Source organism: Triticum dicoccoides, chromosome 1A (genome assembly GCF_002162155.2).
Source record: "Triticum dicoccoides isolate Atlit2015 ecotype Zavitan chromosome 1A, WEW_v2.0, whole genome shotgun sequence".
In the NCBI taxonomy this organism is placed as follows: domain Eukaryota; kingdom Viridiplantae; phylum Streptophyta; class Magnoliopsida; order Poales; family Poaceae; genus Triticum; species Triticum dicoccoides.
In genome coordinates this window covers 259,720,214-259,792,302 of record NC_041380.1, presented here as the reverse complement: position 1 = coordinate 259,792,302, position 72,089 = coordinate 259,720,214, and the positions used below count along the sequence as shown (strand labels likewise).

Below are 72,089 nucleotides of genomic sequence, written 5' to 3'. Positions count from 1 at the left end.
CCATTTAACTATTTGGTTTAGTTCTGCAATTTGATTTTCATTTGTTGTAAGTTCAATTTTGTATTGTTATGCATGTGACACCAATCGAATTTGGCTATACTCAATACATATTCTACTGATAGTATGGCAACTCTCAGTTAACCTGATTAAGATCTTCCTTATGTGTGTTGCAGGGAAACAATGGGAGACAATGCGATTTACCATCGAGGTTTGTTCAAGCATGGTCATTTGGCTAATAGCACATTATTGTGCAGTTGTAGGAATCAGCATAATATTTAGGTTTCTTACAATATGGTCTTGCACATGTAGGTCCTGCTGTCAGAGGCTTAGACCCACTGTTCGGCCCATTTTGCATATGGGGAAATGAGATGTCCATGAATATCAGTCAAGTCAAGAAACTCAGAAAGATTGTTAGGATGAAAAAAACTTGCGACGATTAACAGCAAGATCTTTGTTTACACAATGAAGAAGACATCGGTCAACTATAGGATGGTACTAACTCTTTTAGCTTGTTTTTACCCCTTGCGCCATTTCAAAATTTATAACAACGATTTATGCATATCTTTGTTTTTAGTACTTTTCAAAGCAGTTCACCGATGATTACCTCTCAAACCACCTGCATGGTCAAGAGGCGAGGAAGGTATTCATTCAACACCCATGGTACAATATTGAAGTCTTACTGAAGAGGACGAAGGTTGGGCGGGCAATTATCCATAGCCACTGGCCTAAAGTTGCAAGGACATTCAACATCACTGAAGGCTCAACATTTGCCTTTCGCTTCGGCAGTTTCCTAGATGAGATTCATCTGTCTATTTACCATGTATGATGCTACTTTCCAGAGGTTTTTGATGTTGCATGTGAAACTTGGTGCTGTTGTGTAATGGCGTAACTGAGTGCCGAAGCTATCTGGTGTAATTCGATTATGAAATCCTAGTTGCTGTTATACGGATATGAAATATTTGGTGTGTTTTATAAGAAATATCAATTTGATTAGTACATGGATTGTCGATAATAGGCTAATTACCCTGGTTATTGGGGTTTTCTATTGCAGACGGTTACTCAGACAGCACCGTGGGCGATGAATTCAAACAACCCACACGGTTTCTAGAAAGTAGGCATGTTCGATCAACAACAATCACACATGGCTTCCGGTAGCGAACTGTTTGCATTAGGCCACCTTGCACAAACGTTTGCACACAAAGAACTGTGTGTGATATACATACAAACGGAAATGATTTACGGGGATTCACCGTGTGGGATGTACATACCTACGAAAATGATTAGGTTTCGATGCCTCGCCCGATCGCACACGAGCTCATTTGGTGTCCCAGGAGGGCCTATCCCCCATGATATCTGGGTCGTGTGGGAAGGATCCCCCTATATCCCACACTCACATGGAGACGGTTCCAAACGTCGTCGCGGAAAGGGGTTAAAAACCATTTGTATAGCACGTCACTATACCAGTGTTGATGGTGTTTGAATTCATGATCGCTGCAGTTAGGACTAAGTGAAGCCTAGATGGAGTATAAAAACAAAGGAATGGTAGGAAAAATTAAGACTATGTGTGATGCCCTCGATTCAATCGTACACTAATCATACACGCAAATGTGTACGATCAGGATCAAGGACTCATGGGAAGATATCACAACACAACTCTAGACACAAACTAACATAATACAAGCTTTATATTACAAGCCAGGGGCCTCGAGGGCTCAAATACATAAGATCGAATACACAAGAGTCAGTGGAAGCAACAATATCTGAGTACAGACATAAGTTACACAAGTTTTGCCTTAAGAAGACTAGCACAAAAGCAACATTAATCGAAAAGGCAAGGCCTCCTGCCTAGGAGCCTCCTAAGTACTCCAAGTCGTCAACGGTCGTCACGTAGTAGTAGGCATCCTCCGGGTAGTAGTAGTCATCACTGGCATTGTCTGGCTCCGGGGATCCGTCATCTGGTCGCAACAATCGGGTATGGGGGAAAAAGAAGTAGCAAAGCAACCATGAGTACTCATCCAAAGTACTCGCAAGACTTACATCAGATCTAAACTAAGTATGCATCTGTATCAAATGAATCGGCTGTATCTGTGGACTAAACTACAGAATGCCAGAAGAGAAGGGGGAAGCCTAGCCTGTCGAAGACTAGCATCTTCAAGCATCTTCAAACATCTTGCAGCATATAGAAGAGTACATATCACCATAATGTAAAGTAGTAGTGTTATCAACCTCGGCCAGAGATCCTTTCTCGACTCCCAGCGAGAAAGCAATCCCAGAGCCATACTATCCATTTCTCATCACAATCAATTTCTCATCACAATCCATGCATTTCTCATCACAAGTATCTAGTTCTAGTTGTATCGATCGGGATACAACTCCAAGTGTCCGTTATCGTAGGACAGGCTATCGATAGATGTTTTCTTCCCTGCAGGGGTGCACCAACTTACCCACCATGCTTGATTTACTCCGGCCGGACACGCTTTCCTGGGTCACGCCCGGCCTCAGCCAAACAATATGCGGCAACCCGACCTAGGCTTAATAGAGAGGTCAGCACGCTGGACTAAACCTATGCCCCCAGGGGTCATGGGCCATCTCCCCGGGAACTCCTACACATTGCGTGGGCGGCCGGTGAGCAGACCTAGCTACCTCCTTCAACAAGGCAGGAGCTTACGCAGTCCAACCCGATGCGCGCCGCTCAGTCGCTGACGTCTATTAAGCTTCGGCTGATGTATACGACGCAGAACGCCCATACAATGCCCACGTGATGGTTAGTGCTATCAGGCCAGAGGCCCCTCGGATCAAATATCCAAATCATAGTGGATTAGGAGCACGTGGTAACGAGCAGAGACTCACGATCGATGTGACCCCGTCGCCCCGTCTCGAGTACTTGCGGCAAGGGCTAAGAATGCTAGGCCACGCCTCATAAGTATCTCACGGGCACCTTCCAGGTCAACCCGACTCCACATCACTCGCTATTAAGCTCACGCGGGTACTCCTCAGGACCGACACGTCTTTAGTAACATGGCTCAGTGCAAAGTCATAGTAACCATAGTAACTGTGTGTCTAACACCAAGGGTAAAAACCCGAGGAATCACCCCCGGTGAATTCCACTCTATGTACCCATCAAGGTGAACGTAAGAGGATCCACCCTTGAGGTTCACGCTTGAGGGGTTGCACGACAGAGCCGTATCGGAAGTGGTTAAGGAGGAAATCGCCCTCGATGACCACGACCAGATAGCTACACTGCAGAGGTCTCCTCAGGAGTGATGTAAGAGGTTCCACCCTCAGCACTCGATGGTAACTCTACAGAGTCGTACAACTAAGGGGGGTGATGTGTGGTGTCGGGGCCTGGACGTCGATCACGTTGATCGAGTCATAGAACATAAAGCGGAGCAACTGGGACAAGGTGGGGGTCACTGATGGATCACTAACCAACCTATACTAAGCAGTTTAGGATAAGCAGATAAGGTATGAAAGCAGGTAACAACAACAGACTATGCATCAGAGTAGGATCATACAGAAAGCAGTAGCAGTTCTAATGCAAGCATGCGAGGGAAAGAAATGGGCAATATCGGAATGCTCAAGGGGGGGTTTGCTTGCCTGGTTGCTCAGATAAGAAGGAGGGGTCGTCGGTGACGTAGTCGATCACAGCGACATCATCGGTCTCGGGGTCTACCGGAGAGAAGAGGGGGAAGAAACAGTAAATATAGAGAAATCAATGCATCACAAGGCATAACATGACGACGGGCAGAGCTAGGGTTGCCCTAACGTAGTACTACACGTTGCAGATGGAGGGGATAAACATCCGAGGATGAATTCCCGGCGTTAGGAGGATTCTGGACCGAGGAAAAGAGGGGGGAAAGTTCCATGTTCAGCATGCCAGGGGCATGTGACAGATGAACTAACCGCGTATTCGGATTCGTTGGATTTTTCTGAGCAACTTTCATGTAGAAAACATTTTCATCGGAGTTACGGATTATTTTCTATGAATTTCTAACGATTTTCTTATTTTCTAGATTTATTTTATTGAAATAAATGATATATGACGTCAGCATGATGTCACAATGACATCAACAGGTCAACAGATGGCTGACTAGGTCAAACCTGACCTGTGGGTCCAGTGGGACACACATGTCATTGATAGCGGTTTAATTAGCTAAGTTAGTTTAATCTAATTAATCTAATTAGTGGAAGGGGCCTACTAGTCAGTGGGTATTTGGTGTTGTAATTAATTAATTAAATTAATTAACATATTTAGTTGTTTAAGAAAAAACATTTTAACAGGCGGGACCCACATGTCATTGAGAAGGGCCAGCCCAGTCATCATAGTTGACTTAGTCAACTGGTCAACATGGGGGCCCCGGGCCCACTGGTCAGTGACCTAGTGGGGCGGGCCCCAGGTCAGCCACGTCAGCGGTCGGCGGCTGAACACCGGCGAGCACGAAAACGCAGTGGAGGGCACTCGGCCTCGTCGGGATTCGTCTACAGGGGGTCGTTTCGCATGCGTGAGGGCGCGTTCGAACGGGAGTGGCGAGCCGCAGCTAACCACGATGGTGGTCGGCCCCGAGGCGGCCGGAAACGGCGTCGGCGGCCTTCGTGCGCTTGACGGCGATGGTGGTGCGGCGCGTTAGCGAGCGAACGGAGAGGCGGGGCAGAGCTTACGCGTTGCGGCGAGGCCAACGGTCGCGAGCCCTTGACCACTTGGTCACCAGAAGCATGCCGGCGGCGAGCGGAGGCGGCGACGCGTTCAGACGTTCATGGAAACGGCGCTAGGAGGAAACGGGAGGCGCGCTAGTGGTGGCATTGGACTCGCACGAGCTCCCGGAGCTCGATGCGAGGCTCAGCTGCGCGTTATAGTGGCGAAGGCCACGACGGTGAGCTCGTCGGCGGCGATGCGTGCGGGTGCTAGCGCAGCAGCGGCTATGGCGGAGGAAAAGCTCGAGCGAGAGAGGGGAAAGAAGTGCAGGCTTACAGTGAGCCTGTAGTTGTGCTTAAGCACGCTCGGGGGAGACCTCGCCGGAGCGAATCGCCAACGGAGTCCGCCGGGCCAAGGAGGAAGAAGACGGCGATGTGGGCGCTCCGTTGCCACCCGGCTCCAGGCGCTTGACGTAGGCGGCGTAGACGACACCGACGGAACATATGGACAGGGAGGCGTGGTGCGGGGAAGAGGATGGCCGTGGCTATGGCGCGGCCATGGCGACGACGGCGCTCGGGTGAGGTGAGCGGCCGAGACAGAGAGGGGGAGAGAGGGGTGGACCTGGGAGGCGAGACAGGGGAGTGGAGGTAGGTGGGGAGGAGGTCGAGGCATCGAGGGGAGGCGTCGACCTTATCCTCCTTGTCGATGGCGAGGTGGTTCGGCGGCGACGCGCGGGCGCGCGCCCACGGTCGGTTGAACAGGGGGATGGGAGAGCGACAGGGGAGTGGGAGTGGGCCGGCCTAGGTCGGCCTAGTGGGCTGAGGCCCAAGGGGGGCACGGTGGCCAGCTGGGCCAATTGGCCCAGTTGATGGGGGAGGGGCCTTTTCCTTTTTCTTTTACTTTAAAACAGTTTCTTTTTAAGCTTTTCTGTTTTAGCTATTTTAGGCCACTTAGACATTTTGCAAAAAAATGTTGGTTCACCACCAATATTGCCAAAGGATTATTTGCCACATGATGAACATTTTAGTTTTCATGTTCAAGCAATTTAGAATTTCACTTAGCATTTGAATTTGCATTCAAAGGGAAAATTGAAAGAAACATGAGACGATAATGATCAGAAACTTGTTTAGCAAAATTATGAACTTAACCCCAAGGGTTACTGTATCATCATTACACCGGGGTGTTACAACTCTCCTCCTCTAAAAGAAATTCTCGTCGCGAGAATTAAAAGGTAGAAGGGAACAGGTCGGGGTATTCAGCACGGAGGTTATCCTCGCGTTCCCAAGTGGCTTCATCTTTAGAATGATTTGACCATTGCACCTTGAGGAACTTGGTAACCTTCTGGCGTGTTCGACGTTCAACTTCTTCAAGAATGCAGATCGGATGCTCTTTGTATGTGAGATCATCTTGCACTTTAATCAGTTCCGGATCCACTTCACATTCCAGATCCTTGAAGCATCGACGAAGTTGCAACACATGGAAGACGTCATGAACATGAGAGAACTGAGGTGGCAACTCCAGTTGATAAGCCACCAGTCCACGATGGGCGAGAATACGGAAGGGACCAATGTAGCGAGGGGCTAGCTTGCCCTTGACTCCAAATCGATGAGTGCCTCTCAAAGGAGTGACATGCAAATAAGCTTGTTCACCAGGTTGATAAGTTGAACCCCAGTGTTTCCTGTCATAGTTGCTCTTCTGGCGGGACTAGGCCGCCTTAAGATTATCCCGGACAATGCGAACCTGCTCTTCAGCTTGTTGAATAATGTCTGGACCAATGAGCGTTCGTTCCCCAGTTTCTGACCAATTCAGAGGGGTTCGGCACTTACGTCCATAAAGCACTTCAAAGGGTGCCATTTTCAAGCTGGCTTGATAACTGTTGTTATAAGAGAACTCCGCATAAGGGAGAGATTCTTCCCACTTCTTACCGAAAGAAATAACACAAGCTCGAAGCATGTCTTCAAGAATTTGATTGACTCGCTCGACTTGGCCTTGGGATTGGGGATGATAAGCAGTGCTCCAGGTAATATGAGTTCCCATTGCCTCCTGGAAACTATCCCAGAACTTTGAAGTGAATATACTTACGCGGTCTGAACTAATCTCCTTCAGAATGCCGTGGACTGACACAATTCTGGAGATATACAAGTTTGCTAATTGACTAGCAGTGATAGTCTCCTTGACTGGCAGAAAGTGAGAAACCTTCAAGAATTGGTCGATGACGACAAAGATAGCATCGTTACCTTTTTGAGAGTTGGGAAGGCCAGTGACGAAGTCCATTTGGATCTTATCCCACTTCCATTCAGGAATCGGTAGCGGTTGTAGAAGTCCAGCCGGTTTCTAATGTTCTGCTTTGACGCGACGACAAACGTCACATTCTTCAATATATCGAGCAATGTCTTGCTTCATATTAGACCACCAGTACTTCTGACGGATGTCTAGATACATCTTGGTACTTCCCGGATGAATAGAGAGAGGGGTGTCATGCGCTTCTTTCATCACCTTCTTTGTCATAAGCTCGAATCGGGGTACCACAATGCGATCTCTGAAGTATAAGGTTCCATCTTCACCAAGTGAAAAATCTCTGGATTTCTCTAAGGCAAGATCCTTTTTCATCAGATCAACATGAGCATCTTTTTCTTGAGCAGACTTAATTTCTTTGAGAAGAGTTGGTTCCAGGACAAGGTTGTTCAGAGAACCCTGTGGAACTAGTTGAAGGTTCAGCTTGCAAAGCTCTTCATAAAGGTGGGGTTGAGCTTTGTAGACCATGTGATTATTGCAATAAGACTTACGACTCAGGGCATCGGCCATTACATTAGCCTTACCAAGGGTATATGATATGCCGCAGTTGTAGTCAGCAATAGCTTCCATCCATCACTGCTGACGGAGGTTCAGATCTGGCTGAGTAAACAAATACTTCAGACTCTATTGATCAGTGAAGATCTCGCAATGATTACCGAGAAGGTACTGTCGCCATAGCTTCAGTGCATAGATAACCGCAGCAAACTCAAGGTCATGAACTGGGTAGTTCTCTTCATGAGGACGCACTTGACAAGCGGCATAAGCAATCACTCTGCGCTCTTGCATTAGGACACAACCTAATCCTTGACGTGAAGCATCGCAATAGATGACAAAGTCCTTGCGAGAATCAGGGGGAGCAAGCACTGGGGCAGATGTCAGCTTGTCTTTGAGTGCCTGGAAACTTTCCTAACATTTGTCTATCCAATCAAACTTAACGCCTTTGTGAAACAGATTGGTCAGTGGCTTGGCGATCTTGGAGAAGTTCTCGACAAAGCGGCGACAATAGCTGGCTAGACCGAGAAAGCTTCTGACTTGCTTGACAGTCTTCGGAGGGATCCAGTCAAGAATAGCCTGAACTCGCTCTAGGTTGACGGCAATACCATCCTTGGAGATGACATGACCAAGGTAGGTGACTTCGGGTAACCAAAATTTGCACTTGGAATACTTGGCATAAAGTTGATGTTCTCGAAGCTTCTCTAGAACAAGTCGAAGATGTTCAACATGTTCTTCGAATATACCAGAATATCATCCAGATAGAATACGACGAACTTGTCGAGGTAATCCATGAATATGTAGTTCATCAGACGAGAGAATGTGGCTGGAGCATTGGTCAAGCCAAAAGACATGACGGTGTACTCGTAAGAACCATAACGAGTGATGAATGCGGTCTTTGGAATATCCTCTTCACGAACACAGATCTGGTGGTAACCCAACCTCAAGTCGAGTTTAGAGAATATTGATGAACTAGCCAGTTGATCATATAGATCATTGATCCGAGGAAGCGGATATTTGTTCTGAATTGTAGCTTGGTTGATAGGACGATAGTCTTGTACCAAACGATTCGTTCCATCCTTCTTCTTCACAAATAAAGAAGGTGCTCCCCAAGCTGAGGAACTTGGACGAATGAAACCACTGCGAAGAGATTTTTCGATTTCCTCCTTAAGTTCAAGGAGTTCGTGAGGTGGCATCTTGTAGGGTTGTTTGGCAATAGGAACGGTGCCTGGTTTCAAGTCGATGACGAACTCGACAGCCCGGGCAGGAGGTATTCCTGGAAGTTCTTCTGGAAAGACATCTAGGAAGTCGCGAACAACTGGAATCTTTTCAATTCCCTCAAGAGGTGTTGCGTTCAACGCATTCAAGACATAAAGTCATGCTACAGCGTTTTGAAGAAGTTGAGCATGCTAGCTTACTATCTCCTCGGAAGGATGTAGGAGATGAACGACTTTGGTGGCACAAACGATAGAAGCAGTATGTGCTTTCAACCATTCCATTCCCAGAATGAGGTAAATGTTGGAAGACTCCAGAATAATGGGAGAAACATGAAATTCCAACCCTTCAATTTCCATGGGGACATCGTGACCAATCATGGTAGTTCGACACTGACCCGCAGGGGTGCGTACCACTATCAGAGTGTTCATGGGCTCGCATCGAATGTCATGTGCATATGAAAATTTTCTGACATGAATGAATGCGATGCTCCCGAATCAAATAAAATAGATGCTAGTACTGAATTAACAAGGAGAGTACCCATCACAGTAGCAGGCTAGTCTTAAGCTTCATTCAGATCAACATGATTAGCCTGACCACGACTATATGGTCTGGCATTGTGGTTGCAGGGTTGATTGATACCACGAGCATTAGAAGGCAGAGCCAACTGATTCTGATTCTGAGGGTAGTTCCTGGAACGATGGCCCGGAAGGCCACACTTGAAGCACAGACCATCATTGGGATTGGGAGCAGAAGCTTGGGGTGGTACAACCCAAAGGGGCTGCCTCTGCGGAGGAGGAGGCAGACGAGGTGCGTCATAGGTCTGTCTTGGTGCAGGTGCAGCTGGACGATACATGTTGTGGGGAATCCATATCCGACGCTTCTGCACTGACGGGCCTGAAGATGAGCCAGCGTCACGGCTGCGCCTAAGGGATCACTGGTGTTCCTGAAGACCAGTCTCAACCTGAATAGCCTTGTTCACCAAGGTGGCGAAGTCGGCAAAGTCATGAGCGAGCAGTGCTAGCTTAATATTAGGGTGAAGTCCATCACGGAACTTTTCTTGCCTACGAGCATCAGTTGCAATGTCTTCTTCAGCATAACGAGACAAGTCCAGAAATTCCCACTAATACGCATCTACAGTATTGTTGCCTTGGGTGAGGTTGCGGAAATCTCGCTTCTTCCTGTCCATGATTCCCTGAGGAATGAAGTGGGCATGGAAGTCAGCTTGGAAATCCGGCCAAGTGATGACTGTTCCAGCAGGTAGGGTACGTGTGTGGCTGTCCCACCATTGAGCAGTGGGACCCTTCAGAAAGAAAGATGCAAAGGTGACATAGCTAGCAGGCGCCACACTAGCAGACTCCATTTCATACGTGATGTCGCGGAGCCAGTCATCAGCATCAAGGGGTTGAGTTGAGCTACGGTAAATAGTTGGGTTGAGATGCATGAAGTCCTGCAGAGTTACTGGGGTTGGCTGTTGATTCATGTTCGGACGAGGAAACTGAGCCATCATTCCTTCCATGAATTGACGATTCAGCTCAAACTGTTGAATCATTCCAGCAAAGAATTCGGGCGGTGGTGGATCGTCGGCACCACGGCCACGACCAGCGGGTCTAACCATCCTGCTAACATGTAACAGGGGGTTAGTTCAGCATTAAGCATTTGTAAAAACAAGGATCATTCATGATGAAACATGCATAATGAAAGAGGTACGATGGATCCCATTTCGTAGTCATCACGACAGTGTGTGTACTATCCAGAATGATATTCTAAGGAAAAACTATGGCCTATCCAGCTTTGGGGTGAATGTGGTCACGGGATCCTAATGTTAGAGTTAGTAAAACCATTTTAACCCGAATAGCAGAGAGATCAGAGTCCCAGAGTATAGACGAGGAATAAAAGATCCTAATACCACCCATATGGCGACGTGGGCCCGTAAGACACACAACCATGTTAGTAAAAAAAATTGTAGTGACTAGACCCGACTTCGGCCAAGGAGTTGGAAAGGGGGCTACCTACAGGCAGTCAGCTCTGATACCAACTTGTGACGCCCTCGATTCAATCATACACTAATCATACACGCAAATGTGTACGATCAAGATCAAGGACTCACGGGAAGATATCACAACACAACTCTAGACACAAACTAACATAATACAAGCTTTACATTACAAGCCAGGGGCCTCGAGGGCTCGAATACATAAGCTCGAATACACAAGAGTTAGCGGAAGCAACAATATCTGAGTACAGACATAAGTTACACAAGTTTTGCCTTAAGAAGGCTAGCACAAAGCAACATTGATCGAAAAGGCAAGGCCTCCTACCTGGGAGCCTCCTAAGTACTCCAAGTCATCAGCGGTCATCACCTAGTAGTAGGCATCCTCCGGGTAGTAGTAGTCATCAGTGGCGTCGTCTGGCTTCGGGGATCCATCATCTGGTCGCAACAATCGGGTATGGGGGAAAAAGAAGTAGCAAAGCAACCGTGAGTACTCATCCAAAGTACTCGCAAGACTTACATCAGATCTAAACTAAGTATACATCTGTATCAAAGGAATGGGTTGTATCTGTGGACTAAACTGCAGAATGCCAGAAGAGAAGGGGGAAGCCTAGCCTATCGAAGACTAGCATCTTCAAACATCTTGCAGCATGTAGAAGAGTACAGATCACCATAATGTAAAATAGTAGTGTTATCAACCTCAGCCAGAGATCCTTTCTCGACTCCCAGCGAGAAAGCAATCCCAGAGCCATACTATCCATTTCTCATCACAATCAATTTCTCATCACAATCCATTCATTTCTCATCACAAGTATCCAGTTCTAGTTGTATCGATCGGGATACAACTCCATGTGTCCATTACCGTAGGACAGGCTATCGATAGATGTTTTCTTCCCTGCAGGGGTGCACCAACTTACCCTCCATGCTCGATTAACTCCGGCCGGACACACTTTCCTGGGTCATGTCCGGCCTCGGCCAAACAATACGCCGCAACCCGACCTAGGCTTAATAGAGAGGCCAGCACGCCGGACTAAACCTATGCCCCCAGGGATCATGGGCCATCTCCCTGAGAACTCTACATGTTGCGTGGGCGGCTGGTGAGCAGACCTAGCTACCTCCTTCAACAAGGCAGGAGCTTACGCAGTCCAACCCGGCGCGCGCCGCTCAGTCGCTAACGTCTATTAAGCTTCGGCTGATGTATACGACGCAAAACGCCCATACAATGCCCACGTGATGGTTAGTGCTATCAGGCCAGAGGCCCCTCGGATCAAATATCCAAATCGTAGTGGATTAGGAGCATGCGGTAACGAGCAGAGACTCACGATCGATGTGACCCCGTCGCCCCGTCTCGAGTACTTGTGGCAAGGGCTAAGAATGCCCGGCCACGCCTCGTAAGTATCTCACGGGCACCTTCCAGGTCAACTCGACTCCACATCACTCGCTATTAAGCTCGCGCGGGTACCCCTTAGGGCCGACCCGTCTTTAGTAACATGGCTTAGTGCAAACTCATAGTAACCATAGTAACTGTGTGTCTAACACCAAGGGGGAAACCCAAGGAATCACCCCCGGTGAATTCCACTCGATGTAACCATCAAGGTGAACGTAAGAGGATCCACCCTCGAGGTTCACGCTTGAGGGGTTGCACGACAGAGCCGCATCGGAAGTGATTAAGGAGGAAATCACCCTCGATGACCATGACCGGATAGCTACACTACAGAGGTCTCATCAGGAGTGTTGTAAGAGGTTCCACCCTCGACACTCGATGCTAACTCTACAGAGTCGTACAACTAAGGGGGGTGATGTGCGGTGTCGGGGCCTGGACATCGATCACATTGATCGAGTCATCGAACATAAAGCAGGGCAACTGGGACAAGGTGGGGGTCACTGATGGATCACTAACCAACCTATACTAAGCAGTTTAGGATAAGCAGATAAGGTATGAAAGCAGGTAACGACAACAGGCTATGCATCAGAGTAGGATCATACAGAAAGCAGTAGCAGTTCTAATGCAAGCATGAGAGGGAAAGAAATGGGCGATATCGGAATGCTCAAGGGGGGGGTGCTTGCCTGGTTGCTCAGACAAGAAGGAGGGGTCGTCGGTGACGTAGTCGATCATAGCGGCATCATCAGTCTCTGGGTCTACCAGAGAGAAGAGGGGGAAGAAACAGTAAATACAGAGCAATCAATGCATCACAAGGCATAACATGACGACGGGCAGAGCTAGGGTTGCCCTAACGTAGTACTACACATTGCAGACGGAGGGGATAAACATCCGAGGATGAATTCCCGGCGTTAGGCGGATTCTGGACCAAGGAAAAGAGGGGGAAAGTTCCATGTTCAGCATGCCAGGGGCATGTGACAGATGAACTGACCGCGTATTCGGATTTGTTGGATTTTTCTGACCAACTTTCATGTAGAAAACATTTTCATCGGAGTTATGGATTATTTTCTATGAATTTCTAAAGATTTTCTTATTTTCTGGATTTATTTTATTTACAAAAAATGATATATGACGTCAGCATGATGTCACGGTGACATCAGCAGGTCAACAGATGGCTGACCAGGTCAAACCTGACCTGTGGGTCCAGTGGGACACACATGTCATTGACAGCGGTTTAATTAGCTGAGTTAGTTTAATCTAATTAGTGGAAGGGGCCTACTGGTCAGTGGGTAATTAGTGTTTTAATTAATTAATTTAATTAATTAACAGATTTAGTTGTTTAATAAAAACATTTTAACAGGCGGGACCCACATGTCATTGACAGGGGCCAGCCCAGTCATCATAGTTGACTTAGTCAACTAGTCAACATGGGGGCCCCGGGCCCACTGGTCAGTGACCCAGCGGGGCGGGCCCTAGGTCAGCCATGTCGGTGGCCGGCGGCTGAACGCCGGCGAGCACGAAAACGCGACGGAGGGCACTCGGCCTCGTCGGGATTCATCTATAGGGGGTCGTTTCGCGCGCGCGAGGGCGCATTCGAACGGGAGCGGTGAGCCGCAGCTAACCACGGTGGTGGCCGGCCACGAGGCGGCCGGAAACGGCATCGGCGTGGAGCACGGGCGGCGGTGGCCATCGGGCGCTCGACGGTGATGGTGATGCGGCGCATTAGCGAGCGAACGGAGAGACGGGGCAGAGCTTACACGTTGCGGCGAGGCCAACGATCGCGAGCCCTTGACCATTTGGTCACCAGAAGCGCGCCGGCGGCGAGTGGAGGCGGCGACGTGTTCAGGCGTTTGTGGAAACGGCGCTAGGGGGAACGGGAAGGCGCGCTAGTGGTGGCGTTGGACTCGCACGAGCTCCCGGAGCTCGATGCGAGGCTCATCTGCGCGTTACAGTGGCGAAGGCCACGATGGCGAGCTCGTCGGCGGCGATGCGTGCGGGTGCTAGCGGAGCAGCGGCTATGGCAGAGGAAAAGCTCGGCAGAGAGAGGGTAAAGAAGTGCAGGCTTACAGTAAGCCTGTAGTTGTGCTTAAGCGCGCTCGGGGGAGAGCTCGCCGGAGCGAATCGCCGACGGAGTCCGCCGGGCCAAGGAGGAAGAAGACGGCGATGTGGGCGCTCCGTTGCTCCCCGGCTCCAGGCGCTTGGTGTAGGCGGCGTAGACGACGCCGACGGAACGTATGGACAGGGAGGCGCGGTGCGGGGAAGTGGGTGGTCGTGGCTATGGCGCGGCCATGGCGTCGACGGTGCTGGGGTGAGGTGAGCGGCCAAGACAGAGAGGGGGAAGAGAGGGGTGGACCTGGGAGGCGAGACAAGGGAGTGGAGGTAGGTGGGGAGGAGTCGACCTTATCCTCCTCGTCGACGGCGAGGTGGTTCGGCGGCGACGCGCGGGCGCGTGCTCACGGTCGGTTGAACAGGGGGAGGGGAGAGCGACACGGGAGGGGGAGTGGGCCGGCCTAGGTTGGCCAGGTGGGCTGAGGCCCAAGGGGGGCGCGGTGGACAGCTGGGCCAATCGGCCAGGTTGAGGGGGGAGGGGCCTTTTCCTTTTTCTTTTACTTTAAAACAGTTTCTTTTTAAGCTTTTCTGTTTTAGCTATTTTAGGCCACTTAGACATTTTGCAAAAAAATGTTGGTTCACCACCAATATTGACAAATGATTATTTGCCACATGATGAACATTTTAGTTTTCATGTTCAAGAAATTTAGAATTTCACTTAGCATTTGAATTTGCATTCAAAGGGAAAATTGAAAGAAACATGAGACAATAATGATCAAAAACTTGTTTAGCAAAATTATGAACTTAACCCCAAGGGTTACTGTAGCATCATTACACCGGGGTGTTACACTATGTTCGAGTTATAACTCGAACATCCTACTCTCAAACCTTATCAATTGCGGCCCCCATCATGTCCTGGTTGTTTGCCCGGAATGATTTGCTATGCACGGTCATGCCTTGGTCGTCTGTTGGAGAAAATGCGTGCTCGGGAGCAAGCACATAGAGGAAGTTTTCTTGGCCTATGTAACACCCACAATGCGGCTATATCTCCCACGTGTCGGGGCACGACTTAGAGGCATAGCCGCATGGTAGGCTTGTCGCAAAGAGGGGTAATGTTTGCACATCCCATGTACTGAATAATAAAGGGATAAATAGTTGGCTTACAATCGCCACTTCACACAATACATAAATAATCCATACATCATCCAAAGTACAATCAAAGGTCCGACTACGGAACCAAAATAAAGAAAGACAACCCCAAATGCTAGATCCTCGATCGTCCCAACTGGGCTCCTCTACTGATCATTCGGAAAAGAAACATAGTAACGGCCCAAATCCTCGTCGAACTCCCACCTGAGTTCGGTATCGTCACCTGCACTGGTATCCTCGGCACCTGCAACTATTTTGGAAGTATCCGTGAGTCACGAGGACTCAGCAATCTCACACCCGCAAGATCAAGACTATTTAAGCTTATGGGTAGCTAGGAAAGGGTAGTGAGGTGGAGCTGCAGCAAGCACTAGCATATATGGTGGCTAACATACGCAAAAGAGAGCGAGAAGAGAAGAAATGCACGGTCGAGAAGCTATAAGTGATCAAGAAGTGATCCTGAAGCTACTTACATTCAAGCATAACACAAGACCGTGTTCTCTTCCCGGACTCCGCTGAAAAGAGACCATCACGGCTACACACGCGGTTGATTCATTTTAATTAAGTTAAGTGTCAAGTTCTCTACAACCGGATATTAACAAATTCCCATCTGCCACATAACCGTGGGCACGGCTCTCGAAAGTTTATACCCTGCAGGGGTGTCCCAACTTAGCCCATCACAAGCTCTCATGCTCAACAAAGGATATTCCTTCTCCCGGAAAGACCCGATCAGTCTCGGAATCCCAGTTGCAAGACATTTCGACAATGGTAAAACAAGACTAGCAAGACCACCCGACTGTGCCGACAAATCCCGATAGGAGCTTCACATATCTCGTTCTCAGGGCACACCGGATAAGCTAAGCGTACAGGTACCAACATAACCCAAGTTGCCGAGGGACGGTCCCGCACGGTGCTCTAGTTTGGACCAACACTCAGAGGAGCACTGGCCTGGGGGTTTAAAATAAAGATGACCCTCGGGCTCACGAAAACCCAAGGGAAAAGGCTTAGGTGGCAAATGTTAAAACCAAGGTTGGGCCTTGCTGGAGGAGTTTTATTCAATGCGAACTGTCAAGGGGTTCCCATAACACCCAACCGCGTATGGAACGCAAAATCAAGGAACATAACACCGGTATGACGGAAACTAGGGCGGTAAGAGTGGAACAAAACACCAGGAATAAGGCCGAGCCTTCCACCCTTTACCAAGTATATAGATGCATTAAAGTAAATAAGAGATAATAGTGATATCCCAACAATATCCATGTTCCAACATGGAACAAACTTCATCTTCACCTGCAACTAGCAACGGCATAAGAGGGGCTGAGCAAAAGTGGTAACATAGCCAAACAGCGGTTTACTAGGAAGGTGGGTTAGAGGCTTGACATGGCAATATGGGAGGCATGATAAGCAAGTGGTATGTAGCGCGACATAGCAATAGAGCAAACAATTATCAAGCAAAGATAGAAGTGATTTCGAGGGTATGGTCATCTTGCCTGCAAAGTTCTCAAAGTTGTCGAAAGCTTGATCCTTGTTAGCGTACTCAACAGGTTCCTCGGTCACGTACTCATCACCCGGCTATACCCAAGGCAAGAACACAAGCAAAGGACCAACAATCAATCACGGTGCAATGCACAATCAACATGATGCAATACATGGCATGACATGCAAGACATGATATGCAATGCATATGCGTGCTCCGGAAGGGAAAGAATGAACAAGGCATCAACTTGACAAACCTAGTATGCCACTAGAAAGATGAGATGATTTCGGTTGAAATTGATATAAAGATCACTGGAAACGGATGCACGGTTTGCAAATGGCAAGCATCACAAGAATGACGCAAAACTGCGATTAACAGCATGATGCCACTTAGAACGCAACAAGAAACTAAGCTACTACACTCCAACATAGCAACAAAGCATATGGCAGTGATGTACAAGATATGCTTGACAAAACATGAACACTGAGCTACGGCTAAATCACACAAGAGCAGGTTCAAACAAGCATGGCAAAAGTGCAAAAGATATCAGCATCACAGACTTAGAGAAATTACCAACATGTCAAAAACAACATCAGGAAGCAATGTTTAGAGCAAGCAAACAATATGCTACAGGAACATATCATAGCAAACAAATACATGGCGTGCATCTACTAAAAGCATAGATCAAATGTCCCTTACTGAACATGAGCCAAAAAGGCACAGAAGATATGACGGCACCCATATCAACATAGCAAGTTTTATTAACAGTTTCAGACTTAGCAGAAAACAGAGCATGGCATGATCAGATTTGTGATAGCAACTTTGCGAGCTCATTCCACTCACCACAAAGCATTGCATGACAAAACAAGCATAGCAACAGCAAGATGACATGTTCATGAAGCTAACCATGGCAAGAGCGAGTTCATAGGATGCATGGATCACTAGCAACAACCATGGCAAAATTGATTAACATGTTGACATTCTACCAGGAACATTTTATAGCAAAGGTACATCAATAACAAGACATGCTAGACAACTCTATAATTGCAAACAGGGGCATGGATGGATAGAGCATAACCATATGTTCAAAACATCCTTACTGAAGTAACTCAAAATAAGCATGGATCTCACTGTAGCATCATGTTTACACGGCATCAAAATAACAACAGGAAAAAGACTTAGCAAAATCCAAAGTCCCTGAAAACAGCAACGTCATGGAGCCTAGTTTGAATGCTTGTGCTAGTCACCACATAGATCACAAAAATACAAGGATTGCACCTCTGTAAAGATGGCATGTTGTAGTTCAAAACTCATGTAGACCTCAAACTCATACGAAGCACACATCAAATGTGACAAAAATGACAAATCACCAAGATATGATAAGTAACAACAGTTAACATTTTATAGCACTCTTGCATCAATGAAAATGGCATCATAACATACAGTAACATGCATGGAAATGCTTCTAACGTGAAGACCTCATCGAGACGAACAAATTTGACATATCATATGCATGAAACGGAGCTACGGTCACCGAGATGTGATGCAATGAACATGGCATAAAAATGTTAGGGGAAAAGGACTTAGACGAAATTATACCCTCCGGATTTCTAGATCTAGGGTTGCACGAGGTTCGAGGTTCGCCGGAATCCATGCCGGAGTTGGTCGGAGTGGAGGAAGGATATCGGAGAGGCGTCGGGGAGGTCGGGTCCGACCAGATCCGGCCGGATCCGGCACCGGTGGAGGCGGAGCAGGTCGGACGAAGAGGGCGGTGGCGGTCGGCGCTCGGCGGCAGAGGAGCTCGCGTCCAGCCGGCGCAGGCGCGGCGGTGGCCGGAGCGGGCGTTAGGCGGCGGCATAGGTGGGCGCGGGCGGTGGGGAGGCGATGCACGAAAGCCGAGGTGGCGGGGTGGCGGAGGAGCAACGACCTGGCGAGGTGGCGCGTGTCGCCGGCGGGAGGAGCGAGGCGGCCCCCGGCGAAGCGCCGACGAGGTGCGGGCGGAGGAGGAGTGCCCGGGCGGCGCGGGCCCGGCGAGGCCCGGTTCGGCCCGGGGCGGGCCAGATCTGGGCCACGGGTAGAGGCGGCGATGTGGGAGCGGGTGCGCCACATGGCGGCAGCTCAGACGTGTCCGGCGCGGTCCGGACGCGTCCGGCGGCGGGGAGGAGCGGGGCTAGGGTTTTTGGACCCGAAATTGTGAAGGGGATCACATATTTATAGGTAGAGGGAGTTTCGAGTGTTCAAATGAGGTGTAGTTTTCGCCCACACGATCGTGATCCGATGACGGAAGACATGGAGATGGTTTAGATGGGTTATTGGGCCATTTTGGAGGGGTGTTGGGCTGCAACACACAAGAGGCTTTTGCGTTACCCGGTTAACCGTTGGAGTATCAAACGGACTCCAAATGGAACGAAATTTGACAGGCGGTCTACCGGTAGTGTACCAAGGCCACTAGACAAATCTCGGCCCATTCCGAGAACGTTTAACACCCGCTCATGAAAAGAGACAAAAGGGGTGCACCGGTGCATGTGGGAGTGTCGGGTTGTGAAACGGATAACGGGGAAAATGCTCGGATGCATGAGACGAACACGAATGCAAATGCGATGCACATGATGACATGATATGAAATGTATGACATGAACAAAATGCAAAACGAAGACAAAAACCCAACCACGAAGGGAAATCTCATAACTTAAAGCCGGAAATGGCAAGAGTCAGAATTACAAATATGGCAAGTTACATCTGGGGTGTTACAGCCTATCTTCGCATCGGCTCCAAAGGCCGAGTAAGCATTCTAAATAAGCTAGCCGACCAAGCTCAATGGCGACAATAAACTGGTAGGCAAGACCACTTCTGATATAGGATGAAATCCTAGAGGGGATCTTTTCACACTTGGAGGGGGAAAAGGCAAACTCTCAAGAACACAAAGAGGAAATCACTCATACAATTCCCCAATTACACATCCACTAGAATAGCAATATAAGATCCACAAGTCACAAACACAGTCAAAGGAAAGATACAATGGCAAAGTTCTTCCCACTCCTAGGAGATGAGGTCTTGAAGATAGTCTTCTCCTAGAGGAGATCTTGAAATCCACTAGGATTCTTCCCAAAGGGGCCTTGATTCCACAAGTGGGAAGGTAGAAGGAGCAAAGATCACAAATATCTCATCTTTTTTTTGAACAAGCAAAGGCACCAAGAGGTGCCTAATTTCATCTAATACTTTTTTAACCCTAACATATGGTCTAGGTACGGTTTATATAGGCTTGGGGTCGAATGAGATGAAGAGAGCTCGGTTTGGGGATCTCGGCCATCCATCCTGGGAGGCCCGTGCGCACGGGGGAAGTTGGGCCCGTGCGCACGGGGGTCCCGTGGGCACGGGGTGCTCCAGCGTCAACTCCCTGCGTAGTCCGTGGGCACGGGGTCTCGGGGGCCCGTGCGCACGGGGTCACCTGGGACTTCCAGTTTTGCTGCTGTTGCACTCTGTCTTGGTCCGCGTGGCCTTGGGGTGGTTCCTCTTCTCCTTGGGGTGCTCCTGAGCCTCTTGGTGGTGTTCCTCTTTGTACCTAATGAGACATAGCGTATCTTGGTGAAGTAGCAACAATGTTCCATTCCATATGCAAGCTAAGTAGGAAGGAGTTCACCTCGGTTTCCAAAGCACATGCTCTAGCTCTGGTCATAGGTCCACATGGGGCTTGATGTGTCGGTGTAGAGTCCATGGGGATGATGGAAGGATGCTCCGCATCATATCCCCCCCTTGGGAGAGATCCGTCCATGGATCATGATCTTCCTCACCATGGTACTTGGCCAAGTCTTTGACGTTGAATGTGTCGCTCACATTGTACTTGTCTCGTGGGATGTCGACCTTGTAGGCGTTGTCGTTGTAGCGTGCGAGTACCTTGAATGGGCCATCGGCTCTTGGAAGTAGCTTGGACTTGCGCTCCTTGGGAAAACAATCCTTGCGGAGATGTACCCAAACTAGGTCACCCGGTTGGAACACCATTGGAGACTTGTTGGTGTTGCGCTTGGTCGCGAGTCGTTGTACTTGGCGCTCTATGGTGTGCCTTGTATCTTCATGCATCTTCTTGAGGTGGTTCACTCGGTCGCTCGCGTCCATCTTGATGCGCTCTTGTAGTGGTAGAGGAAGAATGTCCAATGGGGACAATGGGTTGAATCCATAGACGACCTCGAAAGGGGACTTGCCGGTAGTCGAATGTCTTGCACGGTTGTAGGCGAACTCGGCGATTGGGAGACACTCCTCCCACTCCTTGATGTTCTTCTTGATCAAGACTCGTAGTAGAGTGGAGAGTGTATGATTCGTCACCTCCGTTTGGCCGTTGGTTTGAGGGTGGTACGCCATGGAGAAGAGTAACTTGATTCCGAGCTTGGCGCATAAGGTCTTCCAAAAGTAACTCATGAACTTGACGTCGCGGTCCGAGACAATTGTCCTTGGCATTCCATGAAGACGTAATATTTCCCTACAAAACAAATTCGCAACATGTGAAGCATCGTCTATCTTGTTGCAAGGAATGAAATGAGCCATTTTGGAGAAACGATCCACAACAACAAACACAGAGTCCTTGCCATTTCGAGTTCGGGGCAAACCAAGCACAAAGTCCATGCTAATATCTTCCCATGGTTGTTATGGAATTGGAAGTGGCATATAGAGGCCATGAGATCGAGCTTTGGACTTAGCTTTGCGACATGTAGAACATCGGTTGGTGAAACGGTTGACATCGCGAACCATCTTTGGCCAAAAATAGTTCTTGGAGAGCGTAGCGAGTGTCTTGTCGCGTCCAAAATGTCCCATTAGTCCTCCTCCATGAGATTCCTGCAAAAGCAACAAGCGAAAAGAGGACTCGGGGATGCAAAGTTTGTTAGCTCTCATAAGATATCCATTTTTGATGTAATATCGTTCCCAAGATGTATGCGTCAAACATTTAGCGTAAGGAATGGCAAATGTAGGATCATGATCATACAACGCTTTTATGTGCTCAAAACCAATGACATTCAATTCAAGTTGGGTGACAAGCATGCATATACGGGAAAGCGCATCCGCCACAACATTTTCCTTACCTTTAATGTACTTGATGACATAAGGAAATGACTCAATAAACTCACTCCACTTAGCATGACACTTTTTCAACTTAGTTTGACCCTTAAGATGCTTAAGTGTTTCATGATCAGTGTGAATAATGAATTCATGAGGACGGAGGTAATGTTCCCATTCACGCAAGACACGCACTAAATAATATAGTTCTTTGTCATAGATGGGATAATTGAGTTGCGCTCTGGAAAGTTTCTCACTAAAGCATGCTATGGGGCGCTTCTCTTGCATTAGCACACCTCCTATGCCGTTACCACTAGCATCACAATGAATTTCAAAAGGTTTGTCAAAGTTTGGTAATGCAAGCATGAGAGCATGAGTAAGAAAATGTTTAAGCTCATTGAAAGCGATATCTTGGTATGGTCCCCAAACAAACGGTGCATGTTTCTTACTCAAAGCATGCAAAGGTGAAGCAATGGTGCTAAAATCCTTCACAAATCTACGGTAGAAACCGGCTAAACCAAGAAAACTATGCACTTGTTGCAAATTGGTTGGTTGGGGCCAAGTTTTAATAGCATTGATCTTAGATTCATCAACATGAACACCCTTAGAAGATACTACGAAACCCAAGAAAACAAGCTTATCAACACCAAATAGGCATTTTCCATATTAGCATAAAGTTGCTCTTTTCGAAGAGTTTGTAGCACGGTGCGAAGGTGGGTGACATGTTCTTTGAGAGATTTGCTAAACACGAGGATATCATCAAAGTAGACAACAACAAATTCACCAATATAAGGTCAGAATACATAATGCATAAGACGCATGAAAGTGCCGGGTGATTCCAATAAACCCATAGGCATGACCAACCATTCATACAAGCCAAATTTGGTTTTGAAAGCGGTTTTCCATTCATCACCCTCTTGTATGCGAATTTGATAGTAACCACTTTTAAGATCAATTTTGGAAAAGATAGTGGCACCGCTAAGTTCATCAAGCATATCATCAAGGCACGGAATGGGGTATCAATATCGAACGGTGATAGCATTAATGGGTCTACAATCGGAACACATGCGAAAGCTACCGTCACGTTTAGGCACAAGGATGACCGGTACGACACAAGGACTCAAACTTTCACGCACATGACCATGGTCTATGAGATGCCGTACTTGCCTTTGTATTTCTTTGGTTTCTTCGGGGTTGACGCGGTAGGGATCTTTGTTTGGAAGTGGCGCTCCAGGAATGAGATCGATGCGGTGCTCAATGCCTCGTAGTGGAGGTAGACCCGGAGGTAGCTCGTCGGGGAAAACATCTTGAAATTCCTGCAATAGAGAAGATAACACCAAAGGTAGATTGTGAGAGGTGTTAGTTTTTGGTGCCTCGTCCTTGCACAATAGGACATAGTGTAGGACACTTGATGGGTTCTCACACACTTCTCTCATCTCACGTTTGGTGGCAAAAAGGACTAAGTTTTTCTTGTCGCTCATCGTGGAGGCACTCAATTTGGGCTTGTGGCGCTCACTCTCTTTTTGGTGGTTCGCTCTCTCACTATTCTCTCCACGATGGGTGTTTTGCTTGTCGGCGAGCACTTGGCTTGGAGACATAGGACGTAGTACAAACTCTTTCCCTTTCATTTTGAAGCTATAGTGATTGGTACGCCCATTGTGAATGACACCTCGGTCAAATTGCCATGGCGCCCAAGAAGGAGGTGGCAAACGGTCATCGGAAGGACATCACACTCCAAAGTGTCTTCATAGGCGCCGATCTTGAAAGAGACTTGTACTCGATGCTCGACTTGTATGGTGCCGGTGTCACTTAGCCATTGAACCTTCTAGGGGTGAGGGTGCTTTATCTTAACCAATTGGAGTTTGGAGCATAGTTCTTCACTTGCTAAGTTGTGGCAACTACCTCCATGGTTGATGACCTTGACGGACCGTCCGTTAATGCCGGCCTTTGTGTGGAAGATATGGCATCTTTGATCTTCGTCTTGTTGATGTTGAAGAGTCAAGACCTTGGAGACAACAAGAGCGGGACTTGAATCTTCATCACAAAAGACTTGATCATCTTCGTCTTCATTGTTCACTTGTCGGTGCATGGCCACTTGCTCAAGGGCTTCCATTTCTCCTTCACTCATGGAGTCGTAGGTTCCGTCGTCGTTGAGGATCATGGTGCGCTTGTTTGTGCACTCGAAGGACTTGTGGCCTCGGCCTCCACATGTGAAACATTTGATGGAACTTGTCTTGATGGTCTCATCGATTGGAGTAGATGATGATGAAGCTTTCGGCTTGAAGTTGCTTGTAGTAGTAGGACGACTTGCGCTTGTCGAAGTCTTCTTGTAACTTGACTTGTCGCCAGTACTTGGTGATGCTCTAGTTGAGGTAGGAGTTGCCGAAGTCGCGGGAGCTTGATAAGAGGAGTCGTAGGTCTTGGACGAGTACTTGGCATATTTCAAATCATCTTGCACTTGGTGCTCCGCTTTGGTGGCTTGGTGCACTAGCTCGATGAGATTTGAGTATGGTTGGAAGTCGGCGATCTTCTTGATGGGATGGTTGAGGCCATTCAAGAAGCGTGCCATTGTTTTCTCATCATCTTCCGTGACATTGGCTCTTATCATTGCAATCTCCATCTCCTTGTAGTATTCTTCAATGCTCTTGGTTCCTTGCTTGAGTTGTTGGAGTTTCTTGAAGAGATCGCGGTTGTAGTAGGTAGGTACGAAGCGTGCTCTCATGACATCCTTCATCTGCGCCCAAGTAGTGATGGGTGGATCACCTCTTGCCTCTCGGCGCTCAATGACTTGTTTCCCACCAAATAAGGACATAGTCTTGGAACTCAAGGGATGCCATCGCGATCTTCTTCTCTTCTTCATATTTGTGCAAATGTAAGATCTTGTCAACTTTCAATGCCCATGAAAGGTACTCTTCGGGATCGTTGCTTCCGTTGAACTTGGGCATGGTGAACTTGAGCTTGCCGTAGCGTTGCTCTTCATTGTGTTGGGGGCGGGGATGATGACGCCCATGTTGTAGATGATTGTTCAACTCGTGGTGCTCTTGACGCTGAGGGTTGTCAACCTCATGTTGCTCTTGTCGTGGAGGATTTCCATTGTCTTCATGCTCTCGATGAACTTGATGGTGTTGGCGAGCTTGTGGGGGAGCTTCACAAGCTCAAGGAGGAACTTGACGATGCACACGAGCTTGAAATCTTTGTTCTTGAATTTCTTCGCGAAGTGATTCCTCTTGTTCACGGGCTTGACGGCCTCGGTCGGCAACGGCTCGACTCGAATCGCGTAGAGCTTGTTGTGCCGCAAGTGCTTGAGCGTCACGGAGTTGTTGTTCTTGACGTTGTGCCTCGGCATCTTGTGCATTTTGGTGTAGACGCGCGTGTTCTTCCTCTTCATGTTGGCGTTGTCATTGTCGTTCTCGTGCTAGCGCAAAGGCTTCTTGGGTTTGACGTCGTCGATGCTCTTGTGAGTCGGTGTCACATAGAGGATTGAGGTTTGCGTGATGCTCGTTGCGCGCGGCACGTCGAAAAGTTTTCAAAGATGGTGTACTTGAACCGGAGATGGTGTCGTCAGAGTGTCGACTTGAGCGGCTCCGTCTTGAAGAGGACGAAGTTGTAGAAGAACAATTGACCATCATGGTTTGGATATCATCTTTGAGGGAACTCAATGATGTGTCGAAGTAGTCCCTTGTACGTTGCTCGAATTGTCGTAGGTCGGTGGCGAGATTGTCTATGCGGTCGCCCAAAGCAAGTTGTTCTTGATGCAAAGCTCGATGTGCGCCAAAGAGTTGCGACTTGGTGACGAAGTTTGTCATGTCGCCATCTTGTTCTAGGAAGAGTGGATTGGTAGAAGAACTCGGCCTATCCATCATGAGAAAGTGGTGGTGAGTAGGAAAAATGAGAGAACAAAACCAAAGTTACCTTTTCCGAAGATTGTGGATGTAACAAGTACGATCTCACGTGATGCTATAATAGGGGAATTGGTACCGGGAATTGTTTCTCACACCTACAAGTAAAAGGCTTATGGAGGAGCTCGGTTAGGATGGTGGCAAAAGTTTCAAGCAAATGTTAGTCAAGATATCGATAAGGTTGAGAAGATTCACAAAATGCAAGTAAGAACAAATAGATCAAACCCAATGATATCACTAGGAACACACACACGGAAGATAGATGGGATCCGCACAACCAAGGGGTGAGCTCAAAATGTGCAACCACGGAAAATGCTCTTGTTGTGCGAATACTAGAGAGACGCTAGATCGATTGCTCAAATGGGCTAGATACGCATGTGCACCAACCCATAAGAGAAATGTGCCGTCTTCAATCCCAACTATGCTACGTATGAGGTGTCGAAGATGATATGCAAAATGGCTCGATGCTATTGTTTACGAGCTCTTTGTTGCTCCTCTTTTGCTTAAAAGCTTTTCTTGTTTTTTTAAGCTAGAGCCAAGTATGATATGAGACAAGTATGTAAGATATGCACGGGAGATACTTATGGCACTAAGATGGTAACAAGATCACTATGGTGCACAATAGCGTGGCCCGGAAATTCTCAACTTGCTAGTCTCGATGGGTAAGCTACGCGAAATGGCTCGAGTTATCAATGCAAAAGCAAGGGTGAGATGTCGTCGAGGTTACCGTCCGATCTTACGGTAAGAATGAAGTTGTTGAAGCCGGTGTGGTGTCCGAGTTGATGATCGAGTGGCGGCGATGATGATGTCCAAATGCGCCTAAGTAGCCGAAACACCTTAGGACACAAGAGAAACCGCGGTCCGAAACTCAAACAACCACGAGAAATAGTGCGGAAGAACACGAGTGTTGGTATGGAAGCAAAATGGTGCAAAACAAAAGATGGACGAAAGTTACTGGTGGTCCGTGCGCACGGAGTAAGTGAGGCCCATGTGCACGGGGTCTCAAGGGCCCGTGCGCACGGGGTGTGCTTGGAGCGGCTGAAAAGCTCCGGATCCGTGGGGATTTTCCAAGGTAAGGCAATTTCGAGGGTTTAGAAGGTGGGGAAGCGGGAAGATGGGTAGATCCACTTGCCAAACTCCAAATTCGTGGATCAAAACAACCAAATCTCACAAGATCCAACAAATTGCAAGAAAAAAAATTTGGGCTATTTTTGTGGGGATTTTCGAATTTGGACGAAAAACAACAAAATCAAGCTAGCAAATGGGGGGATGGGACTCCAAGATGTGAATCAACCTTGCTCATGATACCAAATGATATAAGATGAAATCCTAGAGGGGATCTTTTCACACTTGGAGGGGGAAAAGGGAAAACTCTCAAGAACACAAAGAAGAAATCACTCATACAATTCCCCAATTACACATCCACTAGAATAGCAATATAAGATCCACAAGTCACAAACACAATCAAAGGAAAGATACAATGGCAAAGTTCTTCCCACTCCTAGGAGATGAGGTCTTGAAGATAGTCTTATCCTAGAGGAGATCTTCAAATCCACTAGGATTCTTCCCAAAGGGGCCTTGATTCCACAAGTGGGAAGGTAGAAGGAGCAAAGCTCACAAATATCTCATCTAATACTTTGCTAACCCTAACATATGGTCTAGGTATGGTTTATATAGGCTTGGGGTCAAATGAAATGAAGAGAGCTCGGTTTGGGGATCTCAGCCGTCCATCCTGAGAGGCCCGTGCACACGGGGTAAGTTGGGCCCATGCGCACGGGGTCCCGTGGGCACGGTACAGGCCCGTGCGCACGGGGTGCTCCAGCATCAACTCCCTGGGTAGTCCGTGGGCACGGGGTCTCGGGGGCCCGTGCGCACGGGGTCACCTGGGACTTCCAGTTTTGCTGCTGTTGCACTCCGTCTTGGTCCACGTGGCCTTGGGGTGGTTCCTCTTCTCCTTGGGGTGCTCCTGAGCCTCTTGGTGGTGTTCCTCTTCGTACCTAATGAGACATAGCGTATCTTGGTGAGGTAGCAACAATGTTCCATTCGTATCCATATGCAAGCTAAGTAGGAAGGAGTTGACCTCGGTTTCCAAAGCACGTGCTCTAGCTCTTGTCATAGGTTCACGTGGGGCTTGATGTGTCGGTGTAGAGTCCATGGGGATGATGGAAGGATGCTCCGCATCAACTTCTCTGTCTAATTGAGGCCAATGGTTGATCATACTCACGAGCATGTGAAGCATACATGTTGGTCGACTAGGCAATAGGGGTAAAAGGCCGAGAGAGATGGTAGAACACGTCGTCCAACCAACCACAATGGTCCTGCGCCAGGCAACACAACATGTGATCCGTCCGGCCGCAAGGGTCTCAAGGTCTTGGCAGCGCTCCAAAACCGCACTCAGATCCCAAAATACGTGTTTGGTCAAGAGAATGCACCAGCGAGAAGTCACGACAGAGTTTGACAACCCACCTAACAGAATACAAGCAAAAGAACACCAACATTCACATAGCGTTCTATCAATGACTCTAGGGAAAATAGAAACACAGTATTTACACAATTATTTGAAAATAGTTCTGAAAATATCCTTTAAATAACTTCCTTAACTTTCGTGTTGCAGTTAGTTTCTGTGCCAATTAGTGCAACGGGTCATCTAGTAGTTAAAAAAGATCAAGCTGGACAGGCAGTCCGAATGAAAAAGCCGAGAACCGAGGCCTTGCTCATTTTTTAAGGTATACCAGTCTTTAATAAAAACAAAAAAATATATTAAAAAAGCCGCATCATCAAGGAATCAAAGATCTAACCTGACAGGGCATGCTAAATGCCCAATTACCAAATAGTTTAATAACTCTTTTTAATTTATTAATGGTTTACATATAATATTATGTGTATTTATTTGATGTGAGGTTAAATTTTTGGAAAATCTAATTAAATATTTCGGTTTTTTGTCGCAAATGAACCGATTAACCGGTGGCCCGACCGACAAAAACCTGAACCAACAGCCTCATTTGCCGGTTTAGTTTTTTAAATTATGATGTTAAGTCAATCTTTTAGATGGTTAGAGGGACTGTGGTATTCCCAGCCCACCAGGGTTCAAATCCTGGTGCTCACATTTATTCCTGGATTTATTTCAGGATTTTCGGCGATGCGCATTCAGTGGGAGGAGACGTTCCCATCGACGACGAGTTGCCTACGGTGACTTCGTAAATTTCAAGATGATATGCCGGCTCAGTCTTTCGGAGGTGCTCATAGGGGTAGGGTGTGCGTGTGTGCGTTCATAGAGGTGAGTGTATGCGCGTGTATATGAGCGCTTGTGTCTGTACTGATGTTAAAAAATGTATAAACTAAAAAAATACACAAGTAAAAAAAACTAAAAAATAGAAAATTAACCGTGAAGTAAAAAGAAATGGAGAGAGTTAAAAAAACTAAGAGGCAAAAAAAAAGAACGAGTGGAGCCGGTTCGACGCAATTTTCTGGGCCGGGCTGAGCGTGGGGCTGGAATATATAGGCATCCGACCCTCGTTTGTTATAGAAACCCTAGCTTAAGCGGCGGCGGCGGCGGCCAGTATACCACACGCGAGCCTGGTTAGCAATCTGAATCTGAATAGAGAAAAGGAGAGAGATTGATGGCGGGCATCGGCGGCGGAGTCGAGTTTCGGCCGCCTCCTGAGATGGCGATGGAAGAGATGGATCAGCAGCCTGTCGTTGTTTCCGAAGCAAGAATCCTGAGGATGGAGATTGCGTCCCTGGTGAACTTGCTCATCAAGAAACAATCTGACGTTCTTTCCTACGATCCCGAGATCGTGAGGAAGATCACGTCCCTGAGGAGCGAGATCGCGTGCCAGAAGCTGGCAAGGGAGCGCAAATCCTTGGTTACGGAGGTCAAACGCACAGTGCCGCGGAGGCGCAAAAAGTTTTATGCAGTGCGGAGGGTCGCTGAGAAGGAGATCATGGCCGATCAGGAGAGCGTGGATCTGCCTAACTCCGATACGCATAGTGTGACCTCCCAAGTCAGTTGCATCTCTGAGCAGTTGCCCGAGCCCTACGACCAGAAGGAGATCGACTCGGAGAATAACAAATCAGCTTCCAGATTCAAATCCAACTTCGAGCATGTATATTCACCCTACGTTATTGAGGACGAGGGAGTGCGCCTAAACCGCCAATTCAGTCATATATTGCAGCAGGCGGATGCTTTGTGTGACGAGATGGCATCTATAGCATCTATTCTGAGGAAAATCAGTGTCCCCATCATCTCCTATTACGATGTCTCCGATCTGTGTAACACAGCGCAGAGTTTATCGAGGATCTCCAAGAGTATATTGTATAATAGCATGAATGCTGATAAACAGATGGCGGTCCAAAAACGCTGAGGACCAGAGGACCAAGGAGGAGATGACTGATCAGATGGGCAAAGGCAAATCCAGCACCCACTGTCTTGAGAAGCAGAGGACAGAGGAAGAGGTGAATGTATCTATAACAGATTTGACTGACCATATCGCTGATGATGGCCAGTTGACAGATGATGAGGGTGACCATTTTGTGGGAGCAGATCTGATAAGTTGCCTTTCCAACCAGATGACTGCGTACATGGATGATGGCCAATCAAGCGCCGAGACGCATGTGTCGAGGATGATGGACAAAGGCAAATCAATTAGTGAAGGCATGTCAAGCATGGAGAAAAGCAAACCGGATTCAGATGCGTCGAGGATGTTGGATATGATGGTGCTGGATTCTGATGATAAGAGTGAGTTGGATGGTATGACCAACTTGTGAAAATATTACAAGATGCTCGAATTTGAGGGTGAGAAGGTGTTGGGCAAGATGACTGCGGAGAATTTAAGGATGTATTACAAATTTCGTACGGAGCTATTAAAGATGGAAGCCAGCTCTCGCGAGTTCCGGGAGCAGAATGAAAAGGATGACCTGAGGTGGGAGCAGGATAAGAAGGACGCATTGAGCTGTTGCAGAACAGACCCGACCCCCTTCTCACTTCAGGACGCGGTTGAGGAGGAGGGGGAGGAGGAGGAGGTGACAGAATTCACAAAATCAGACAAAGAGGAGATGGAGACGGAGGACAGGTTGTTTTCTGGAAAACGTAAAGGCTGGGAATCCGCATGGGGATGCTGTGGTGAATTTGAAGACAGTAGTAAGTAAACATGAACATCCATCGAATCATTCTCCTCTTATTTGGCAACCAGATTCTTCCCTTCCTTTTTTCCTTGTATAAGTTATTCATAGAACATGTCTTAACACTTGGGATTAATTTGGTGTCGCAGCCGCAGTGAGTCCTATGCACTTTACACATTGCACGCCGGGACTGATCCCGTACGCCGCTCGCTCTGTGAGCACCTTGCAGATCTACTCCTTAAAGATTGTTGGAACAGATGGAAAGTTGAAGTTACCACTCCATGTGTATGGTCTTGTTGCTGCCCGGGACACCATGGACTACAACCGCAACATTCTCTTCTTTAGGCGAAGGGAAGACTGTCAAAAACTCACTCCAGAGGTATGTACCGTATTCCAAATTTCTCTCGGTTTTCCATTTTTGTTGCATGTGTCCTTGTTCATTGCATTCAGCGACAATGATGACTATGATCCTTGCAGGATCCATTTTTGCACTTGACTGGCCCGTCCCATGCCATCGTGGCTGTGGACCATGTTGACTTCGAAGTCCAACTGAAAGTAAAGGGTGCAACAAGGTCCAGCGACAGAGCATTGATCAGTCGTTGCTGCACTTATGCTGGTGGTTATCATGAAGGTTTAGATACCGCTCTCTTCAGCAACTGCTTTTGCACGGTAGAGTTAAGCTTGGAGCGACTCGCAAAGACAGTCCAGGCTACCATCTTAAGTATCCGTGTTGTTGAAGGCGGACCTTGGCCTTTTGAATATGGTGGTCGGATTGTGTGCTCCTCACCACCACAGGAAGTTATGGACTCCCTGGCCAGGCAAGTTGTGTTGGTTGATTCTCGTTCTTCTGATGGTGGAGAAATGCCAATGGGCACAGGTGGCTACCTTGATCTGTCAAGGCATGTTGTTTCTGTAGAACTGGAAGAAAGCCTGCAATTTGTTATACAAGCCTACTCGCAGTCTGGTGATGCTATTGCTAGACAAGGTCGTGTCAAGTTCAGGGCCGAATATTGCAACGTAAGTCGAGGTATATGTGAGATTGGTGACTCTAAGGTGGAGATTACTGTTGCTTGGTCCAAACTTGTTACCAAAAGGATGGATATCCTCTTAGAAGGACATGTTTGATGGTTCTTGTGCGTTGGAGGTTATGGACTACTGTCAAGACCCCGACTCAATGCCACATTGATCTAGCATGTAACACCTCATATCACTTTGCGGCCTCACGCACGGTATTCACACGGGTGTCGTCTTACCTTTGCCCGGGACCGTTTGCGTCTTTTGGCACACGTATATGGTAGTGTCGCTAGCATCCATATGGTAAGGAGCCCGGGCTGACATGGCTAGTCGTAAACCCAAAGTGGCACAAACTTACAGGGACAGGCATCCATGACCCAACATCGAACGTGTCGGTCATCAGCGAGTGAATCCAGGCTGTAGCACTGGGCTAGCAGGACTCCGGTGAACCGGGCTGTAGCGGGCTAACAGGACTCCGGTATTCATCGCGTGACATTTCCCCGAAGGGACAGACACAGGAACGAAGAAGGACACATGCCGGCCAGCCTAAGTGTTCCGGAGCAGTAGCAAGCTACCAAGGCTCAATGGAAACACTAGGAGACATTTCCCGGTAAGAGAGGCTACTAAAGATAAACAACTAGATGGTCAGATCCCACACATACCAAGCATTTCAATAGCATACACACAATATGCTCGATATGTGCGAATACAACATGGCATCACAACATGACTCTATGACTCAAGTAATTTATTCAATAGGCTCCGAGGAGCGAGATATTACAAACATGGGTCTCATGACCCAACAATCAGAGCATACAAGTCAAAGCACAAGCGGAAGCTATCATGTCTGAGTATAGACATCTATAAATGAAAAAGGTTGAGAAGCCTGACTATCTATCAGATACTGCTGAGGCACAAGATTGTAGCTGAGGTAACAAGCTAAACGTCGAAGTCCACGCGGAACTACTAGCGAGACCGAAGTCTCTCTGCAAAAACATAAAATAGGCAAACGTGAGTACAAATGTACCCAGCAAGACTTACATCAGAACTAACTACATATGCATCATTATCAACAAAGGGGTGGTGGGGTTTAACTGCAGCAAGCCAGCTTTGACTCGGTGGCTATCCTAAACTACGACTGCATGCAACTCTTTTGAGGTGGCGCACACGAGTCCACATATTCACCATATCAATACACCACTATGGATCCGCTCCCGTCTCCCTACGAGAACGCCATCCATAGCACTCACGCTTATCTTGCGTATTTTAGAGTATCCACTTTCACTTGTCTATGAACTGATATAAGCAACCCAGAAGTCCTTTACCGCGGACACGGCTATTCGAATAGATGATATTAACCCTGCAGGGGTGTACTTCTTCATACATGTTTCCACCACTTAGCGTCTGCACACGACATGTGCTCGGCAGACTTCAAGCCAAAGCCGACGTGGGTGTAGACCACGACCTACCTAAACACCTAAGTCTCTAGTCCAGGTTTATCGCCTATTCGGGTTCCATCCATGAGGAGATCCGGCCGGAGTTTCGCTCACAGCCCCAAACGATGTGAACAGGGTTCCGTGACACCAAACGGGTGCCCGGTTTACCCGGCCACGTGCCTACCGCATCACAGCCCACCCCTACGGTCAGCGCTGTCCACGGCCTCCAGCATACTACAAGCACCAGAAACTACTTGCAACTCCTGGACAGAGGACAAGGGTGAATAAGAAGTCGAGCGGGGTCATATTTCAGGGCCCAATGTATGGTAGTAGCTGAATCATGGATCACAAACACAGAACTCAGTTCCTGAGGACGGCTGCAATGAGACAACCCACCATGTACTCCTACATGGCCTCTCACCGCTACCTTTACCAAATCGTGTTCACACACTTAGCTCACACACAGTAGGACATGTTCACACGCCTCTGATTCATCCCCGATGAATCAGACCTGACTCAACTCTAAGCAGTAGCAGGCATGACAAACAAGCATGAATGAGTAGGCACAACAGGGCTCAAACAACTCCTACTCATGCTAGTGGGTTTCATCTATTTACTGTGGAATGACAGGTCATGCAGAGGATAAAGGGGTTCAGCTACCGCAGCAAGTAACAGATGAATCGGTGTTGTCCTAATGCAGTAAAAGAGAGCAGGAGCGAGAGAGTAGGATTGTATCGGAATGAACAAGGGGGTTTTGCTTGCCTGGCACTTCTGAAGATAACATTGAGTCTTCATCAGTGTCAACGATCACATCATCGGTATCACGTCTATCGAGAGGGGACAAATACCGGCAATACAGAAAGGAACACAATCAATGCAATGCACAATATGATGCATGCTCATGACATGGCAATATGAATGTGTTTTGAGCCAATGCAACTAGCAACAGATTAAATGAAGTTGGTTTGAATACAAGATTCAAATTCAAACTCCATATGTGATTATTTAAATGCCCTTTATTTGATTTGTGCTAAACAGCAGCTATAAGTTGTTCTAACATGCATGAAAATGGTACAGATGGATTCCTTGAATTTTTCTGATAATTTTTCATATATAAATTATTTAATTTGGAGTTACGGTTAATTTTCTATGAATTTTAGAAGTTTATATTCATTTTCTGGAATTTCAGAATTAAATTAAATCCAGAAAACATTACTGCGTCAGCATGACGTTGGCATGATGTCAGCAAGTCAACAGGGGCCGGCTCGGGTCAAACCTGACGTGTGGGGTCCACACGTCAGTGACACAGGGGCTAATCCCGCGTTGACTCGGGCTTTGACCCGCTACGGGGCCTGCTGTCAGTGTCACAGGGTTAGTTAGCAGGGTCATTAGCCCCTAACGACGACGCCACGTCAGCACGCCGGAGACCAGCCGACGGCGACCACAGAACACGGCGGGGCACGCCGGACTTGCGCTAGAGGCGTCAGTTTGGCGCGCTGAGGGCACCAGGGGATGGCCCTTGCTCCCGCGCATCCAGAGGACCGAGTGGGAGGTCGTGGGGTCGCCGGAACTCATGCCGGCGACGAGCTTTGGCAGCGATGGTGTTCGGTGGTGCTCGGGCGCGTCGCTACGGTGCATCAGTGAGCAAATGGAGAGGCTGGGCAGCACCTGCTAGACATGGGGAGCACTAAGAGCAGCTCAGTGAGGCCAGGGGAGCACGGAGGCTATGCGTGCAGCAGCAATGGCGGACGGTGGCTTCGGTGCTCGTGGGGAACGGCGCTACGGCATGGAGGGGAGCATGCTGAGTTAGGGGAGAGGGTCAGTGACTCACGGCGATGACGAGGGGACGCTCGGCGAGGTCGGGGACGGTCCGGAGCCGGCGAATTTGACGAAGATGGCCGGCGGGTCCGAGGTAGAAGACGACGGCGATGGCGGCGATGCAGGGCTTCCGGAGGGCTGTGGATCGGTGGGAAGGAAGAGAGGGTCGAGGCGGAGCTCCTGGGTGCATCGGCGAGGCTAGGGGTGGCCGGTGGCCATGGGTACGGCGACGATGACGGCGAGCTCCGCTCGGTGGTGTGCGCGGGAGGGAAGCAGAGGAGGGAACGGGGTCCAGGGGAAGAGAGGGGAGGTGCAGGGGGCGAGGGGGAGTGCGTGGCTCCCTCGGGTGCCTCCAGCGGCGAGCAGGTAAGCAGGAGGTGGCCGGAGCGTGCGCGCGCGCGTCGGGCACACGCCCTCCTGCCTACTGGCAGGAGGTTGAAGACGGTGGCGACCACGGTGGGCTGGGCCGCACAGTGCTGGACCAGCACAGGAGCTGGGCCGGCTCTGGTGGGCTGCACGGGTGAGGCCAGGTAAGTCCAGGTAAGTTCTGTTTTATATTTTTCTGTTCTGTTTTGTTTTATTTAATTTATTTTGCCACTGTTTTGAATTTAAAATAATTCAAACAATGCCAAAAACTCCTCTGAATATTTTATATTGCTAGATGGACTTTTCCAAAAGCTTATAAAATATTTCAGGGGTATTTGAAATTATATTCTAATTATATGAATATAACTCAAATTCAAATAGCTAATGAATTAAATCCAAAGTCCCAAAAATAAATCCTTAAAAATGTTCAATATTTTGGTTGGGACCAGAACCCTTACCAAAAATTATCAAACATTTAAGAAGAGCATTTTGGAGCAATGAATGAGATTTCTAGGGTTTTTGCCCCTCTTTTATTTAAGTTTTTGAGGCTTCCAAAATTCCTCAGTTCAAGTTTCGAAAATATAGACATGATGCACACATGAAGCTAGCCTAGAGCACTACCAGCAGCTAGGGATGTGACAACTCACCCCCACTAAACAAGAATCTCGTCTCGAGATTCAAGCGTAGGGTAAAGTGAAGGGTAACGCAGACTAGTATAATCTTCACGATCCAGGGTGCACTTCAGTTGAACGTTGATTCATTCACCATCATTGTCTTGAAGTCTTGCCTTGAAAAATCCTGTCAACATGACATGGAGGAAAGAAGGAGACTCTAGCAGGGTCGATCTTCTCGAAGATCGAACAACTCACGGAACGAGACATAGGACCATCTCTCGGGTTGAGACACGAGCACACATCCATAGGAATGGAGTGAAGCAGATGACGAAGGTTCACTAGGTAGACCACAATTTCACGCTTAAGAAGGTGGTAATCGATTGTCAACGTAGCGAGGAGTTGAGTTGCTATGATACCACGACGAAACATCCTGGAGGAGGGTGATTCGTAGATTATTTCCTTAAGTGGCAAAAAGAATTACCTTTGATTCAGAGATCATTGAAACTCTTTAAACCAGCCTAAGGCAATCACAAGCGATCATTTGGAGGGGGTCGGTAGAATGGCATACTCAGACTTGGATGATGTGGATTACCTTGTTGAAGACAACGTACTGGATGAATTTGCTTATCACCGGAAATGGAAGAGACCCATGGTAGAATGGCACATTGGCGGTGCAAGCTGGGAACAAAATGCAAATGATGGGAATGATTCTGGTAACTAGGGAAGAACCCAACAGTAGAGAGTTATTCCACTATTGGAATGGTTATAGCATAACCGAGGAAACTGAGAGCGCTATATAGTTAATGCCGACGATCAAACCTAGCACTTGCGCGTGCTCTCAAGAACTTGAGCAATTCCATAATCATCAAGGTTTTACCAACATCCGTGTCAAGGATCCTGGCAACACAACTTGCTACCATGATGAATGGTGATGGAGGATAACACTTTCTCAGATTTCATCTTAGTGAGCCAAGGAACAAAATCTGGACGATCGACCGAGAGACATTTAGCACTCCGCTTCTAATGTTCTCCTTGATATGCTAGCGTAACCCATTCATAGATATGGTTTGATATCTAGAACATCAAGTAAAAAGGTCGGACTTCGGGATCTCAAAATCCATAGGGGCAACTAGGGAGTAAATCCTACGAAATCCCTATGGGGAGGTGGCCAACTTCCTCAATCAAGATATTATAATAACAGGTCTTCCGGCTAGGTGTGTTGGCCACGACATCCACTTTACCGGTTTTCGAGGGACCGATATTATAGTTCTTGGGAAATGTTCCAAACCATCATATCTGCCTGAGATTCAGATCTGGTTGGTGTCAGGATATTCCAGACTCATCGAGTCTAGGAAGAAAAATGAAAGTTTGCAACACAAATCGACGAGATGACGTTGCGGGATTCTCGGGAGATGAACTACGATAGCAAGCTCCAAAACATGAGCTGGTTCTGCTACAAACATGTGAACACGTTGTCCCAGACAAGCATGACCACGTGGTAGTCTTATAATAAAACACTACCGAGTTCAGGTGGGGAACCATCATTAATGACATCGAAGTCTCCACGCGTGGAAGTCCAAAGAGTTCACCTTGGACAGACTCCTTTATCTTTGAACAACTCAATCAGTGGCTTGGTGTGCTAGGATATACATATAGAATGGAGGTTGCAAATCTCCAGACCACAGAATACTTCGCACGTATGCATGACTGACTTGGGATGATTCCAGAGGAAGCAAAACTAACTTTCTCAAATTCACGGCGGCAACTTTCACCAAATGCACGTGTATAAAAGGAAGTCACTCCTTTCATCAACAAATACTTCATGAGCTAGCATGAAGAAAATGCTTTCAAAAGTTTCCAACACTAGCTTAATGTTCAACAAAATCATGGAGGAGATAAGGATGTTGTCAATGGGCTCAACAACAATTCTTCCGGGTTTCCCTTTAAAAGGAATTCCATAGTTAAGAGAACAAGTGTTAGCATTGGTCAGACCCAAAAGATATAATGGTGTATGCTCGAGGGATCAACCACGAGTAAGACAACATTACGAATATCGTTGGTTCTGGTCTGATTGGATGATAGCCCATACTCAAATTATAGATGGGGTAAGACAATAGGTCCAACAACTGATCACAAGGACCAATTAATGAAGATATCATCTTTCTTCAACACACACACATACACAGAAAGATATCCCTTAACATGAACTAAGTCAGACAAGCTTTTATCTTCCAACTCTCCAAGTTGTTGTCTAGCTTAACCAACTAGCTCCGGGATATCCATCACAGATTCTTGGAGAAAGGGTGGTTCACAAGAACCCGACTTGATCACGAGCTCAACATAGCAGTCAGGTGACAACCTGGTAATACTTCCGAGAAGATATTCGGAAAATCACGAACCACCGGTATGTTACTAAGCTCAAGAACAATCTTGCTTTTGAGGGCGAGACGATATGATCTAATGAGTGAGGATTTGACAAGATCCTAACTCATCAATCGAAGGGTGCACCGAAATAAGGGCTAGGTAGCACGATCAGTCTTAGAAGGATGATTCAAAAACCAACACGCTAAGAATGAAATTATTGTCCCTTAACTACCAAGCAACGAGGTTGCTGGGAGTATTGATTTCACACATCACAATTCATTTGTCGGTATTCCGGTTGCATCAACACGATGGCCGAGGAATGACCAATGATGGTGAGAGGTATTACTACGTCAAAATTCATGAAAGTTGGTGCAGTTCTCATGACAATTCTGACATAAAGGGGGTAATACTCCAAGGTAGAACAGAACCAAAAGCTGGATTGGCATTTGATCTGCGGAATACAACTACTTTGACCCAATCCTAGATATGGATGAGGTACTGGAGTTTGTTTCTCCAAGTCATTCAGGAATAGAATGGATTGACGGACCACAAGGGTAATAGGTATCGATGAACGATTGCACGCATACTCTTGACTATCAATTGATAGACGAGGGTCAGAATGCAACTAAAGAGAACAACTCAAAGGAACATATAACTTTCTGAGTTGTGGATGCATAGATTAGTATGTCGAACCAAGTTCAACATATTTCTTCCGGATAACCCATGCAGAAAGGTAGAACTGGCAGAGTCACGATTTATGAATGGAGAACTCCTCAAGAGTACTCTAATTGTGATTTTTTTTGATCCAATAAACATCTGCCATAAGTAGTTCATGGTATTTGGAAGAAGAAGATACCACGGACTTCAAGGACTATCGCAAAGGTTACTAATATCCTAAAGGCACTAGCAATTACTATCAACATGAAGTAGGTAGAGTGAATCTCGGGTTCAGAACCCAGGAGTAGAATACCTACTACTAAGTAGCATCACGGGATGCTTTCGAGAATAAAGGCCAGAATCTCACACTGGGAACACAAAACGTTGCTAGATTACTAGGTGACTCCCTAAATACCTAGGGTCATAATAGTAACTCCAACATAAAAGTCAAGGCAATAGAATACCTCAAATCAACAATTAGTGTGATTAATCTGGCCCATGGGCACATTGAAACGGGAAGAAAGGATTTGCAATTGCATCAGACTACTTAGAAACCTGGGATGACTCGGACAGCATAACGGCAGTAAATGCTCAGAAAGATTTGAGACATTCACAAAAATGGTGGCATAACCACTCAGAAGCACAATATCACGGTTTCGAGATCAACAATTAACATACGGAAGCAGTAAAAACTGAACAGAGGCTTAAATCCAACAATCTTATAAGTCCACTGATTAGTAACACGTGATCCTAATAGAAAGAAGAGATAGCCTAGTTCTTAATCCCCGTAGAAGAGAAGATGATGACTCAGATCAGAAGGCCATGAGGTATAAGGAGTAAAAAGAGCCTTACGTTCCATCCCACAATCAATTCCCTTATATAACTAAGGAATTTCTAGACTCAACTTCGACCAGTTTGGCTTGGTAATCCTACAGGCAGTCAAGCTCTGATACCAACGCTGTCAGGACCCCGACTCAATGCCACATCGATCTAGCATGTAACACCTCATATCACTTTGCGGCCTCACGCACGGTATTCACACGGGTGTCGTCTTACCTTTGCCCGGGACCGTTTGCGTCTTTTGGCACACGTATATGGTAGTGTCGCTAGCATCCATATGGTAAGGAGCCCGGGCTGACATGGCTAGTCGTAAACCCAAAGTGACACAAACTTACAGGGACATGCATCCATGACTCAACATCGAACGTGTCGGTCATCAGCGAGTGAATCCAGGATGTAGCACTGGGCTAGCAGGACTCCGGTGAACCGGGCTGTAGCGGGCTAACAGGACTCCGGTATTCATCGCGTGACATTTCCCCGAAGGGACAGACACAGGAACGAAGAAGGACACATGCCGGCCAGCCTAAGTGTTTCGGAGCAGTAGCAAGCTACCAAGGCTCAATGGAAACACTAGGAGACATTTCCCGGTAAGAGAGGCTACTAAAGATAAACAACTAGATGGTCAGATCCCACACATACCAAGCATTTCAATAGCATACACACAATATGCTCGATATGTGCGAATACAACATGGCATCACAACATGACTCTATGACTCAAGTAATTTATTCAATAGGCTCCGAGGAGCGAGATATTACAAACATGGGTCTCATGACCCAACAATCAGAGCATACAAGTCAAAGCACAAGCGGAAGCTATCATGTCTGAGTACAGACATCTATAAATGAAAAAGGCTGAGAAGCCTGACTATCTATCAGATACTGCCGAGGCACAAGATCGTAGCTGAGGTAACAAGCTAAACGTCGAAGTCCACGCGGAACTACTAGCGAGACCGAAGTCTCTCTGCAAAAACATAAAATAGGCAAACGTGAGTACAAATGTACCCAGCAAGACTTACATCAGAACTAACTACATATGCATCATTATCAACAAAGGGGTGGTGGGGTTTAACTGCAGCAAGCCAGCTTTGACTCGGTGGCTATCCTAAACTACGACTGCAACAACTCTTTTGAGGTGGCGCACACGAGTCCACATATTCACCATATCAATACACCACTATGGATCCGCTCCCGTCTCCCTATGAGAACGCCATCCATAGCACTCACGCTTATCTTGCGTATTTTAGAGTATCCACTTTCACTTGTCTATGAACTGATATAAGCAACCCAGAAGTCCTTTACCGCGGACACGGCTATTCGAATAGATGATATTAACCCTGCAGGGGTGTACTTCTTCATACATGTTTCCACCACTTAGCGTCTGCACACGACATGTGCTCGGCAGACTTCAAGCCAAAGCCGACGTGGGTGTAGACCACGACCTACCTAAACACCTAAGTCTCTAGTCCAGGTTTATCGCCTATTCGGGTTCCATCCATGAGGAGATCCGGCCGGAGTTTCGCTCACAGCCCCAAACGATGTGAACAGGGTTCCGTGACACCAAACGGGTGCCCGGTTTACCCGGCCACGTGCCTACCGCATCACAACCCACCCCTACGGTCAGCGCTGTCCACGGCCTCCAGCATACTACAAACACCAGAAACTACTTGCAACTCCTGGACAGAGGACAAGGGTGATTAAGAAGTCGAGCGGGGTCATATTTCAGGGCCCAATGTATGGTAGTAGCTGAGTCATGGATCACAAACACAGAACTCAGTTCTTAAGGACGGCTTCAATGAGACAACCCACCATGTACTCCTACATGGCCTCTCACCGACACCTTTTACCAAATCGTGTTCACACACTTAGCTCACACACAGTAGGACATGTTCACACACCTCTGATTCATCCCGGATGAATCAGACCTGACACAACTCTAAGCAGTAGCAGGCATGACAAACAAGCATGAATGAGTAGGCACAACAGGGCTCAAACAACTCCTACTCATGCTAGTGGGTTTCATCTATTTACTGTGGCAATGACAGGTCATGCAAAGGATAAAGGGGTTCAGCTACCGCAGCAAGTAACAAATATGTCGTTGTTGTCCTAATGCAGTAAAAGAGAGCAGGAGCGAGAGAGTGGGATTTTATCGGAATGAACAAGGGGGTTTTGCTTGCCTGGCACTTCTGAAGATAACATTGAGTCTTCATCAGTGTCAACGATCACATCATCGGTATCACGTCTATCGAGAGGGGACAAATACCGGCAACACAGAAGGGAACACAATCAACGCAATGCACAATATGATGCATGATCATGACATGGCAAGCTAATGCAACTAGCAACAGATTAAATGAAGTTGGTTTGAATACAAGATTCAAATTTAAACTCCATATGTGATTATTCAAATGCCATTTAATTGATTTGTGCTAAACAGCAGCTATAAGTTGTTCTAACATGCATGAAAATGGTACGGATGGATTCCTTGAATTTTTCTGATAATTTTTCATATATAAATTATTTCATTTGGAGTTACGGTTAATTTTCTATGATTTATTGAAGTTTTACCTATTTTCTGGAATTATAAATCATTTCCTAATTTATTTTAATCCCAGAAAGGAATTATTGCGTCAGCATGACCTCATGCTGACCTCAGCAGGTCAACGGGCGCCGTCCAGGTCAAACTGACCTGTGGGACCCATATGTCAGCGTCACAGTTAGTTAACAGGGGGTTATCTGCTTAATTAAAGGATTAGGGGGGTCGGGGCCCACTGGTCAGTGTTAGTGGCTAATTAGGTTTAGTTAATGGCCTGGGGCCCACACGTCAGTGAGAGAGAGGGGAGGGTCAAACCGGGCAGTGGGTTAACCCACGCCGGTCAACGGTCAGCGGTCGCCGGCGTTTAGCCGCCGGCGAGTCCCGACGCGGTGGTGCGCTGCGGAAATGGCCTACAGAGCGCCGTTTGGCGCGCGGAGCATGACTACGGGATGCGGACGCTCGTCCGCATCCAACCAGGGTGGTGGCGCGGCCGGGGAGTGGCCGGAGAGTGGTCGGCGACGAGCTTTAGCGGCGGCCGGAGTTCGGGCGAGGTCGGGGTTGGCGTTAGGGGGCACGGGAGGGGAAGCTGGTGTGTGAGTTAGGTTCCTGGTGAGGTGTGGAGCACGTTGCCGTGCTCGGTAGCTAGCTCCGGTGTCTCTGGCCTTGTCCGCGTCATCGCCGGCGGTGAGGAGCTCACGGCCCCGGTGAAAAGGGCGGCTAGCGTGCGGGAACGAGCGCGGGGAGGAGGGGAAATGGAAGAGGAGCTCACAGCGGATCCGGTAGAGGCAACGGCGAGGCCGGGGAGGGGCTGGAGCTCGCGAATCCTCGAAAGTTCGTCGGCGGCCGAAGGTTGGGGACGAGCTCCGGGAAGACGCTACAGGGCTCCCGCGGTCGAATGGGTTGGTGTAGAAGACGCAGAAGGCGATGGCGGTTCCTCTGAACTCATCGGAGAGGCACGGGGTGGACGGTGGCCGCGGTGATGCTCGTCGGCGGCGGCGGGTGTGTTCGGTGGCTGCGCGCGAGAGAGCCAGAGGAAGAGAGGAGCTCGGGGAGAGAGTGAGAGGCCTGGGGGGGGCGTGGCTGTCTCCGTGGCACTAGAAGGGCCTCGAGGGCGTGAGGCAGGCAGGGAGGAGGCCACGGTGTCGCTAGCGCTCTCGCCACGCACCTGCCTGTCCTCCTGGCAGGAGGAAGAAGACCACACAGCCCCTGGTGGGCTGGGCCTCTTCTGCCAGGTAAAGCCCAGGTGAGGTTTCTGTCTTTCTCTCTTATTTCTGTTTGTTTTATTTTTATTTAATTCTTTTGCCACTGTTTTGAATTTAAAATAATTCAAACAATGCCAAAGCTCCTCTGAATATTTTTATTTTGCTATATGGACTTTTCCAAAAGCTCATAAAATATTTCAGGGGTATTTGAAATTATATTCTAGTTATATGAATATAATTCAAATTCAAATAGCTAATGATTTAAATTCAAAGTCCCAAAAATAAATCCTTAAAAATGTTCAATATTTTGGTTGGGACCAGAACCCTTACCAAAAATTATCAAACATTTAAGAAGGGCATTTTTGGAGCAATGAATGAGATTTCTAGGGTTTTTGCCCCTCTTTTATTTAAGTTTTTGAGGCTTCCAAAATTCCTCAGTTCAAGTTTCGAAAATATAGACATGATGCACACATGAAGCTAGCCTAGAGCACTACCAGCAGCTAGGGATGTGACAACTACAGAACCCGTTACCCAAATTTATCTGTTTGTCCCTTGCATGTGGTTTGCGAAACTGCAGAACTATTTGTGTATTGATATGTCCAACTATCTGTGTATCTGACTATCTGTGTCCACTTCAACTTCCTATTATGCTATGTGAAGTACTAATTCTGTTTCGATAATCAGCATTAGTCCTTTGCAGAAAGCTAGATTTTATGAGCCAGCAGCAAGTAAAATGGTCTGCATCGTCAAATCTCTGGTTAGAGCAACTCCAACAAATCCCGTATCTGTAAAATAACAGAAAAACATCTCCAACAAGTCATGTATCTGTAAAATAACAAAAAAAACATCTCCAACAGATCCCGTAAACATGGAATAAATTTGCAGGGTCCTCTAAATTTTGGTGACAATGTAACCGTGTCGATGCGCCGTGCCGCCACTGCCTGCCCCGCCGACGCGTCATGGCGCCACCGCTGCCTATGCTTTGCCGCACCGCCATGTCATGCCACCGCCGTCCCGCATGACCACGACGTGTCTCGCCAGCGGCCACCGACTACCTCGCACCTCCCTTGCTGGAGGTTGTCGTGTGTGTCACTGACTGGTGAGCCCTAGGCCATTTTCTAGTTCTGTTTTATGAAAATTAAAAATGAAAACCTATTTCAGGGGAAGAAGTTTATGGGATCTGACAAAGTAGCTCTCATGAAACTCCCCTTAAAATTTATGAACATCCTGTAAAACTAGTTCGGAAAGTTTCTTAGAGGAACCGAGCTGCTCTAAGAGCAACTTCAATAGATCCCCTGTTCATAAAAAAGCTAAATTTAGGGGAAGTTTGGACAAAAACAAACATCCACAATAAAACCTGTAAACCTGAAATATATTCAGAGATCCTATAAACTCGACCGGCCCCAAGTCCCCTCTTGTTTAGGAAGATGACCTTCCTCTAAAACGTTGGTGGGCTAGAAAAAACCCTGACACTTCACCGTGCATTCCCCCACGCCGTCACAGCTACGCCTCAACACCTGCCTGCCACCATTGCTGCCTTGCCGCCCTCGCGATGTTGCTGCCACCTCGTGTCACTACCACCGCGCCACCACCGACTTTCGGGCCCTAGGCCATCAGATGCGTCAAAGTTCCGGCCTGTTGGTCCCAATCGATTCATTGTTCAGGCGTTTTGCCTTGGAGACTAGGAACGCATAGGGATGGAGCCCTTGGCTATTCCACAACTAGGTAGTCTTGTTGTGCCCATATGACGCGGATAAAAAATGCTCCACTTATGGACCGCACTTATGGAAACTCTCCTACAGACAGACTTGGCAGAGTCTAATTCATCAGTAACCCCTGGATTTTAGGTATGGGGCCCTCCTGTCCCTAATCTAATAATGTCACCTCCATCTGTAAGCTCCCATCCGTAGAAAAATGACTGTAAGTCTAGCATTGCTCATGACGGATTTAGCAGAGATGAGGACGTTGATTTTGTTCATATGCCTATATGGCTACAAATCCATAAGTTGCCAGATTTTTAATGCAAGAACATTGTGGAGAAACTTTTTTTCGAAGCGGAGGCAAAAGCTTTGGCTCATGTCATTAATAAAGAAGAAGAGAATTGTCATGTTAATTAACGCAAAACTGAACAAAAACGGCAGAAACACCCTCTCCGGCAGTAACACGACAACCTCGAGGCAATACGAGCCAACCTGGCTACCAACACAAGGCGCGCACACACCACCAAAGAGAGAGCCGCAATCAAGGTTGTCCACCAGTGTCATCGTCATCACTCCTCCTCGAGCCAGCAACTCCGACTTCACCGAAGAAAGCCTGGTCGCAGTGGCTTCGCGAAGCCCACGCCGGCACATGCCAAACAGTTGACTCTTCACGTAGAGGACTGTCAGCTCCGATTCTGATGACGAGATCTGAAGAAGATATATGCAAAGCTCGTGCCGATGAAGATCTTCATGATAGGACTGCCCAACGCAGGTCATCCTTGCCACACAATACACGTCAGCTCCGACTTCCAGCAACGGAAGACCAACACAAAGACCCGTCGGACATGTTGGAACAAGCGCCGACTACCAAGTTCTTGTTGTGACCAAACCATCACTCTTCATCGCCATCGTTGTCGCGCAATACATCACATGGGATCCACGCATCTCCGGTTGACCACCTACCAGCCGCGACACCGTGTGCGTCCAACCCACCAAGAAACGTGGATGGGAGCAAGATTTTCAAGGCGATGCCCCAAAGGAGGAAGACAACGTGAGAATGTCGCATGTCGCTTGACTGGACTGGTCTAGGATTTCCCTCAAAAAGCTTACCCTAAGGATGGGAGAGGTCGAAGAAGAATCCATGGCGACGCCTCCAAGGAGAAGAGCGACACCACAGGTGTCGCCGCTACTGTCCGGCAAGAGTCGGGCAAGCTTTCACTTGGAGCCTCTGGACCACCATCCCCATTCCACTAACGCGAGCCGGCCCACACTTCCACTGGCCTGCACACTCCCGATGCGGCGACCGCACCATCACCACGCCGAGGCCACCGCCTACCTCGTTGTTGACAAACACCGATGAGCTAGATCTGGCGACCACATCTAACCATGACGTAGAGCTTCAAGACGCCACCGTCTGGAGGATCAACCGCCACCAAAACTTGGAGGGGAGGCCGCCACCCACCCCATCACACCGGAGGAAAGACCGCCAACTAAAGCCTGCATTGCTTTCCGCCGCTGTCGCCCCAACGCGCACGGGACAAAAAGCTTCGCGTCGTGTGGAGAAACTTCTGAAAGGTGCAGGTGAGATCATGGATATGCATTTGAATGGAAATACCAGGGGAGACTATATTCGCGTAAGGGTGAAACATGATATACGTATGCCCTTGACAAAATATGTAAGCATTGTCAGAGGTAAAGAACGACAGCTATATCTTGTCCGCTATGAGAAGCTCGCGAGGTACTGTAAGATTTGCGGCCTAGTAGGTCATGAGTTCAAGGAGTGTGGGCTCAGAATCCATGTGGAGAAAATATAATGTTCGGTGATTGGATTTATGCAGATGCTCCTAACAAACCTAGGGCATACAATGATGGTAGGCCAAAGGATATGCACGTTGGTACATAGGCTAAGGTTTATATCAGTAATCGATGAAGGAGGGGCCGCACCTTGAAATAATGGATACAACTTCGAGCCTAGTGAAAATTCCAGGTAGTAGTATGGCAACGGAAAAGGACTCTATAAAGCATTTGAATATGGATGCGGTGGAGGCGAACACGAGAGCCTTTTGTGCACCAAAAGTCATGCTATAACTGATGGGAGTGGGAAGGATTTGAAAGAGAACAATTCTCCAACTAGCAGTACAAGCAGTAAAAGGGTGAAAGTTACCAAGGAAAGTGGAAATGATGAGATATAGGTGGCCTCCCTTGGAGAGAACCGCCGGATGCAATGAATATCCTATCGTGGAACTTGAAGGAAATATGCCCTAGAGGCAATAATAAATATGTTATTTATATTTCCTTATATCATGATAAATGTTTATTATTCATGCTAGAATTGTATTAACCGGAAACTTGATACATGTGTGAATACATAGACAAACAAAGTGTCCCTAGTATGCCTCTACTTGACGGATCACATCATTAGAGAATGATGTGATGGACAAGACCCATCCGTTAGCTTTGTATAATGATCATTTAGTTTTATTGCTATTGCTTTCTTCATGACTTATACATGTTCCTCTAACTATGAGATTATGCAACTCCCGAATACCGAAGGAACACCTTGTGTGCTATCAAACGTCACAACGTAACTGGGTAATTATAAAGATACTCTACAAGTGTCTCCGATGGTGTTTGTTGAGTTGGCATAGATCAAGATTAGGATTTTTCACTCGGAGTATCGGAGAGGTATCTCTGGGCCCTCTCGGTAATGCACATCACTATAAGCCTTGCAAGCAATGTGACTAATGAATTAGTTACGAGATGATGCATTACAGAACGAGTAAAGAGACTTGCTGGTAACGAGATTGAACTAGGTATGATGATACCCACGATCGAATCTCGGGCAAGTAACATACCGATGACAAAGGGAACAACGTATGTTGTTATGTGGTTTGACTGATAAAGATCTTCGTAGAATATGTAGGAGCCAATACGAGCATCCAGGTTCCGCTATTGGTTATTGACCAGAGATGTGTCTCGGTCATGTCTACATAGTTCTCGAACCCGTAGGGTCCGCATGCTTAACGTTTGATGACGATTTGTATTATGAGTTATGTGATTTGATGACCAAAGATTGTTCGTAGTCCCGGATGAGATCACGGACATGACGAGGAGTCTCGAAATGGTCGAGAGGTAAAGATTCATATATTGGAAGGTTGCATTCGGACATCGGAATGGTTCCGAGTGATTCGGGCATTTTTTTTGGAGTACAGGGAGGTTACCGAAACCTCCCAGGGGAAGATTGGGCCTACATGGGCCATAGGGAAGAGGGAAGGTAGCCCACAAGGGGCAGTCGTGCCCCCTCCCTATAGGGAGTCCGAATTGGACTAGGGAGGGGGCGTGCCCCCCTTTCGTTCTCCTCTTCCTCTCCCTTCACTCTTTCCCCTTCTCCGGAAAAATAAAGGGAGTCCAACTAGGATTGGGAGTCGTAGTTGGACTCCCATCTATGGCGTGCCTCCTAGGATGACCTCCTCCTCCTCCCCTCCTTTATATACGGGGGAGGGTGGCACCCCATAGACACACAAGTTGATCTTTTAGCCGTGTGCCGTGCCCCCCTCCATAGTTTTACACCTCAGTCATATCGTCGTAGTGCTTAAGAGAAGCCCTACGTCGGTAACTTCATCATCACCATCACCACGCCATCGTGCTGTCAAAACTCTCCCTCGGCCTCAACTGGATCAAGAGTTCGAGGGACGTCACACCGAGCTGAACGTGTGCAGATCGTGGAGGTGCCGTGCGTTCAGTACTTGGATCGGTTGGATCGCGAAGACGTTCGACTACATCAACCGCCTTACTAAATGCTTCCACTTTCTGTCTACAAGGGTACGTGGACACACTCTCCCAGCTCGTTGCTATGCTTCTCCTAGATAGATCTTGCGTGATCGTAGGAATTTTTTTGAAATACTACGTTCCCCAATAGTGGTATCTGGGCCAGATCTATGCATAGATGTTATATGCACGAGTAGAACACAAAGAGTTGTGGGCGATAATAGTCATACTGCTTACCAACATGTCATACTTTGATTCAGCGGTATTGTTGGATGAATCGACCCAGACCGACATTACATGACCATGTTCATGAGACTGGTTCTACCGCCGTGCTTCGCACACACAGGTGGCTAGTGGGTGTCTGTTTCTCCAACTTTAATTGAATCAAGTTTGACTACGCTCGGTCCTTGTTGAAGGTTAAAACAATATACTTGACGAAAAATCATTGTGGTTTTGATGCGTAGGTAAGGACGGTTCTTGCTAGAAGCTCGTAGCAGCCACATAAAACTTGCAACAATAAAGTAGAGGGCGTCTAACTTGTTTTTGTAGGGATTGCTGTGATGTGATATGGTCCAGACGTGATGATATATAAACTGTTGTACGAGATGATCATGTTTTGTAACAGTTATCGGCAACTGGCAGGAGCCATATGGTTGTCGCTTTATTGTATGAAATGCAATCACCATGTAATTGCTTTACTTTATCACTAAGTGGTAGCGATAGTCGTAGAAGCAATAGTTGGCGAGACGACAATGATGCTTCGATGGAGATCAAGGTGTCAAGCTGATGACGATGGTGATCATGACGGTGCTTTGGAGATGGAGATCAAAGGCACAAGATGATGATGGCCATAACATATCACTTATTTGATTGCATGTGATGTTTATCCTTTATTCATCTTAGTTTGCTTAGTACGGCGGTAGCATTATAAGATGATCCCTCACTAAATTTCAAGGTATAAGTGTTCTCCCTGAGTATGCACCGTTGCGACAGTTCTTCGTGCTGAGACACCACATGATGATAGGGTGTGATAAGCTCTACGTTCACATACAACGGGTGCAAGCCAGTTTTGCACACGCAAAATACTCGGGTTAAACTTGACGAGCCTAGCATATGCAGATATGGCCTCAGAACACTGGGACCGAAAGGTCGAACGTGAATAATATAGTAGATATGATCAACATAGAGATGTTCACCATTGAGAACTACTCCATCTCACGTGATGATTGGACATGGTTTAGTTGATATGGATCACGTGATCATTTAGATGACTAGAGGGATGTCTATCTAAGTGGGAGTTCTTAATATGATCAATTGAACTTTAATTTATCATGAATTTAGCCCTGATAGTATTTGCAAATTATGTTGTAGATCAATAGCTCACGTTATAGCTTCCCGTTTATTTTTTATGTTCCTAGAGAAAACTAAGTTGAAAGATCATAGTAGCAATGATGCGGACTGGATCTGTGATCTGAGGATTATCCTCATTGCTGCATAGAAGAATTATGTACTTGATGCACCGCTAGGTGACAGACCTATTGCAGAAGTAGATGCAGACGTTATGAACGTTTGGCAAGCTCGATATGATGACTACTTGATAGTTTAGTGCACCATGTTTTATGGCTTAAACCGGGACTTCAGAAACTTTTTGAACGCCATGGAGCATATGAGATGTTCCAAGAGTTGAAATTAGTATTTCAGACTCATGCCCGTGTCGAGAGGTATGTGACCCCTGACAGTACTTTGCCTACAAGATGGAGGAGAATAGCTCAACCAATGAGCATGTGCTCAGATTGTCTAGGTACTACAATTGCTTGAATCAAGTGGGAGTTAATCTTCCATATAAGATAGTGATTGACAGAGTTCTCTAGTCACTATCACCAAGTTACTAGAACTTCGTGATGAACTATAATATGCAAGGGATGACGAAAACAATTCCCGAGCTCTTCGCGATGCTAAAATCGGTGAAGGTAGAAATCAAGAAAGAACATCAAGTGTTGATGGTTAATAAGACCACTAGTTTCAAGAAAAGGGGCAAAGGAAAAGAAAGGGAACTTCAAAGAATGGCAAGCAAGTTGCCACTCCTGTGAAGAAACCCAAAGCTAGACCTAAGCCTGAAACTGAGTGCTTATACCGCAAAGGGAAAGGTCACTAGAAGCAGAACTATCCTAAATACTTGACGGAGAAGAAAGGATGTCAAAATGAAAGGTATATTTGATATACATGTTATTGATGTGTACTTTAATAGTGTTCATAGTAACCCCAGGGTATTTGATACCAGTTCAGTTGCTAAGATTAGTAACTCGAAACATGAGTTACAAAATGAATAGAGACTAGTTGAGGGCGAGGCAACGATGAGTGTTGGAAGTGATTCCAAGGTTGATAAGATCACCATCGCATACTCCCTCTACCTTCGGGATTAGTGTTGAACCTAAAATAAATGTTATTTGGTGTTTGCATTGAGCATAATATGATTGGATCATGTTTATTGCAATATGATTATTCATTTAAGTCAAAGAATAATTGTTATTTTGTTTACATGAATAAAACCTTCTGTGGTCATACACCCAAGGTGAATGGTTTATTGAATCTCGATCGTAGTGATACACATATTCATAATATTGATGCCAAAAGATGCAAAGTTGATAATGATGGTGCGGCATATTTGTGGCACTGCCATTTAGGTCATATTGGTGTAAAGCGCATGAAAAAACTCCATGCTGATGGGCTTTTGAAATCACTTGATTATGAATCACTTGATGCTTGCGAACCATGCCTCGTGGGAAAGATGCCTAAGACTCTGTTCTCCGGAACAATGGAGCGAGCCACTGACTTATTAGAAATAATACATACCGATGTATGTGGTCCGATGAGTGTTGAGGCTCGCGACGGGTATCATTATTTTCTGACCTTCACAGATGATTTGAGCAGATATGTGTATATCTACTTAATGAAACATAAGTTTGAAAAGTTCAAAGAATTTCAGAGTGAAGTAGAAAATCATAGTGACAAGAAAATAAAGTTTCTACGATTTGATCGCAGAGGCGAATATTTGAGTTACGAGTTTGGTCTTTATTTGAAATAATGTGGGATAGTTTCGCAACTCACGCCACCTGGAACACCACAGCGTAATGGTGTGTCCGAACGTCGTAATCACACTTTATTAGATATGGTGCGATCTATGATGTCTCTTACCGATTTACCACTATCATTTTGGGGTTATGCATTAGAGACAACTGCATTCATGTTAAATAGGGCACCATCTAAATCCTTTGAGATGACACCGTATGAACTATGGTTTGGCAAGAAACCTAAGCTGTCGTTTCTTAAAAGTTTGGGGTTGCGATGCTTATGTGAAAAAGTTTCAAATTGATAAGCTCGAACCTAAATCAGAGAAGTGCGTCTTCATAGGATACCCAAAAGATACTGTTGGGTACACCTTCTGTCACAGATCCGAAGGCAAGATATTTTGTTGCTAAGAATGGATCCTTTCTAGAGAAGGAGTTTCTCTCAAAAGAAGTGAGTGGGAGGAAAGTAGAACTTGATGAGGTAATTGTACCTTCTCCCGAATTGGAAAGTAGTTCATCACAGAAATCAGTTCCAGTGATTCCTACGCCAATTAGTGAGGAAGCTAGTGATGAAGATCATGAAACTTCAGATCAAGTTACTACAGAACCTCATAGGTCAACCAGAGTATGATCCACACCAAAGTGATACGGTAATCATGTTCTGGAAGTCATGCTGCTAGACCATGATGAACTTATGAACTATGAGGAAGCAATGATGAGCCCAGATTCTGACAGATGGCTTGAGGCCATGAAATCTGAGATAGAATCCATGTATGAGAACAAAGTGTGGACTTTGGTGGACTTTCCCGATGATTGGAAAGCCATTGAGAATGAATGGATCTTCAAGAGGAAGACGGACGCTGATAGTAGTGTTACTATCTACAAAGCTCAACTTGTCGAAAAGGGTTTTTGACAAATTCAAGATGTTGACTACGATGATATTTTCTCACTCGTATCAATGCTTAAAGTTTGTCCGAATCAAGTTAGCAATTGCCACATTTTATGAAATATGACAAATGGATATCAAAACTGCATTCCTTAATGGATTTACTAAAAGTTGTATATGATACAACCAGAAGGTTTTGTCAATCCTAAAGGTGCTAACAAAATGTGCATATAGTTTTATACAGACTTGCGGTGAAGCCTGTATTTACAAGAAAGTGAGTGGGAGCACTACAACTTTTCTGATAAGTATATGTGAATGACATATTATTGATCGAAAATGATGTAGAATTTTCTGGAAAGCATAAAGGAGTATTTGAAATGAGTTTTTTTAAAGGAAGACCTCGATGAAGCTGCTTACATATTGAGCATGAAGATCTATAGAGATAGATCAAGACGCTTGATAAGTTTTTTCAATGAGTACATACCTTGATAGTTTTTGAAGTAGTTCAAAATGGAACAGTCAAAGAAGGAGTTCTTGCCTGTGACGCACGGTGTGATGTTTGAGTAAAGACTCAAAACCCGACCACGACAGAAAATAGAAAGAGAATGAAAAGTCATTCTCTATGCCTCAGTCATAGGTTCTATAAAGTGTGATATGCTCTTACCAGACCTATTGTGTACCTTGCCATGAGTTTGGCAAGGGGGTATGATAGTGATCCAGGTGTGGATTACTGGACAACGGTCAAAGTTATCCTTAGTTGCCTAAGAGGACTAAGGAAACATTTCTCGGTTATGGAGGTGATAAAGAGTTCGTCGTAAATAGTTACGTCGATGCAAGCTTTGACACCGATCTGGATGACTCTGAGTCTCGATCTAGATACATATTGAAAGTGGAAGAAATTGTCTAGAGTAGCTTCGTGCGGAGCATTGTAGACATAGAAATTTGCAAAATACATACGGATCTGAATGTGGCAGACCCGTTGACTAAACTTCTCTCACAAGAAAAACATGATCACACCTTAGTACTCTTTGGGTGTTGATCATATGGCAATGTGAACTAGATTATTGACTCTAGTAAACCCTTTGGGTATTGGTCACATGGAGATGCGAACTATAGAATGTTAAATTACATGATGATGTGAACTATTGGTGTTGAATCACATGGCGATGTGAACTAGATTATTGTCTCTAGTGCAAGTGGGAGACTGAAGGGAATATTCCCAAGAGGCAATAATAAATATGTTATTTATACTTATATCATGATAAATGTTTATTATTCATGCTAGAATTGTATTAACCAAAAACTTGATACATGTGTGAATACATAGACAAACAGAGTGTCCCTAGTATGCCTCTACTTGACTAGCTTGTTAATCAAAGATGGTTAAGTTTCCTAACCATAGATATGTGTTGTCATTTGATGAACGGGATCACATCATTAGAGAATGATGTGATGGACAAGACCCATCCGTTAGCTTTGCATAATGATCGTTTAGTTTTATTGCTATTGCTTTCTTCATGACTTATACATGTTCCTCTGAGTATGAGATTATGCAACTCTCGAATACCGAAGGAACACCTTGTGTGCTATCAAACGTCACAACATAACTGGGTAATTATAAAGATACTCTACATGTGTCTCTGATGGTGTTTATTGAGTTGGCATAGAACAAGATTAGGATTTGTCACTCCGAGTATCGGAGAGGTATCTTTGGGCCCTCTCGATAATGCACATCACTATAAGCCTTGCAAGCAATGTGACTAATGAGTTAGTTACGGGATGATGTGTTGGGTTACGCAGTAATTTCAAAATTTTCCTACGCACACGCAAGATCATGGTGATGCATAGCAACGAGAGGGGAGAGTGTCGTCCACGTACCCTCATAGACCGTAAGCGGAAGCGTTATGAGCACGCGGTTGATGTAGTCGTATGTCTTCACGATCCGACCGATCCAAGTACCAAACATACGACACCTCCGAGTTCAGCACACGTTTAGCTTGGTGACGTCCCACGAACTCTGATCTAGCAGAGCTTCAAGGGAGAGTTCCGTCAACACGACGGCGTGATGATGGTGATGATGATGCTACCGACGCAGGGCTTCGCCTAAGCACCGCTACGATATGACCGAGGTGGATTATGGTGGAGGGGGCACCGCACACGGCTAAAAGATCAACTGGTCAACTTGTGTGTCCATGGGGTGCCCCCTCCCCCGTATATAAAGGAGTGCAGGAGGGGGAGGGCCGGCCCTCTACTATGGCGCGCCCTGGGGAGTCCTACTCCCATCGGGAGTAGGATTCCCCCCTTCCAAGTATTAGGAGTAGGAGAAAAGGAAGGGGAAGAGAGAAGAGAAGGAAGGAGGGGGCGCCGCCCCTCCCCTAGTCCAATTCGGACTAGGCCTTGGGGGGGGCGGCCTGCCCTAAGCAGCCCCTCCCTCTCTCCCCTAAAGCCCAATAAGGCCCATATACTCCTCGGAGAATTCCGGTAACTCTCCGGTACTCCGATAAATACCCGAACCACTTAGAACCTTTCTGATGTCCGAATATAGCCTTCAAATATATCGCTCTTTACGTCTCGAACACTTCGAGACTCCTCGTCATGTCCCCGATCTCATCCGGGACTCCGAAAAACCTTCGGTACATCAAAACACATAAACTCATAATACCCATCGTCACCGAACGTTAAGCGTGCGGACCCTACGGGTTTGAGAACTATGTAGACATGACCGAGACTCATTTCCTATCAATAACCAATAGCGGAACCCGGATGCTCATATTGGCTCCTACATATTCTACGAAGATCTTTATCGGTCAAACCGCATAACAACATACGTTGTTCCCTTTGTCATCGGTATGTTACTTGCCCGAGATCCAATCGTCGGTATCTCAATAACTAGTTCAATCTCGTTACCGGCAAGTCTCTTTACTCGTTCCGTAATGCATCATCCCGAAACTAACTCATTAGTCACATTGCTTGCAAAGCTTATAGTGATGTGTGTTACCGAGAGGGCCTACAGATACCTCTCCGACAATCTGAGTGACAAATCCTAATCTCGATCTATGCCAACTCAACAAGTACCATCAGAGACACCTGTAGAGCACCTTTATAATCACCCAGTTATGTTGTGACGTTTGGTAGCACACAAAGTGTCCCTCGTGTATTCGGGAGTTGCATAATCTCATAGTCAGAGGAACATGTATAAGTCATGAAGAAAGCAGTAGAAACAAACTAAACGATCATCATGCTAAGCTAACGGAATGGGTCAAGTCAATCACATCATTCTCTAATGATGTGATCATGTGAATCAAATGACAACTCATGTCTATGGCTAGGAAACTTAACCATCTTTGATTCAACGAGCTAGTCAAGTAGAGGCATACTAGTGACACTCTGTTTGTCTATGTATTCACACATGTACTAAGTTTCCGGTTAATACAATTCTAGCATGAATAATAAACATTTATCATGATATAATGAAATAAATAATAATTTTATTATTGCCTCTAGGGCATATTTCCTTCAGTCTCCCACTTGCACTAGTGTCAATAATCTAGTTCACATCTTTATGTGATTAGTTCACATCTCCATGTGAATAATACCCAAAGGGTTTACTAGAGTCAATAATATAGTTCACATCGCTATGTGATTAACACCCAAAGAGTGATCATGTTTTGCTTGTGAGAGAAGTTTAGTCTACGGGTCTGCAACATTCAGATCCGTATGTATTTTGCAAATTTCTATGTCAACAATGCTCTACACGGAACTACTCTAGCTAATTGCTCCCACTTTCAATATGTATCCAGATTGAGACTTAGAGTCATCTGGATCAGTGTCAAAACTTGCATCGACGTAACCCTTTATGATGAACCTTTTGTCACCTCCATAACCGAGAAACATGTCCTTATTCCACTAAGGATAATTTTGACCGCTGTCCAGTGATCCACTCCCGGATCACTATTGTACCCTCTTGCCATACTCATGGTAAGGTACACAATAGGTCTGGTACACAACATAGCATATTTTATAGAACCTATGACTGAGGCATATGGAATGACTTTTCATTCTCTTTCTATTTTCTGCCGTGGTCGGGTTTTGAGTCTTTACTCAACTTCACACCTTGCAACACATGCAAGAACTCCTTCTTCGACTGTTCCATTTTGAACTACTTCAAAATCTTGTCAAGGTATGTACTCATTGAAAATATATCAAGCGTCTTGATCTATCTCTATAGATCTTGATGCTCAATATGTAAGCAGCTTCATCGAGGTCTTTATTTGAAAAACTCTTTTCAAACACTCCTTTATGCTTTTCAGAAAATTCTACATTATTTCCGATCAACAATATGTCATTCACATATACTTATCAGAAATGCTGTAGTGCTCCCACTCACTTTCTTGTAAATACAGGCTTCACCGCAAGTCTGTATAAAACCATATGCTTTGATAAAGCTCCGAGATGCTTGCACCAGTCCATAGATGGATCGCTGGAGCTTGCTCACTTTGTTAGCACCTTTAGGATCGACAAAACCTTATGGTTGCATCATATACAACTCTTCTTTAAGAAATCCATTAAGGAATGCAGTTTTGACATCCATTTGCCAGGATTTTTAAAATGCGGCAACTGCTAACATGATTCGGACAGACTTTTAAGCATCGATACGAGTGAGAAAATCTCATCATAGTCAGCACCTTGAACTTGTCGAAAACATTTTGCGACAATTCGAGCTTTGTAGATAGTAACACTACTATCAGCGTTCGTCTTCCTCTTGAAGATCCATTTATTCTTAATGACTCACCGATCATAGGGCAAGTCAATCAAAGTCCATACTTTGTTCTCATACATGGATTCCATCTTAGATTTCATGGCCTCAAGCCATTTTGCGGAATCTGGCCTCATCATCACTTCCTCATAGTTCGTAGGTTCGTCATGGTCTAGTAACATGACTTCCAGAAAGGATTACCATACCACTCTGGTGCGGACCATACTCTGGTTGTCCTACGAGGTTCGGTAGTAACTTGATCTGAAGTTTCATGATCATCATCATTAGCTTCCTCACTAATTGGTGTAGAGATCACTAGAACTGATTTCTATGATGAACTACTTTCCAATTCGGGAGAAGGTACAATTACCTCATCAAGTTCTACATTCCTCCCACTCACTTCTTTCAAGAGAAACTTCTTCTCTAGAAAGGATCCACTCTTAGCAACAAAGATATTGCCTTTTGGATCTGTGATAGAAGGTGTACCCAACAGTTTCTTTTGGGTATCCTATGAATACACACTTTTTCGATTTAGGTTTGTGCTTATCAGGCTGAAACTTTTTCACATAAGCATCACAACCCCAAACTTTAAGAAATGACAGCTTAGGTTTCTAGCCAAACCATAGTTCATACGGTGTCATCTCAACGGATTAGACAGTGCCCTATTTAATGTGAATGTAGCTGTCTCTAATGCATAACCCCAAAACGATAGTGGCAAATTGGTAAGAGACATCATAGATTGCACTATATCCAATAAAGTACTGTTATGACATTCAGACACACCATTATGCTGTGGTGTTCCATGTGGCATGAATTTGTGAAACTATTCCACATTGTTTTAGTTGAAGACCAAACTCGTAACCAAATATTCTCCTCCACAATCAGATCGCAGAAACTTTTTATTTTCTTATTACGATGATTTTCTACTTCTTTGAACTTTTCAAATGTTTCAGACTTATGTTTCATCAATTGATATACCCATATCTGCTCAAATCATCTGTGAAGGTCAGAAAATAACGATACCCGCCGCGAGCCTCAACACTCATCGGATTGCATACATCAGTATGTATTATTTCCAATAAGTCAGTTTCTTGCTCCATTGTTCCAGAGATCGGAGTTTTAGTCATCTTGCCCATGAGGCATGGTTCGCAAGCCTCAAGTGATTCATAATCAAGTGATTCCAAAAGTCCATTAGCATGGAGTTTCTTCATGCGCTTTACACCAATATGACCTAAATGGCAGTGCCACAAATAGGTTGCACTATCATTATCAATTTTGCATCTTTTGGCTTCAATATTATGAATATGTGGATCACTACGATCGAGATTCAATAAACCATTCACCTTGGGTGTATGGCCACAGAAGGTTTTATTCATGTAAACAGAATAACAATTATTCTTTGTTTTAAATGAATAACCGTATTGCAATAAACATGTGTAACGCCCCGAGACCGATGCTCGAGAAGACTTCCATATGTTCCGGGTTTCGTTGTGTGTTTTGTTTCGTCTGTTGCATTCATCTTTGTATCGTGTGCATTGCATCATGTCATCATGCCATCATGTCATTTCTTTTTCTTAACTCAACTAAATAAACCGTATGGATCTTCGATCCATTTAAACCGAGGGAATTCACGTGGTGATTCTCTTTATAACATATCCTCCCGATATTAGGGAGCTATATTAAATATTCCAATAATTTGGATTCACCCATAAACACACTTTCAAAATATCCCAATGCCGTTGTTATCTTAATTCTTGGTCTCCAACATTGCCATATATTTTTTTCATCATATTCCGGAGCTCCACCAAACACCCGAACATTTTTGGCCTCACCGAACCTAGTCCCAATTCAAAACCATTTGAATTATATTCAAATGAATTTGAATTTAATTCCTGCAATCTTGCCACTTCTATTTTTCTGTGGTCATGTTATTTTTTTATGAGTCTAGGAAAATTGTCCTCCGGCTCAAACTCTTTTTCCCTAACCCCCTTATTTTTCCTCTCTCTCTATTTTCTTTTCAATTAAAGAAGAAAGAGAGGAGAGGGAGAGCCCAATCCAGCAAGCCCAGCTGACCCCTCCTCTCTACTAGGCCGGCCCCAAGCGCACCTACCGGACCTAACCCTAGTAGCCACTAGGCCCGACCGAGACCACCATCTCCTTCGATCCCTCGCGCACCTCTCCCTCTCGTACCCCTTCCACCCAGCGCCGCCAAGGAGAGCGTGCCCGATCTCAACTCCCCCTCGATCCCTCTGCTCGTTTCGTCGGTCTTCCGCACGCAGGCGCGCCCATCTCCCTCGACCCCGCCTCCTACTTCTCCTCACCCTCGCCGCGAGCCTGCAGCGCCGCTGCTCCTCCTCTGCTCCGGTCGTCGCCGACATCCGCCGCCGCTTGGAGCTGCTCGAGCCCGCCGGGTTCCCAGCGCCGCCGCGCCCTCAAGTGCCCTGCCAGCCTGTGACGCTCCCCCGCCCCCTTGCCTCATCCTCGTCGGCGACCAGCAGCAGGCTGCTGCTCTGCGCCGCACCTCCTGCCATGGCCTCCTCCTCGCCTCGAAGCCCTGTGCCCTGGGCTTCTTCCTCGCGCTCCTTGCCGTGGTCACGTGCCCCTCGATCCAGCAGAACGATGCCCTGCCTTGCCGCCGTTCGCCTCCGGCGAGCATCCGCAGAAGCTCATCCGCCTCGCCATGCTCCTGTTTCCTCTCCAGCACTGCCCCTGTTGCCTCTTGTTTTGACCACAGAGATCCTTCGACGACCCGTGTACCTCGCCGTGACTGCTTCTTGTCGTTGGACTGCCGAGATGCAGCCCCGAGGCTCTTCATGATCGCTGCAAAATTCCACGTCGGCACCACTTGCACCCCATGTTTCGGTGATCCTTCGTCTGCACGCCAAGACCGGACCCGTCAAGTACAACCACACCGTGTTGATACGGGAACCACTACCGTCGACCTCCGAAGAACAGGGTTTTGCCGAGTACCCCTTCGTTTTGTCAAGACCATCAAGTCCCTCGACCACAAGTGCACGACTACGCGGATTGTACCAAGTACCCCTTCATTTCGACGAGACCAGCAAGTCCGAAGAATGCCAAGTTCAACAACGCTCTCCGCCCGAACGACTACCCGATGCGTACCTCTCCATCGCCGTGGGTTTCGTCAAGTTCAACGGTGAACCCCAAAGCCCTCGGATTCGTCAAGTCCGAAGATGCAAGTACCACTCCGAACCATGTACGACGACCGTCGCCGAAGACCCGTGTAACGCGAACGTCAAGTTCGACTACCGTCGCGTGAACCACTACTTCCACTATGAACGTGAATGACTACTGTCGCAAAACAACTACTTCCTCTACTTCCCTCGACGAACTCAAACCGTCCCGTTTGCACGCTTTGAAGGTATAATCGCCGAGAACGAAAGTCCGAGAATGAATGCTTGTGTCGTACGGGGTGCACCCTTTGTCTGCACCATGTCCGTATTGTCACTCGTTTTCCATGCCACTAACCCATGGGAACCCGGTAGTCGGGATCACCCCACCATCTTTTTGCATGCTCCCATAACTTTTCCTTTTGCACCGGTATTTCCATGAACTACCGGAACTGTTATCGTTGCCGCGGCACTCCCTTTCTTTCCACCACGGTGACAAATGCTTCATAATGCTCTTATCAACTTTTAATAAATATTGCATAACTTGCACATGTCATTCGCATCATGATAATAACATTTAAATGTTTAAAAATTATTGTTGCACCAAATTGATAAATGCATATGGGGATTTACCGGAATTATTGTTTGTTGTCCCGACCTCATTTAAACTTGCCTAGTTAGTTTGTTTTCATATGCTTCACCTCTTGCCATGTTAACCAACATTTAAATTTGTTGAGTATCTAACCGAGAGAGAACTAAATATTTGATGTGGTGTGTCGTCAATATGCAACTCGTTGCATATTGAGCTCCACTTAACTTGTAGAGTTGTTTGTGCTTCTTGCCATGCCATGCATATTTAAACCGGACATGCATCATTCTTGGTTGTGCATCATGCCATGTTTATGTGATGGTTGTTTACCATGTTGTTTGCTTCTTTTCGGTGTTGCTTCTTTGGGTTAGTTCCGATAATGTTGCGTTTGTGAGGATCCGTTCATCTACGTCCGTTTGTCTTCTTCATGGACTCGTTCTTCTTCCTTGCGGGATTTCAGGCAAGATGACCATACCCTCGAAACCACTTCTATCTTTGCTTGCTAGTTGCTCGCTCTTTTGCTATGCCTATGCTGCGATACCTACCACTTGCTTATCATGCCTCCCATATTGTTAAGCCAAGCCTCTAACCCACCTTGTCCTAGCAAACCGTTGTTTGGCTATGTTACCACTTTGCTCAGCCCCTCTTATAGCGTTGTTAGTTGCAGGTGAAGATTGGAGTTTTGTTCCTTGTTGGAACATGGATATTTTGTTGGGATATCACAATATCTCTTATTTAATTAATGCACCTATACACTTGGTAAAGGGTGGAAGGCTCGGCCTTATGCCTGGTGTTTTGTTCCACTCTTGCCGCCCTAGTTTCCGTCATACCGGTGTTATGTTCTCGGATTTTGCGTTCCTTACGCGGTTGGGTTATAATGGGAACCCCTTGACAGTTTGCCTTGAATAAAACTCCTCAAGCAATGCCCAACATTGGTTTTACCATTCGCCACCTAGCCTCTTTTTCCCTTGGGTTCTGCAGACTCAAGGGTCATCTTTATTTTAACCCCCCCCCCCCGGGCCAGTGCTCCTCTGAGTGTTGGTCCGAACTGGGCAGCCTGCGGGGCCACCTCAGGGCAACTTGAGGGTTGGTTTTACTCGTAGCTTGACCTATCTGAGTGTGCCCTGAGAATGAGATATGTGCAGCTCCTATCGGGATTTGTCGGCACATTCGGGCGGTGTTGCTGGACTTGTTTTACCATTGTTGAAATGTCTTGTAACCGAGATTCCGAGTCTGATCGGGTCTTCCCGCTAGAAGGAATATCCTTCGTTGACCGTGAGAGCTTGTGATGGGCTAAGTTGGGACACCCCTCCAGGGATTTGAACTTCTGAATGCCGTGCCCGCGGTTATGGGCAGATAGGAATTTGTTAACGTCTGGTTGTAGAAAACCTGAAGTTGATATTAATTAAAATACATCAACCGCGTGTGTAACCGTGATGGTCTCTTTCCGGCGGAGTCCGGGAAGTGAACACGGTGTTGGAGTTATGCTTGATCGTAGGTTGTTCTAGGATCACTTCTTGATCATAGTTTCTCGACCGTGCATTGCCTTCTCTTCTCGCTCTCATTTGTGTATGTTAGCCACCATATATGCTAGTCGCTTGCTGCAGCTCCACCTCATACCTTTTACCCTTCCTATAATCTTAAATAGTCTTGATCGCGAGGGTGTGAGATTGCTGAGTCCTCGTGACTCACAGATACTTCCAAAACCAGCTTGCATGTGCCGTTGAACCGAGCAGGTGACGCAACCAAGCTCAAGGAGGAGCTCGATGAAGATCTTGTCCTTTGTGTTGTTTCATTCTAGTTGATCAGTAGTGGAGCCCAGTCGGGACGATCGGGGATCTGTGTAGCATTTGGGGTAGTCTTCTTTTATTTTGGTTCCGTAGTCGGACCTTGATTGTATCTGGATGATGTAATGCTTTATTCATGTAATTGTGTGAAGTGGCGAGTGTAAGCCAACTATGTATCTCTTTCCCTTATGTATTACATGGGTTGTTTGCGAAGATTACCTCACTTGCGACATTGCTTTCAATGCGGTTATCCCTCTAAGTCATGCTTCGACACGTGGGAGATATAGCCGCATCGAGGGCGTTACAAGTTGGTAATCAGAGCCTTCCCCGACCTTAGGAGCCCCCTGCTTGATCGAATCGCTGGCGTTATTGAGTCTAGAAATGTTTTGAGTCATTTAGGAATTATATATATATCGGAGAGTTAGGACTTCTTTTTACTCCTCAGTCCCTTCGTCGCTCTGGTGAGGCATCCTGACGTTGAGTTTTGACTCTTCTCTTCTCAAATTTCACTAAAAAAATTTAGGATCACGCGGGTATCTTGGAATCGTTCCAATGGTTTTGTGACGAGAACATTGTTCTTGGTGCCTCCTAACATTTAGGGGTTGTGGCAGTGTCCCGGGGAGTTGAGCTCCGAGGTGTTGTCGTCACAATTTTATCGTTGCAGTTCTGGAATACCTGAGTTAGTTTCGCCGACATCGAAAATCTCTTTTATGTAGTTGTTGGTGAGATAACCTCGACACCACCCAGTACTGGGGCGGGAGTTCGGGAGTATCGCCATAACTTGTATAACGGATGCTTTTCGAAGGTTGAGGTAGACGATTTCCGAAGGTTTCTTAGTTATGTGTTGAAGGATGGATACAGCTGGATGTAGGATTTGCTAGATTTGGGTGAGATATTATGCTTCCCCTGTATCCCCAACACCTGATTGCATAACCAGAAAGTTTCGGGAGTTTATAAGTGGGAATTCAAGTAGCTCGTAGGATATCTTTCCGTGAGATGTATGATATGAAATTGGGGTTTGACGTCTAGTGGTCCGCCTATCCACGGTTGGTTTTACAGTGGCCTCGTTGTGTCTTAAAGAGTCCTTGGCTATGCCGACTCGGGGACGCTTTGTATGTCATGTGCACTGCCTTGTACATGATGGTGCTGTATGATCGAGCCCGTGTAGGCCCCACCACAAAAACTTTGGACGAAACCTCTATCATATGTTTGTTCTGGCTTATTTTGCAAGCCAATCCTTTGTTTTTGTTTTGAGTTGTGGTATTCGAGTTGCTTCAATGTCAAGTGTTGATTCCATACCTTTCCGAACCAGTGTTCTCATACTCCTATGTGAATACTAATCCTTCATGATAATCGAGATTGTCATGTCAATTCTTTTCAACCGGCGTGTTTCTCTTCAAGTGGATCCGATCATTTCAACATCCGCAAGATCAATTATCAGTTCTTCTCAACGATGTTTGTTTCATCCGTCTCCAAGTTGCTTTTGTTTTCCCGCCCACCCACCCTTATTCTTCAAGGACTCAGTTTTCTTAATCAAATATCCATTTTATTTATGTGAAGTCTCTTCGTTCTTTTCAGTCAATGTTCGTATCCGGTGATTCTCATGAAGATTCTAACGGAGCTTCTAGTTTTATTCTTTGTTCTCTTTTCTTCTCTGGTGGATCCAATTCAAGCTTTCAGAGTTGATCATATTCCTTTCCTAGTTTTAAATGTATCCTCAAGCCGGTGCACCTCCGAATCATCCACTTCTCGCTATTCAATTATTCCGGAGTGCTGAAGATATCTCAGAAGACTCAAGTTTCCATTCTCAATTCGCTCATGTCCTTTTTAAATCGTTCAACAATGTTTTCTTTTGAGTGGGCCCTAACCCACAGGTCTTTTCCCAGGATCTTACCTGACTCTTCTAATTTTCACCAGAGTTATTTTTCAAATTCATCTCAAAGTTTGACGTAAGAATGAATTGTCATCAGTCATATGTATTTCTTCAAGATCGGTCAAATTCTTTTCATCTTTGGCATAACCTCTCATCTTTTAATCATTCCGGAGTATCTCAACAATTCATGGTAGTGTTTCTCGTCGAAATTCTCAGATTTTGAAGACCGAAGAAGAGTTTTCCTCAAAATCTTAACCATTCTCTCAGAGATGCGTAGTTCAAGCTTGATACCATCCTCTCATAATTGTTTTTGATTGTGAGAATTCTTTTCACCTATCCGGAGAAATTCAAGATTCTTTTCAGTTTGATTCTCCGAAGGCCAACATTTCGGGATCATTCATATTCAGCTTTCAGCTCTCGTTCTCCAAATATTACCGGTGCTTCATTCAAGTTTTATCTAAGCAGTTCTTGATCTCTTCGTCCACTTGTATCTAAATACCCTCAAGTATCTTCATTCATTCTTCACATTCTTCCCAGTGAATTGTGCCTTTGCTACGTTCATTTTCAATTCTACCGGTGGTTCGTCGAAGACCTTCTCAAGTTTGAGCTATATCTCTCTTAATCCTTTCTATGGGAATAAGTTGTATGCAATCCGTTTGCTCGTCATCAATTTAATTGGTGAAGGTTATGCATAATGTAATTCCTATTCTTGTTTCATCCAAGTGATCAATTCCTTCCTTCGGAGTTTTCTCATGACGAATAAATTCTTGATCTCTTTGGTTAATCTTTCTTTTACGGAGCTCCAAGTTATTTTAATTATATCATTTCAAAGCTCCATCTAATCATTGCAAGGTTTCAATCTTATTCCTTTCATCCTTCACTTCCTTTTGATCATCCTTTTATTACCGGAGTTCTCATGAAGGCTCTACATGATGGTTCAGCAAGGATTTAATTCCTTCTCCAAGTGTTCATTGAGATTCTTTTCAGAGGAGCTCAAGCATTCTTAATCTTGCATTCCGAAGTGCAATTCATTCTATCTTATCTTCTAAGGTGGTGTTATGTCACTCTTGACAATTTCGCTTCATGTTTCACGATTCACAAGTTGTCCGGAATGACATATGTTAAACCCATCTTTTTCATTTCGTTCATGAGATCCTTTGCAATCCATCAATCTCTTCATTGGAGTTATCTTGGGTCATATTTCACCTAAATCCTTCCATTGGGAATGTTGCTCTTTGTGGTGATTACCTATGATCCAAGTTTTATTCTTATCACCTCGGTGGAAGAAGCTTTCTATTCTTTTCTAGCTCTCAATCAAATCTATTATGTCCGTTAGTGGCGGAATTTCACTTCATAGTTTTGAGATGTTCTCCATAAGCCCACTACAAGCTTACTCTTTTCGTTGTTGGTTTTCTAACAACTACGTTCGACCCTTATCCCAAAAATGCTTTCAAGCTCATTTGAGGTAGAAGATGTTGTTTTCTTCTCCGTTCCTTTCATTCCATTCTCTCATTTCTTCCGGAGGCATTGTGATGTTGCTTTCTTCAACCCTTCTTCTTGTTCTTGTCAGGACCTTGTTCTTTTCATGCTTATTCATTTAACCGGAGTGTCGTGTTTTCATTCGAGCTCTCTCATCTTATCAAGTTTTACCTCCCTTCTCAACCGGAGTGTTGTCTAAAATCTTTCTTACCCCTTATGCCATTCTTTCAATAGTTCTGGAGGTAATGTGTTGTTGATTTCATCAAGTATCACCCAATCTTCCCAACATCATGTTCGATTCCTTCCATTTATAGTCAGAGTGCTGTCCAAATTTACATCAGTCTTATTCCTTCTCTATCTTGTTTTAACCGGAGCGTTATCATAATCGATCCTTGTCGTTCTTTGTACATCTTGTTTCTACCGGAGTGCTTGCATATACTATTTGTCCATTGTAACCCTTTTCTTATGTCTTTCAACCTCAAGGTTTTTCGCAATGTTCCTTGTTCCTCTTTTCTAACAGAGTGTTTCCAACTTTGTTCATCTCTGTTGTATTCTTTCTTTCAAGTTGTTCAATCTTTCAAGGTTCTTTGGTTTCACTCGTTTGTCAAAGAAGCAACTTAGTTTTACCTTTTCTCTTCCTCTTTCGTTTTCCCTCCGGTGCCATTCTAGATCTCGGGACGAGATCCTCTCGTAGTGGTGGAGTGTTGTAACGCCCCGAGACCGATACTCGAGAAGACTTCCATATGTTTCGGGTTGCGTTGTGTGTTTTGTTTCGTCTGTTGCATTCATCTTTGTATCGTGTGCATTGCATCATGTCATCATGCCATCATGTCATTTCTTTTTCTTAACTCAACTAAATAAACCGCATGGATCTTTGATCCATTTAAACCGAGGGAATTCACGTGGTGATTCTCTTTATAACATATCCTCCTGATATTAGGGAGCTATATTAAATATTCCAATAATTTGGATTCACCCATAAACACACTTGCAAAATATTCCAATGCCGTTGTTATCTTAATTCTTGGTCTCCAACATTACCATATATTTTTTCATCATATTCCGGAGCTCCACCAAAAACCCGAACATTTTTGGCCTCACCGAACCTAGTCCCAATTCAAAACCATTTGAATTATATTCAAATGAATTTGAATTTAATTCCTGCAATCTTGCCACTTCTATTTTTCTGTGGTCATGTTATTTTTTTATGAGTCTAGGAAAATTGTCCTCCGGCTCAAACTCTTTTTCCCTAACCCCCTTATTTTTCCTCTCTCTCTATTTTCTTTTCAATTAAAGAAGAAAGAGAGGAGAGGGAGAGCCCAATCCAGCAAGCCCAGCTGACCCCTCCTCTCTACTGGGCCGGCCCCAAGCCCACCTACCGGACCTAACCCTAGTAGCCACTAGGCCCGACCGAGACCACCATCTCCTTCGAACCCTCACGCACCTCTCCCTCTCGTACCCCTTCCACCCAGTGCTGCCAGGGAGAGCGCGCCTGATCTCAACTCCCCCTCGATTCCTCTGCTCGTTTCGTCGGTCTTCCGCACGCAGGCGCGCCCATCTCCCTCGACCCCGCCTCCTACTTCTCCTCACCCTCGCCGCAAGCCTACAGCGCCGCCGCTCCTCCTCTGCTCTGGCCGTCACCGACATCCGCCGCCGCTTGGAGCTGCTCGAGCCCGCCGGGTTCCCAGCGCTGCCACGCCCTCAAGTGCCCGGCCGGCCTGTGACGCTCCGCCGCCCCCTTGCCTCGTCTGTGCCGGCGACCAGCAGCAGGCTGCTGCTCTGCGCCGCGCCTCTTGCCATGGCCTCCTCCTTGCCTCGAAGCCCCGCGCCCTGGGCTTCTTCCTCGCGCTCCTTGCCGTGGTCACGTGCCCCTCGATCCAGCAGAACGATGCCCTGCCTTGCCACCATTCGCCTCCGGCGAGCATCCGCAGAAGCTCATCCACCTCGCCATGCTCCTGTTTCCTCTCCAGCACTGCCCCTGTTGCCTCTTGTTTTGACCGCAGAGATCCTTCGACGACCCGTGTACCTCGCCGTGACTGCTTCTTGTCGTTGGACTGCCGAGATGCAGCCCCGAGGCTCTTCATGATCGCTGCAAAATTCCACCTCGGCACCACTTGCACCCCCATGTTTCGGTGATCCTTCGTCCGCATGCCAAGACCGGACCCGTCAAGTACAACCACACCGTGTTGATACGAGAACCACTACCGTCGACCTTCGAAGAACAGGGTTTTGCCGAGTACCCCTTCGTTTTGTCAAGACCATCAAGTCCCTCGACCACAAGTGCACGACTACGCGGATTGTACCAAGAATGAATGCTTGTGTCGTACGGGGTGCACCCTTTGTCTGCACCGTGTCCGAATTGTCACTCGTTTTCCATGCCACTAACCCATGGGAACCCGGTAGTCGGGATCACCCACCATCTTTTTGCATGCTCCCATCACTTTTCCTTTTGCACCGGTATTTCCATGAACTACCGGAACCATTATTGTTGCCGCGGCACTCCCTTTCTTTCCACCATGGTGACAAATGCTTCATAATGCTCTTATCAACTTTTAATAAATATTGCATAACTTGCACATGTCATTCGCATCATGATAAAAACATTTAAATGTTTAAAAATTGTTGTTGCACCAAATTGATAAATGCATATGGGGATTTACCGGAATTATTGTTTGTTGTCCCGGCCTCATTTAAACTTGCCTAGTTAGTTTGTTTTCATATGCTTCACCTCTTGCCATGTTAACCAACATTTAAATTTGTTGAGTATCTAACCAAGAGAGAACTAAATATTTGATGTGGTGTGTCGTCAATATGCAACTCGTTGCATATTGAGCTCCACTTAACTTGTAGAGTTGTTTGTGCTTCTTGCCATGCCATGCATATTTAAACCGGACATGCATCATTCTTGGTTGTGCATCATGCCATGTTTATGTGATGGTTGTTTACCATGTTGTTTGCTTCTTTCCGGTGTTGCTTCTTCGGGTTAGTTCCGATAACGTTGCGTTTGTGAGGATCCGTTCATCTACGACCGTTTGTCTTCTTCGTGGACTCGTTCTTCTTCCTTGCGGGATTTCAGGCAAGATGACCATACCCTCGAAATCACTTCTATCTTTGCTTGCTAGTTGCTTGCTCTTTTGCTATGCCTATGTTGCGATACCTACCACTTGCTTATCATGCCTCCCATATTGTTAAGCCAAACCTCTAACCCACCTTGTCCTAGCAAACCGTTGTTTGGCTATGTTACCGCTTTGCTCAGCCCCTCTTATAGCGTTGTTAGTTGCAGATGAAGATTAGAGTTTTGTTCCTTGTTGGAACATGGATATTTTGATGGGTATCACAATATCTCTTATTTAATTAATGCACCTATACACTTAGTAAAGGGTGGAAGGCTCGGCCTTATGCCTGGTGTTTTGTTCCACTCTTGCCGCCCTAGTTTCCGTCATACCGGTGTTATGTTCCCGTTTTTTGCGTTCCTTACGCGGTTGGGTTATAATGGGAACCCCTTGATAGTTCGCCTTGAATAAAACTCCTCCAGCAACGCCCAACATTGGTTTTACCATTCGCCACCTAGCCTCTTTTTCCCTTGGGTTCTGCAGACTCAAGGGTCATCTTTATTTTAACCCCCCCGGACCAGTGCTCCTCTGAGTGTTGTTCCGAACTGGGCAGCCTGCGGGGCCACCTCAGGGCAACTTGAGGGTTGGTTTTACTCGTAGCTTGACCTATCTGAGTGTGCCCTGAGAACGAGATATGTGCAGCTCCTATCGGGATTTGTCGGCACATTCGGGCGGTGTTGCTGGACTTGTTTTACCATTGTCGAAATGTCTTGTAACTGAGATTCCGAGTCTGATCGGGTCTTCCCGCTAGAAGGAATATCCTTCGTTGACCGTGAGAGCTTGTGACGGGCTAAGTTGGGACACCCCTGCAGGGATTTGAACTTTCGAAAGCCGTGCCCGCGGTTATGGGCAGATGGGAATTTGTTAACGTCCGGTTGTAGAAAACCTGAAGTTGATATTAATTAAAATACATCAACCGCGTGTGTAACCGTGATGGCCTCTTTCCGGTGGAGTCCGGGAAGTGAACACGGTGTTGGAGTTATGCTTGATCGTAGGTTGTTCTAGGATCACTTCTTGATCATAGTTTCTCGACCGTGCATTGCCTTCTCTTCTCGCTCTCATTTGCGTATGTTAGCCACCATATATGCTAGTCGCTTGCTGCAGCTCCACCTCATACCTTTTACCCTTCCTATAAGCTTAAATAGTCTTGATCGCGAGGGTGTGAGATTGCTGAGTCCCCGTGACTCACAGATACTTCCAAAACCAGCTTGCAGGTGTCGTTGAACCGAGCAGGTGACGCAACCAAGCTCAAGGAGGAGCTCGATGAAGATCTTGTCCTTTGTGTTGTTTTGTTCTAGTTGATCAGTAGTGGAGCCCAGTCGGGACGATCGGGGATCTGTGTAGCATTTGGGGTAGTCTTCTTTTATTTTGGTTCCGTAGTCGGACCTTGATTGTATCTGGATGATGTAATGCTTTATTCATGTAATTGTGTGAAGTGGCGAGTGTAAGCCAACTATGTATCTCTTTCCCTTATGTATTACATGGGTTGTTTGCGAAGATTACCTCACTTGCGACATTGCTTTCAATGCGGTTATGCCTCTAAGTCATGCTTCGACACGTGGGAGATATAGCCGCATCGAGGGCGTTACAACATGATCCAATCATATTATACTCAACGCAAATACCAAATAACATCTATTTTAGGTTCAACACTAATCCCGCAGATAAAGGGAGTGCACGATGGTGATCTTATCAACCTTGGAATCACTTCCAACTCACATCATCACTTCGCCCTTAACGAGTCTCTGTTTATTTTGCAACTCCCATTTCGAGTTACTACTCTTAGCAACTAAACTAGTATCAAATACTGAGGGGTTGCTATAAATACTAGTAAAGTACACATCAATAACATGTATATCAAATATACCTTTGTTCACTTTGCCATCCTTCTTATCCGCCAAGTATCTAGGGCAGTTCCACTTCCAGTGACCATTTCCTTTGAAGTAGAAGCACTCAGTTTCAAGCTTGGGTCTAGCTTTGGGCTTCTTCATGGGAGTGGCAACTTGCTTGCCATTCTTCTTGAAGTTCCATTTCTTTCCCTTTCCATTTTACTTGAAACTAGTGGTCTTGCCAACCATCAACACTTGATGCTTTTCTTGATTTTTACCCTCGCTGATTTCAGCATCGCGAAGAGCTCGGGAATCATTTTCGTCATCCCTTACATATTGTAGTTCATCACGAAGTTCCGGTAACTTGGCGATAGTGACTAGAGAACTCTTTCAATCACTATCTTATCTGGAATATTAACTCCCACTTGATTCAAGGATTGTAGTACTCAGACATTCTGAGCACATGCTCACTGGTTGAGCTATTCTCCTCCATCTTGTCGGCAAAGTACTTGTCAGA

At 46.3% G+C, this 72,089-nt stretch overlaps 1 protein-coding gene across 1 annotated transcript; it reads left to right on the top strand.

Annotated features, from left to right (window-relative positions):
• Nucleotides 1-30,378: 30,378 nt before the first annotated feature.
• Nucleotides 30,379-44,221, top strand: LOC119268015. Its single transcript, XM_037549510.1, has 4 exons — nucleotides 30,379-30,766; nucleotides 30,897-31,126; nucleotides 31,225-31,899; nucleotides 44,109-44,221. Exons 1-3 carry the CDS (start codon nucleotides 30,406-30,408, stop codon nucleotides 31,870-31,872), a joined length of 1,239 nt encoding a protein of 412 aa, XP_037405407.1. The 5' UTR covers nucleotides 30,379-30,405; the 3' UTR covers nucleotides 31,873-31,899; nucleotides 44,109-44,221.
• Nucleotides 44,222-72,089: the final 27,868 nt, after the last annotated feature.

Bases quoted from the DNA above. Each gene is read 5' to 3' on its own strand.
- LOC119268015 (XM_037549510.1), top strand. From the start codon at position 30,406: ATGCTCGAATTTGAGGGTGAGAAGGTGTTGGGCAAGATGACTGCGGAG. The intron at 30,767-30,896 runs GTAAGTAAACAT...TTGGTGTCGCAG, and splicing joins TGGTGAATTTGAAGACAGTA to CCGCAGTGAGTCCTATGCAC. The intron at 31,127-31,224 runs GTATGTACCGTA...TGATCCTTGCAG, and splicing joins GTCAAAAACTCACTCCAGAG to GATCCATTTTTGCACTTGAC.